General features: G+C 36.9%; 2 protein-coding genes across 2 annotated transcripts; both read right to left on the reverse strand.

Moving 5' to 3' along the window:
• Nucleotides 1–10,442: 10,442 nt before the first annotated feature.
• Nucleotides 10,443–38,762, reverse strand: LOC121367681 (protein rogdi-like). The gene is made up of 11 exons (XM_041491997.1): nucleotides 38,719–38,762; nucleotides 29,394–29,465; nucleotides 23,878–23,908; nucleotides 22,062–22,119; nucleotides 20,790–20,847; nucleotides 17,284–17,370; nucleotides 15,908–16,003; nucleotides 14,896–14,994; nucleotides 14,077–14,205; nucleotides 12,954–13,037; nucleotides 10,443–11,919 (listed from the first exon to the last, which is right to left on the reverse strand). Exons 1-11 carry the CDS (start codon nucleotides 38,749–38,751, stop codon nucleotides 11,884–11,886), a joined length of 783 nt encoding a protein of 260 aa, XP_041347931.1. The 5' UTR covers nucleotides 38,752–38,762; the 3' UTR covers nucleotides 10,443–11,883.
• Nucleotides 38,763–45,168: 6,406 nt separating this feature from the next.
• On the reverse strand, nucleotides 45,169–45,567 carry LOC121368543 (prostatic spermine-binding protein-like). Its single transcript, XM_041493280.1, has one exon. It carries the CDS (start codon nucleotides 45,565–45,567, stop codon nucleotides 45,169–45,171), a length of 399 nt encoding a protein of 132 aa, XP_041349214.1.
• Nucleotides 45,568–57,554: the final 11,987 nt, after the last annotated feature.

Consider the following 57,554-nt stretch of genomic DNA (forward strand, 5'->3'; position numbering starts at 1 on the left):
AGGTTCGATTTCAGTTAGACTGAACAATACACATTTGTTGTTGCCTGTACAGTAAATATATGTCTATTGTGTAATGATGTCAGTCCGGAGTTTGTTGCCATAGTTAAGGTGTTGCCGACCAACAGAGACGTTTTAATGACAAAACTGATAATTAGATAAATGTTTCCACCATAAAATATCAGTGACTGTATAATAGAAAGAAATTTTATTTAACGACGCACTCAAGGCATTTTATTTACGGTTATATCTGTATAATAGTGCATATTAAATATATTTCTGATCGTCCTAGTGTTATATTATGCCAAACTTCATTTTATTCCATAATATATATATATATATTACATGTATATATAATATATATATATATATATATATATATATATATATATATATATATGTGTGTGTTGTGTGTTGTGTGTGTGTGTGTGATTCTTTTTATTTTTATTATTGTGTTTTTTAAGTACAAAATTATTGTAATACCAAACCAGTTTGGGCTACTTACCAGCATTAGGACGAACAAAAACACATTGAATAAATATACATTGACATCAAAAAAAAAAAAAAACTTTATTCAGCATGTCATTTTAGTCGTTAAAATATCCTTAGTTGGAAACATCGTACAGTGACAACAAACCCGGGACAGTCTCTTTAACAACGATGACATTTTGTCTGTTGTTTAACTGTCATATGATGACGTTTTGTTGGTGACAATATCTTTTGTCAATAAATACTGACACAAAATTCCAGTATTATATCTTAATCATCATTTACTTGGAAGCACATTACCGTGGTTCTTTGTACGTTTTATTAAAGTCAGGAATCCCAATTCTGCTTGGCATTAAGGACTATTTGAAAGAAAGAAGTGTTTTATTTAACGATGCACTCAACACATTGTAACTTTGGTTATATGGCTTCCGACACATGGAGGGGCGGGGCGTCACCCAGTTGCAAAGCGCTCGCTTGAGGCGCGGTCGGTCTGGGATCGATTCCCGTCGGTGGGCCCATTGGGTTATTTCTCGTTCCAGCCAGTGCACCACGACTGGTATATCAAAGGCCGTGATATGTACTACCCTGCCTGTGGGATGGTGCATATAAAAGATCCCTTGCTGCCAATCGAAAAAGAGTAGCCCATGAAGTGGCGACAGCGGGTTTCCTCTCTTAATATCTGTGTGGTCCTTAACCATTCGTCTGACGCTATATAAAATGTATTGAGTGCGTCGTTAAATAAAACATTTCCTTCCTTCGGACACATGGTTAAGGACCACACATATAAGTACATTTTGAGTTACTACAAATATCGGGAGCTAGCGCCCTAGTTTGGCGACCACCTTATGTGTCTGAAGGTAGGTAGCATGTAGTATTGCTGAAGCATGGTCCGGAGTGTGAAACTGACTCAATTTCATGTCATTGGCTATTCATTTTGTAAATACCAACATACCTTTACATACACTTGTTCAAAGGTAATGAATGAATGAATGAATTTTTAACGACACCCCAGCACAAAAATATACATCGGCTATTGGGTGTCACAAATGGAAAGTATATGAAAATATTATTTATATATATTTATATAAATTTGTTCAAAGGGTGAACAAGTTACCTTTTATTTGTATGGATCTAACTTGCGACATACCGCAAAGTATGTTTTTGTTAATGTTTAGCAGTAATGGACAAGGGTGGGGTGGGGTGTGTGTATATGTGTGTGTGTTGGGTGGGGGTGGGTGATGGTGGTAACAAGGATGCATATAGCCTTAACATACATATCGAGAACTCGTAGCGGTAAGACTTGGGAAAATGTGTTTTGTTTAACGACACCACTAGTGCACACTGGTAGTAAGGGGTCTGTTATATACACCATCCCACAGACAGGATAGCACATACAATGGCTATTGGTGCATTAATCGTAGAGCACTGGCTGAACCGAGAAATAGCCAATGGGCCCACCAACAGGGATCGATCCTAGACCGACCGCGCATCAAACGCGCGCTTTACCACTAAGTCTTTGCTACGTGTAAGACTTGGGAAGTCACAAGTCACAGAGCTTTAATACTATTTTGATCGTGTTTGTTTTAAGCAATACAAAGAAAGAAAAACTAAGGAGTGCAAAATCGATTCTTGATATTTGTTTCGTGTCCTGCCAATTTGGGCGATACTCTAGTTTCGTATAATATGGAAATCTGGCTATCGAGAGATCTACCTCGTAAAACTGAAGACGTGAGCTTAGCCCCGTCCTCCCGTGGGAAGCTGCATGCAAAAAGACTCGACGCGTCGCTAAATTGGGTGTTCTTTATAACCGTCCTCGCGCATCAAAGTCTCGCTTAAATAGTTTGTTTAGTTGTAAAATCAAGGGTTTAATTTCACTCTTATGTTGTGACGCAGGTCGTAAAGTTTGCCCCGGCAATTGCAGTTAAACGCGGATCTGGCCCGTCGCTACTTTAACTGCGCGGGCACGCTACTATCGCAATGATACTGTAGAAATTATCGTCACCGGCTGCCCTAGGGAGCAGTGCGTAAACCGAACGTCTTCATTTCTCAATTTGGATGTAATTAAACGCTGGCACAATGAGAAATAATGATCGATCCCTGATCGGACATGAATAATATATAACCAAGAGTCGGGAATTCAAGAAGAGATTTTTCTACCGGAGTGTATTGGCAACACACTGGAAAGGGATTCCTTCGATTATCCATTTATTGTTCTCTAAACTTTGAAATTAGTCTCACGTATTTGAGATCAAGGCCCAAACGTTAACTCATTGGCGTAACACATATTTTTGCCGCTAATAAGATTTAGGCTCAAACACTGGGATATGGAGAACTCTCTCTAGAATACTAACTTCAGATAAAAATTCTCCAGTAAAGCTTTGCGTTAGATATTTCTTGTCTCCGATTAAAAGGATTAGGTCGTGATTAATTACGCCCGAGGCATTAATTGTAATAAACGTCGGAATAGATACCCAAAGCGGGAATTCGCACGCCATTGCAGTTAAAGTGCCCACCCGGGATTGACAAAATGTCGTCACACGCGCCCGTGGATCGTACCGCTGGCGTGTACTTTTGTCTTCTTTTGTGTCTTCATGGTCATTTATTTTTTCAATACACAAAGTAATGAATATTTGATGTCGCTGAGGGCGTTGGTAATTTAGCGGTGTTCATTCCAGAAGTATTTTATTAAATACCAACTTTATCAGATGGCATACGCGTCTCGGACACCGTAACATCGCGGGATCTGATAGGGGGCAGTCGTTAGACAGTTGCCGATAACTTGAAAACGGGTGTTTAATGATCTATAACGAAATGCTTCTCTTCTATTAATATTCTATTAGTGTTCGTATAAATGGTTATAGGGCAGATTTAAATTATTTTATCACTCATCGTTTTCTTTTCAATTCTCCCGCAATAAGCGCATATAGTTTGAATACTCGCATTCAACAAATTTCATTAACAAAATTTATTATGTACGGATCTATCCAACCAGATCATTTGTATGTTCGCTATTGTCATTTCCCCTTTAGCATACTTAAATTGCCCATTCAGTCGTAACACGTATATCTATACCTTACGTATACGAATGTTCAAAGTGTCACATGTTCCGCGCTTGTTACTAATAAAACCTATTATTAAGGAAAAATAATGGTATAAGATCCATTAGCACATCATTAAAGTACATTGACTGAAAGTCATAGTTCCGACACACACGTCTTGTGTCTGAGAAGGAACTCACTAACATGCCGCTATGATATGAATGCTATTCTCTGAATAGGAACAAGGAATGTTTTGGAAGCACTTTCTGGAGCAAAGCTTGAGCACAATATCACAAAATGGCCAGATAGGAATATAAAGCAACTTCAAACTAGGTGTGTGATGCGCGGTCGGTCTAGGATCGATCCCCGTTGGTGGGCCCATTGGTATATTTATCGTTCCAACCAGTACACCACAAACTGGTATATCAAAGACCGTAATATGTGCTATCCTGTCTGTGGTATGATGCATATAAAAGATTCCTTACTACTAATGGAAAAAATGTAGCGGGTTTCCTCTACATGTCTATATTACCAAATGTGTGACATCCAATAGCCGATGATTAATAAATTAATGCGCTCTAGTTACACTTTTTTTTTTACTGGTAACAAATTATGTAAATTTTACCCATACCTATTTTCGGCAAATATTAATTTTGTTATAATAATAATATTCCAAAATGCACTGTCAACATTCTCTCCAGCATCCGCCCAACCAATAACATTTGACGTTTAAATCGAAGACCGTGGTATGTACTATCCTATTTACGGGAATATGTATAAAAAGGGATAATTTTCTGCTTTTCGGCGTGAGAAACCAATATTGTGTAAGCCGTTTTCTTCTCAATCTATGGAAAAAAACGGTTATTAATTTTGTAAATCCGCTTAAATATAAGAAAACTCGTAATTTTAAAAGTGAAATCAAACACTGGATTTAAATTTAACAGTTGCATCATTTGTCAATGTAACGGAAGATTTTCAATACACAGTGAAAAGATTAACTGTCAGTGAATGTAGCTTGTATTTCAAAGTACAAAAAAGTTAGTTTCTTTAACGACACCACCAGAGCACATTGATTTATTAACCATCGACTATTGGATGTCAAATATTTGGTAATTTTTACATATATAGTTTTAGAGAGGAAACCCGCTACATTTTTCCATTAATAGCAAGGAATCTTTTATATGCACCTTCCCACAGACAGGATGACACATACCACGGCCTTTGACATACCCGTCGTGGTGTACTGGCTGGAACGAGAAATAATCCAATGGGCCCACCAACGGAACGGGGATCGATACGAAACCGACCGCGCATCAAGCGAACGCTTTCCCATTGGGCTACGTCACACCCCTTTCAAACTACAATGCGGTAGTAGCAAATTGCTAAACGTGTTTTGTCTTTGTATAAATAGCCTATGGTAGACTTTAAATACGAAGAGGAAACTTTTATGAAAATGAAAAGAATGTGCAGCGGCTCCCCTGCACGCCAAACTTCCAGCACAGGGTAACTGACATGATCTCTACACGAAGGAAGGAAATGTCTTCTTTAACGACGCACTACACACATTTTATTTACGGTTATATGGCGTCAGATATAGGGTTAAGGACCACACAGACATTGAAAGAGGAAACCCGCTGTCGCCACTTCAAGGGCTACTCTTTTCGATTAACAGCATTCCACAGACAGGATAGTATATACCACGGCCTCTGTTGCACCAGTTGTGGAGCACTGGTTGGAACGAGAAATAGCCCAATGGGTCCACCGACGAGGATCGATCTTAGACCGCGCATCAAGCGAACGCTTTACCACTGGGCTACGTTCTGCCCCTGATCTCTACACGATGAAAATAGGCCATAGAACCCCGCTGCTGCTCCTGTGATAAACACTTCGCATACGACCTTCACTTTTCCACACACGACTATCAGACCTTTTTTTCGCAAGTTATGCAGGACTGTCTGGATCTGTCCCGAAGCAAGTCACTGGCTATCCAGAGAGAGGCCCCGGGACGGACATGCTCGAAATTCTAGTGGTATATGAGCATGAAAAAAGTATTCAAGTCAAGTCAAGGACTGTCTGGAACATAAAAAACCCAAAGCCTAAAGCCCCACTGAAAAGGGTGGATTCTACAAACCACAGTTCCCCAGACGAGCACATTACACACTAGCCCCTGTTTAAAACGGTAGCGTCTGGACAATTCAATATGTATTTCAGCAATGGAATAATAAACAAAAATAAATAAAACCAGTCAAAAGTGTAAATAATTCGTTTATGTTTCATTAATAAAAATTAACAATAACCTTCTGATTAGCATCACAAAAGTACAATTACAAAACGTTTTACAAATCATATTGAGCACAGGCTCGCTAATATTTATTATTCATTGGGAAGGGATGCTTGGGGCCGAGGGAGTAGAGATATGTTCATATAATAGTAACCAAGAAATGCATTTTGTAATGAATAAATCTGGCTTTGAAGATGGGAATGGAAACAGTTTTTAAGGTAGTTAATTATAATAATTTTAATATCTTATTATATTCATTCCACAAAACACTCTTCATAGCCTGCCAAGTACAGCTAAACAAAACAAAACATTGGATGATTGGATAAAAGCACACGTGCAGCATTTCCAGAAGACTATATTCACTGTAGTAAAATATGTATCAGAAAACAATCGGAATGAATAGTCAAGCATAAAACATGACTGGAGACTACAGATTTTTTACTAGCAAACATTTAACAATAAGAACAAGACTATTTTGACCAGGGGCTAATTTATTATATTTTCTTTCCATTTTTTCTTCAAGGTTACATTCTCCCCTAAACGTTTTTCCAAACCTTCCATTTAAAAAAAATAAAAAGATGCTATGTCAATTTTTGTTTTTAACATACAATTTTAGTATTAATATTGGCATATAAATGTTATTAGACGCGTATATTTACCCCCTCCACCAATCCCCCACCCCGAAAAAACTAAACAAACCCCAAAATACCGTCTGCCCCAACCCCTCCCCCCCCCCCCCCCCCCCCCCCCCCAAATATCCACACAAAAAATCCCACTAGCCTTGTCAGTACATGCATATTTCATATTTTATTTAAATTTAGAAGGTGTAGCTTTTGTGGAGAACTAAGTACCGTTTGCAATCCAGAGTCACTTTTACAAACTCAACATAAATCTCTCTGACCAACCACTAAACCCAACCATTAAATCCTGTCCTTGAAAGACAATCAGTTAGCGGCGATATGTGCCCAGGACAGCCTGCTTGAACATCAAGTGGAATTAAGCATGAAAACAGGTTTAAAATGAACTGGGGAAAAAAGTGAAAACAAAGAAAAGAAAACAAAGAAATGTACAAATGACAGTGTGAACAGTTGTTACATTACTTCACTTAACTATCGGAATATATTACTACTTCACTTTCAAGCATACTAGGGGTAAATGCAATAAACAAAACCCTGAGTTATTCTTAAGCAATACACATAGCTAAATACAGCAAATTAAACATAAGAATAAGAAAATACACCAAATAAAAGCAAACGAATAGGATGTGAATTAAAACTCTAGCCGTATAAGCACATAGCAGAAGCACCTGTGGTGTATCTCAAAGAACAGAACCAGTATTGGTGTCATCACCATCAGCATCCTGTATTCCTAACGGTTTGATATGTTATCTGAAGCTTAAGTAATTTGACAAACATTAGTTGTTACGAGAGACATGTTACACAGATGTCTTAGCAGGGCTATAACTAGCGTGGGTGGGGGAGAGGGGGAATCCGGAACAAATTACAGAAGCTTAAAGAAAATTCTTTTCTTAACCATTTAGCAAGTTTTGGACTATTAACTACTCAGTTGTTCCCCCAAACAAATCATCCTAGCTACGGCCCTGCTTAGTTTGTACTGATTTTCTAGGCACCGTTTTAAGAAGAAGTTTTAGTGCTGAGATGCCCTAAGTGTAAAGCTACCGTATGGACTTATGATGATCATATAGCGCTAAGATCGCTTCGGAAAACTAAGCCCAGGTCATTAACGTTTTTGTTAATACATCTTGTTTTTTAATATCACATTTCAAGTCAGTTAACAACATCCCAGGTAAGTGGATTATTAACAACACAGAATTAGCAATAAAACAACCGTTGAAACAATAAAACTTTCAGCAAATCATAGAAAAATATTTTTGGTTAAACAGATGGTAAGTTTTATGGAATGTAATAAATTGTTTAATATCAAAGTCAATGGGTTATGATAACAATATTGAGTTTAGGTTTAACAATTATAATAAAATACTATTTGATTACTAAGTTGTAATCATACATGTAGCAGATGAAAACCAACATATAACTGTATTTACAATGCAAACGTAAACCAATAAGCAAAGGGAGATAACTCAATGCAATTATAAAAATAATATAATACGAGTTATGGTCCTTGTTTTGCTATCCATAACACAAGGAAAGCAATCATGAGCAACAGACATTAATAGCAACATTATCAATATTTAAAAAAATATTAAGCAAGCGTTAACAAGCATGCAGTTTAAGACTAAAATAAAATTGAGACAAAGCATAAATTCAACAGAAGAGCTGAAGCCTTTGAGTTCACAATAAGGTATACACACAAGCAGGAGCAAGGAGAGCTCAAAGCCGACTATCTGGGAATAGTTTACGTGATAGTTACGTACCACACATTGGCACGCTACGTACCACACATTGGCACCGAGATAATAAGTAGCAATCATTAATAATGACATTTTACACAAGATCATTTTAAGATCTTATGGTCATCCATTTCATATTCAAAAAATATTATTCATATACAAAACAAGTATATAACAATAAATGTAACTGGTTCACAGTATGACAAACAAGCAATTTTTTAAAAACAATATGAACTAATTTAAAGATATTAACGTTTGTGAATCGTTCGTCATGGCACTATAATGGGACTTTGTCAGATCCTTATTCAGGGGCAGAGCCAGTGAGTGCTCCAAGGACAAGTATACACATACAGAGTGTTTAAAACTTCATTATTATTTATTTTAGGTGTGTTTGAAACTGCAACATTATTACCTTTATTAATAAAATATATTTACACAAGTAACACAGTCAATGTAATAGTATTGGGTGTTGGGTCCTAGGCAAAGTTGGGAATAAGAATTCCAGGTCCCAGATTCCTAGACAGACTGTGGTTCTAGCTCTCAAAGCAAGTTCGGGTCTTGGGTTGTATGTATGTACAACATAACAAAAGTTATAGGTTTTTTTTTTGCTCAACAACACTACTAGTGCACATCAAATTAATAATCATTGGCTATTTGATGTAAAAAATTTGGTAATTTCGACATATAGTTTTTCCTTTAATAGCAAAGGATCTTTTATATGCACCACCCCACAGACAGGCTAGCACATACCATGGCCTTTGATATACCAGTTGTGGTACACTGGCTGGAACGAGAAATAGCACAGTGAACTTACAGACGTACTACATAACAAGACCAAGACTCGTGGCTCCTCAGGCACAATGGGATTCAGAGCCTCATAAAGAAAACAAATTGAATTATCCCTGCAGTAACTTCATGAACCTCAATCCCTGACCTCGCCTTGAAAAACAGAAGTTGGGGGAGTGATTAATTGCTTCCTTAACATAATTATGGGGAGGCATTTAAGATTTTACCAAATTGAGCATTGCTATTTAAAAAATTACTCTCCTTGAACTAGACTCGGGCTCAGGAAATCCATATTAATATTACTAAACAATGAACTACTCAGCTCACATCTAATCGACAGTGGACACTGCCTCCATGGATCTGTCCCTAGTTTTATATCACAGTCATTGTGTAATGTCGTCTCTTCTGTTTGATTACTATTGCTGTAGTATACAGAAGCTGTAACAAGCCATTTGTCAGTTGGTCCCATACCACGCTTCTGTATAGTAATCAGTGTTTTAGGTGTCATACCACCATTCACTGTGTTGTTATGTCGTATAGCAGCTTGAAATAGTCAGCTTTAGGAAATAATGTTTTCATTTTAAAAAACCCCAAGAATTCTGCAGAATTAAATGTCTCGCCTACTATAAAATGTTTCAGTGCACTGTGATGAACATCCATAGGTGGAACTATACACCAAGTTTCATTGAATTAAATGTGAGACTTTAATACAAAAGCTGACACTGTTACTGCCATCGAAAAAGTAATGCTTATATCTCACCTCTTCACTTCGTAAAGGTGAGACAATAATGTAAAATACAGGAAATGACTTTTCAAAACTTTCTTTTAATTTCACATTGGTATAAAGTTACTTCTGTTTATAACTAAATGCTAACAACTGTGCTTATGATAACCTACCACTTACATAATTGCAAAATGAGGCAATGCTCTGGCTTAAGGGGGAATAACTTCTATTTTTGTGGTCAACCTACCGGTATATTGATTTTTTCTCTTTTTTTAACGTAAGTTACCAAGCCACTGAAATTCCTAGCAGATGGGTATGGTAGTATTTTTCACATGATGTATTTTAACATTGGAATGTATCAACAGGTGAATGGTGATGTGTAACCTTTACAACTCAATAATATCATATCTGGTAATATAATACATTGAATACTACATTAAAGGGACATTCCTGAGTTTGCTGCACTGTAAGATGTTTTCGACTAATAAAATATTTCTACGATTAAAACTTGCATATTAAATATATTTTCTTGTTTAGAATATCAGTGTCTGTATATGCATTGTGTTTCTGGCCATCTTAATATTTGTAAGAAGCCCAAACTGGATTTTGTTTTAAAATAATTTTGTACGTACGAAAAAAATATTTAAGGAAATAAAATGAAATTTAACCCAGTACAAATATTAGAACGATAAGAAACACGTTTAATATACAGCCACCAATATTTTATGCAGAAAAATATATTTGATATGTAATTACAATCGTTAAAAAGTCTCAGTTGGTCGATAACATCTTACAAAGTGCAGCAAACTCAGAAATGTCCCTTTAATAATGAAAACACAATCTCACATACTTTTTATATACATGTAAGGTGATCCCTAGCAATCCTATGTGCAGTAATCAAACTATAAATGTTTTCTTCTTTAAATTCCACCACTTGGTGTCAAACATTGTACTACAGGTACTTCTCTAATAATATTAGTCATGGATTTTTTTTTTTTTTTTAAATAAATATATGAAACAAAACAAATGTTCATATAACACTCTTAGAACATTAATAATTACAAGAAATTTGACTTCTAGCAATCACGAAAGAATTCAAAACAAATTTTAAAAAATACTTTCCAGTTGTTATTATCAGTATTGGGGAACACACTAAACATATACAAATTACATCTATGTTGACATGATAATTAATTATTTACCAAAGTACACAGTAAAACTGATTATAAAGGACACTGTATATAACAGCCATCTGTTCATGGAGGACAAGCATACTTTATCCAAGTAGGTGAAAGTACAGTCAGGCCATATTAAACTGATATGTATTTTGTGACTATTACAATTGACTATATTATTTATCCAGTGAAGTATATTTCTCTTTCTTCTAAAAAACCCACTGTATTTGGTCTTCAATTACAATTTATGTAATAAAACAAATCTGGCCATTTATCCTATAAAATATGGTAATTGTGGTACACACTATATACAATTAGAACACAACATAATAGCACACTGTGGCTGTATCATCTACAAAACACACATTTGTCAGTATGATCAATTACAACTGTACTAAATATCTTAAACATCTCACTCCATCCAATTCCTTTAATATGCATTCAAATCTGTTACTCATTGCATCCCATTTTATCGTCATCACTCTGTAAGTTAATAGTGTAACTGGGAGCTGTTCATTCTACTGATATAAAGGCAAGAAGTTCATAACCATAAGATAGACTGCCCACAAAGGCCACATTTTTAAATGCCAGTTAACTGACCTCAATAAACAGGTCTCGCAGTCTAACCTTCTATAAAGGAAATCTTATAAAACTACCTCTTTATGAAGAGTACATGACCTGTGTCCCTACTGCATATGATGCACGTACAATGTCAAATAAAAAGATACATGAGAAGTGTTCCTTCTATAAATGTATGTTTATATTATAAAATGCTCTTCTACATAGAGACAATGCATTTATCTCCATAGAAAGATTAACTGCTCACAAAGGCCACATTTTAAAATGCCCTTCAGGTTACCTTTACAGATGGGTGTGACTATACATTCGTTGCAGTTACAATTACACTAACTTTGAAATATAGAATTACTCAATTCTAGCAGCCACTGATATGGTGCATGTACTCCAGATGTTATATCCTCAACACAAACATTTCTTTTTTGCCAATGATTTAGAGACAAATACTATGAAATTCCATCATGTCCACAGAGAATAGATATCTGAAATGAAAAAAAATGAAAAAAGAAGTAAATTATTTATATTATGACAATGAAAAATGTATACAGTGACATAAAAATAATAATTTTAAAAGTTTAAACCAGTTTCAAAACTCTGATCACTTACCAGTAAGTGTATTTGTCTGTATGTTTGGACATATCTCATGATATCATCCCTGGTGATATCCTGTTGCATTTGACAAGTAATACTTGCTTGAACCATTTGACTAATTTATGGAGATCAAGTTTCATGATCAAGTAAAATCAAGTAATACAGAATTACTTCCCTTCTAATTTCTGGTTCTTGGTTTATCATTGTATTCAGTTTATGTTTTATTCAAAAGATGGCAACAATATATTTATTTAATACATAAATGAGAAAATGAAAGTACATGTATGAAATATAATATAAAAAGCAATTATATAATATATTGTTTGATTTACATGTATAACTAAAATATTTTATATACCATAAAAAGCTACACCTCCCAAGTGTATTGTATTAAATAGTAAACAGATGTACATTCCCTAAACCACAATTTACTTGGCTGACCGTATTATCATATGGTTTAATATTGCTGATGCTGACACATCAGTTTATTGTGATGGTAGTTAGGATTGTAGGAAACCTCTTGCTTTAGATTAAAGGGACATGCCCTAGTTTTTGCTAATTGAAATCATACTTTACCTACATTTTATTGTTTAGATTATCCATTTCCGTACATTCGAAGTGTTTTTGGTCATCCTGGTGTTTTTAATATCACAAAATGCACTTATGGAGTCGAGTTTTAGTCTATTCTTAAAGGGTATTTCACCATTTCAAAGTCACAGACTCATGTTTAACTCAATTGTAACTTTATCCAAATATGTTACAAATTTGTAGATTAACTAAACTTAGTGTTAATTTTCATGGGTTGAAACTAGGGTCTGTCCCTTTAACTAATTCATTAAATGCAATTTGTATATAGAAATTTAACATTTCTTAACAATATTAAACATATTTCGCAGATTCAGTGATTTATTAAAAAAGGGTTTACCTTGTCCTTAAGTTGTTGACACTGCTGCAATGCCAGTGTAAAGAAGACAATTGTCTCATTTAACCACTGGACCACAGTTTCCACCTGCGAGAAAATAAAAAGGAATGTTAAACAATAGCAAAGAATACAGGATTAACAGTACAGGCCTCAAGCATGTAGAACAATGTGACTCTTGGTCTAGTGGCAGCACTATAGGAAATATGATTTCACCAGATCAAAGTTCAAAGTGCCCCTAACTTTAAATATAGCAGTTTGTGGATAAGAGCCTATAACTATGTAAATGATGTCATAACTATAACATGTGCATGGGTTAAGCAAAAGTAGACAGGAGAGAGCTCTGCATGAATAAAACTGTCATTTTCACAATTTACAAAGGACGGAATTGTTGGGATATGTAAGTGAATTATGCCAAAATAAGATATAATAATGTTACAACAATGTGTAGGAAGATATTCCACACATAAAACTCTCAATAAAATCAAAAGAAACTGATAAGTTGGCTCAGATTAAAACAGAGCAAAAGGAAAAGACATCTGAACCGCAACAGCGAAAAAAAAAGAAGGAAGTTATAGTCATGTGACCGGAACACGAAGGAGAATGGCCATCCCATTGGCTATTGGGATGTTTGAACCAGACTACTACTCGTAGGGGAATATGCACTAGTTTGAGGACAGGTGATGTTGAAAAGAAAATGTACTTGTAATAAACTGTTGCATCACGTAACTTGATTTGAACTAATATCGGTGTCTCAATTACTGGTGTTCTTGAAACATGCACAGTATGCTGATAAAATTATAATGACAATTTTTCTAAGAGTACTACATTGGTTAAACATGCTTTGTATTATATCCAACTTCAGTTTCATTTTGTCTGTTTACTTCTAAGGGATAGATAGGCTATAAATCGTAAAAGGTTGCTTGCCGTACCTTATCACATGTTACTATAAATGGGCTTCAGCTTAAACTGTATGACCCTGTTGGGAACTGAGCAATTTGACAGCAGACATTTTGTGTCACTGAACATAGGGCTGGTAACAGTGTGCCACCTATTTTATATATTCACCAGATATCCACAAGTCGATGTTTTGTGTCTGATCTGAGACAATCATTTGAAGACGACCCACCTGATATCTGGATGTGATCTCCACCTTGTTCTGCCCATGGTGGAGATTGTACATCGCCAAGATGAGTTTTGACGAGTGGATGTAGAATGACAGGGCTACATCATTTGGCACTAATGGTTTAAAGCATTGCTTTAAAAAACAAGAGAAACATACAAAATTTACCATCAAATAATTGTGCATATGAACATGGTGTTTGCAAGCTGAGATAGTACAATGAAATCCCTCTTCATAAGCAAGTTTGGTGATGTACCAGGAATATTATAATGGGTTTTAATTGAATGGCTGGAAAGAGAAACACAGAGAGAGAGAGAGAGAGAGAGAGAGAGAGAGAGAGAGAGAGAGAGAGAGAGAGAGAGAGAGAGAGAGAGAGAGAGAGAGAGAGAGAGAGAGAGAGAGAGAGAGAGAGAGAGAGAGAGAGAGAGAGGGGGGGGGGAGGGGGGGGGAGGGGGGGAGGGAGGGAGGGAGGGAGGGAGGGAGAAAAATACAGAGAGATGACACAGAGTCAGATAATTAGGCAATCAGGTTAACACTAAAGCTCATGAAAATTCAGTTCCATTACTTTACGTAAGTATTAACATTATACAACCAGTGAATATCAATCAAACAGCCATGCAACTTTTAAAAGCATATGACATGGTCATTAACATGTGCAACTTAGACTGTAAAAATATTGGCATCCGTGCTGGAAGCATGTATTCCTTGACATTAAATATCCATCAAACATCTACTAAACAGGCAGTAGAAAACTATTGACAGTCACTTGTTACTGACATATCTCCGAACCATACAGGTTTTCAGTTGACAGCACACAAATCTCACCATATTTCTATTGTTTACAAGGTCACTTAGTGACTTCCTTTTTGGCAGCGTCAGGCTGGCTCGGCACTTCAGTAAACATTTCATCAAGTCATCCAACAACTGGAAGAATGGAAATAAGAAGGAAATGTTTTAACAACGCACTCAACACATTTTATTTACAGTTATATGGCATGAGACATATGGTTAAGGACCACACAGATATTGAGAGAGGAAACCCGCTGTTGCCACTTCATGGGCTACTCTTTTCGATTAGCAGCAAGGGATCTTTTATATGCACCAACCCACAGACAGGATAGTACATACCACGGCCTTTGTTACACCAGCTATGAAGCACTGGCTGGATCGAGAAATAGCCCAATGGGTCCATCGACGGGGATCGATCCTATACTGACCATACATCAAGTGAAGAATGGAAATAAAGACTCATGTGTGAATTACTTTAAAACGTAACCAAGAGCAATGATGGCAAGTTAATGGATTTGATATTGCTACATCTTTACACAGGGAGAACATACAAATCAAGATTTGTCAACTGCATTAATATAGAAATTGTTTTCTACATGTAGTTGGGATTCAATGAATTTGCTTCTGGTAGACATAAACAAAAATCACTGCAACTAAAACTTCAAAATATTCCCATAGTTTATACAGTGTTTTTGTGTTATAAGCTTCTTCTAGGTAATGACATGAAGTTGTGGTATACATTTGCAAATGAATCTTGGTATTTTATCCACAATGTTGCTTATGGTATTTTATGGTACTTAAATCAGACAACGTAGTACCTATATATGTGTATTAGAACATACAACTAGGTCCCATAATTTTAAAGCTGTCTTAAAGTAACGCTGCGATATTGTTGAACTGTTCGTAGGCTATGACGTCACTATGGCCTATGTTATAGTTACGTCACAGCCTACGATGGTTTTACAATATCGTAGCACTAAGATAGCTTCAAAAATCTCAAATCTGGTTAGTAAGATGATGACACATGGAAAATCATAATGGAACATACCAACAAGACCTCTTGTCCAGTTTTGAACCGGTAGTTTGTGTCCTTGCTGCCTATGATAGAGAGAGCATTGCATAGATGGTTTCCAGCATCTTGTACCTGAAAACAGAAAACAAGCCATAGCATTGTATTAATCAGGGATGTTCGGACCAGTCCGAACCAAACAGCGAAAGAAAAAAAGAAGGAAGTTACAGTCATGTGACTGGAACTAGAGGGAGCATACAGTAGAAGAATTTAAGCCATCCCATTGGCTTTTGGGATGTTTGGACCAGACTACTAGCCATGGGGGGGGGGGGGGGGGGGGGGGGGGGGGGGGGTGGGGGGGGGGGGGGGGGATGGGGGGGGGGGGGGGGGGGGGGGGGGTGGGGGGGTGGGGGGTGGAGTGCACTTGTTTGAGGACAGGTAATGTGGAAAAGAAAAATGCCATTAGTTGAGGTGAGGTTAAGTTAAAAAGAAAACAATAACAATAATAAAACTGTAACCACGTAGGTTTACAATGGATGAACAGATTGAGTGAAATTATGACTAATTAATCGATGTTCCTACAATGATTTTGTGGAGGGCATTTGGGATGATTTTACACTTGCCAAATTACATGTATATCCACACCACTAAAGGATGACAAAGTTTCATCTTCAGACCTATCAATTAGTGCCAAATATAACAAGCTTACTGGCTCCAACAAATATTCTTATCTCCTAAGTTCAAGGGCTATATAACTCTGTGAAAAATAGGTAAATGTTTTTAAAGACAAACTTTCGGCTCATACATGTACCTTGAGGCATTGTAACAGCAAAAAAGGGTCACAATTATGTAAAAAATTGGTAAATCACCATGGAAGTCAAACTTCATCTGTAACAGTACATGTTTAAAGCTATTTTGAGACATTGTGAAAAAACTCTGGAATCTCTACATGGACAGACGGAGATGAAACCTATATAGTCACCTCCGGTTTGAATGCAGGGCTTGAAATGGCCTGTGGCCAGATCGCCAAATGCGACCAATGCCCTGTTTGGGCGACTTAAATATTAAAAAATAATGGCATTAGTTGCCAAAATAATATTATTTGGTCGATCTTCTATAGAGCTATGACATATCAGCCACTATTAATATTTGTATTGCATATATTTATTCCACATTAAAATCTTGCTTGTGGTTCATGGTTTGCTTACATTATTTTTTGGGCAACCATATTTTTGGGCGAGTTTCAAGATCTGGAATGGTAGGAAACTCATAATCATAAATAATATTGGTTGTAGAATGAAGCATGGACTGTGACAATCGTTTTAAAAAAGAGTTTGTAGGAATCTTTAACACTAGGGTGAATGCAAAAAGCAATGCTGTTCTATATGTGTTAAACTAAAAACTCAATGAACAACCTGCTGTAGTTTCCAGGGAAACCCTTCTGAAATACTTGTCTTGAAGACATGGTGCTCCTTGCCTTGCTTGTGTTTAAAGTTAATATCCTGGAACAAGATGCAATATCACTTGTTATTATATAAATAGCAATGAAATATATAGATCTATGGAAACCATGAAAGTCATATCCGGTGAAAAGTAATATTTTCACTGTATTTTAGCTACAGTGAAAATATAGAAATCGTATTTACTTTTTTTGTAAAAGTGCGTGATTAAATTATCTCCCTTTGTCTCGTTTCTTCGTATTTAAATTCGATGATTACCAAAAAGTAAAGTTTGTTTTATTTAACGACACCACTAGAGCACATTGATTTTTTATCTTATCATCGGCTATTGGACGTCAAACATATGGTCATTCTGACACTGTTTTTTTTTAGAGGAAACCCATTATCGCCACATAGGCTACTCTTTTATGACAGGCAACAAGGGATCTTCGCTTCCCACAGGCAGGATAGCACAAACCATGGCCTTTGTTGAACCAGTTATGGATCACTGGTCGGTGCAAGTGGTTTACACCTACCCATTGAGTCTTGCGGAGCACTCACTCAGGCTTTGGAGTCGGTATCTGGATTAAAAATACCATGCCTCGACTGGGATCCGAACCCAGTACCTACCAGCCTGTAGACCGGCCTAACCACGACACCAGCGAGGCCGGTTTGATGATTACCAATGCATCTTATTGTATTTGAAAAATAAAAAAATGTAATTTAAACAACTGTACCTATAAAAAAGGGATATGAAGTGCAATTACGATAAAAGATCTAAAACGAATTGAATATGAAGCTAAATAATGATGACACAATGTAGTGTCATCGAGTGTAAGTGTAAGAATATAATGGCGTTCGACGTTTTTTGGAGGATCTCTTTGTCAGGTATATTTGCACTGCAGTATTGTTAAATAAATGTTAATAAAGATAAATTGTATTCAAATTTCTTTTTAAAAGTCTATGGTCAAATAAATTTTAAAAGTTCCATAGGAAGAAATATATCATGACATTACGTATTTTCGATAGGATAAGCGAAAGATATTATCAAAAAGCAAAAGATATTATCAAAAATTAGGAAATATGTATATAATCAATAGACCATTTCATGGTGTTTTTTCCGAATATGATTTTTATGTCAACTCGTGATGTGTGAAAACAATATTTTTACTCACTGCTTCGCAATTCGTGAAAATATGTTTTTCACACATCACTCATTGATATAAAAATCGTATTCGAAAAAAACCCATGAAATAGCCTCTATTTATGTATACAGTAAAGTATTATATTACATTTCATATTAATATTTGTCATGTTTCCAGGGAAATCATTCTGAAATATTTGATTGAAGACATGGTGCTCCTTGCCTTGCTCGTGTTTAAAGTTAACATCCTGTCCAGAATAAGATACAATAACACTTGTTATGTATACAGTACAGATTATATCATATTTTCATACTAATATTTGTCGTGTTACAATAAATGTTTGATTCAAAGAGCACATCATCCCATGCAAAAAATTTAAAACCTGCTATTTAATGGTTTAGAAATGGATAGAAAACTTTGAAACTTGCGTACAAAATTGCAACCTGATACTAGACTAATAGACTCCATGATATGGGGTCATGTGGGGTAGAAAAACGTACACCCGAGGTGTTGGAAATACCAACCAGGGACGAGGCTTGCTGAGTCGCAGGGTCGAAAGTTCCACCACTGAGGGTGTACATTTTCTATCCCACATGACCGCATATTATGGAGTCTTTTTCTCACATCAATCTGATAATTAAACCATTATTTTACACGAACAAAGATGGTTGAAAAAGTAACTTCTTTATTTGACCATTTTATCATAAATAAACTACACTATATGTATTATATTTGCAGCATCTGTTTCATGTGTTGAATATAATTTAACACTACAACTTAACAAGATAATTTTTATAATTAAGGTTTTAATAACAAAATATTGATCTAAAACTAACCAACTCTCATTTATATGACATCATATATAACCAATGAAGTAATACTCCCCATGTTAAACACAATGACGTCATAGCCTATACAAGACAGATTTATTCCATATGGGCTGACGTTTAATCATCTTCTGGATAAGTCTGAATAAGCAACATGTAAAACATTTTTGGATTTGCTTTAATCTATGTGATTTATATACCATAGTTAAAAACTTCAAAGATAAAGAGGGATTTGTGATTAATAATCCAAAAGGAAAGGAATGAATAACAACTGATCATATTTTAAACTACAGTGAAACTCCTCTAAATCCGACACCCTTGGGACCCAGTAAAAAGTCTGGTTTAAGAGGTATCCGGTTTAGAGAGGTTCTCTTCTGTACAAATATTTAAAAAGGGGCCGCGAAAAACATCTGGTTTTGAGAGAATTCCGGTTTAGAGAGGGACCAGTTTTGAGAGGTTTCACTGTAAATATAACCAACTATTTGGAGTGTATAATTTGGTTATTGCAACAGTTAGTATACAATGAGAGGCAACCTGCTGCTGCCATATTGGCTACTCCTACCAAATAGGTTAGGTCAGGTCAGGTCAGGTCAGGTCAGGTCAGGTCAGGTCATTGGGTTTTATGTGCACATTCAGAACAAGCTGTTATTGCGCATGACAGAAAAAGGGTTTAGGGTGGGTGGGAGAAGGGGAAGTGCAAGAGAGCATCAGCAGCTCGACAGGGGTCGGTAGTTGGCGGGGGCATTTTTGGTGCTATTGAATTTTAAATATCCCGTAGGATTAAGTAAAAAAACTTAAAACATTTCGTAATTTGGACACAGTTCATCGAAAATGGGAGCTTATGCTTAATTTTTATTTTAATTTCCTGAATATAATAGCTCATAGGATTAAGTAAAAAAACTAAAATGTTAAAGACTGCACAAATTTCTTTAAGTAATTTTGACAAGGTTCATCAAAAAGAGGGAGCTAATGCTTAATTTTTATTGTAGTTTCCTAAATATAGTAGCTCATACTGGAACCTAGCCTATTGGTGGCCGTCACTGTTGGTCTCCCGTGGTTGCCCCCTAGCTTTATCCCTGAAAAAAAGGGCTTGATCTGTTGGGTGATCATCCTACCAAATAGCAGGGAGGGATCGTTTATATATTTTTCCAAAGACACACCACACCCCTTTACCTTTTCTGACTATGAGACACTGATTGGGATTGAGTGGAGACCTACTGGGTACATTAAAGTTGATAAATCAATAGTTGTATTTAAATGTTTTAAGTGAAGTCAGGGCATGCACATAGTGTTTTGAAAATAAACAGTTTAGGGAATTAAAAGTATGTTTATGTCTATTTTAGTAGATTTAATACTTTTACTGTGTTAACTTAAAGAGGTTCGTTTCACATGCTGCCTGTACAGGGATGTTCACTGATCTCTGTACATGTATGTTCACTGATCTCTGTACATGTATGTTCACTGATCTCTGCACAGGTATGTTCACTGATCTATCAGAAAAGTCACTTACCGCTTCGGTTATACTGTCTCCTCTTAATGTGACCATACACTTTATGTCTCCTGTTCCACTGAAAATAAAAATCATTCTATAATTTGGATGAAATACAGGTGATATTTTAGATATCAAGTGGGGTTTTGGGGGTGGGGTATTTTTCATTCTATAATTTGGATGAAATACAGGTGATATTTTAGATATCAAGTGGGGTTTTGGGGGTGGGGTATTTTTCATTCTATAATTTGGATGAAATACAGGTGATATTTTAGATATCAAGTGGGGTTTTGGGGGTGGGGTATTTTTCATTCTATAATTTGGATGAAATACAGGTGATATTTTAGATATCAAGTGGGATTTTGGGGGTGGGTTATTTTTCATTCTATAATTTGGATGAAATACAGGTGATATTTTAGATATCAAGTGGGGTTTTGGGGGTGGGGTATTTTTCATTCTATAATTTGGATGAAATACAGGTGATATTTTAGATATCAAGTGGGGTTTTGGGGGTGGGGTATTTTTCAATCTAGACCATGAGAAACGTGGAAATAAATATTAACCTTATCTCTTGCTCTTTTTCTAATGTTATCTTCAAACTGATCTTTAAGTTGTTTTTTTCCATGCAATAATAATAACATTTTTAAACCAAGTTCAACGGTTGACAAGAAAGTGAATAGAAAGTCAAGACCAGGGAGAAAAGAAAGAAAAGAAGAAAATAACATAAAGGATAAGGAAGTAAATGAAATGAATACCTACAGACACACAAACATACTGTTCAGTCTGTAACTAGTTAGTGTCACTGAGTTCAACAGAATGTGAGATGAAACCTGATGTACAATGGAGATTACTTTTCATATCAAAAAGGGCTATTTTATATGCATTTTCCATCTGATTTTTCATTCTTTCTCTCCATGTCTCTGTCTGTCTGTCTCTATCTTTCTTTCTCTCTGTCTGTCTGTCTCTCTCTATCTTTCTATCTGTATGTCTGATTATCTGTCCACCTACAAGTATGTCTGTTTTTATACAAACTGTTATTATTCAAACAGAGTTTGTTAATTATACAATATAGTGAGAGACCTTAATATAGGCATTGTGTGCTGGTTAATTCCTAATGTAAATTTAAATGTTAATAAATATTGTTTTTCAAAAAAAGAGAACTGGATGGAATAGGAAATAATTCCATGGCCCCATTAATGGAGATTGATGTGAAGGAAGACTGTGTAAGAAAGAAAATGAGACATAAGTTAAAAAACAACAACATGTAAACACAAGTAACTAAATGTCACTTACTTTGGACTTGCCAAAAGAATTCGTTGAGCTTTAGTTTGATTTACTTGAGAATATTCACCTGGAATGTTTAAATATTTAAATAAGAATAAAATATTAGTTGCTAGTAATCAGTAGCTATACAAGTACATGTACATGTTCACAACATATTAAATTAATCAAAGTGTAATATATAGATAGAACTTTAATACCAGCTGTTTTGCCATGTTATTTATTGCACAAGATCATAGTGCGCAAGAATATTATACCGCATAGCAGTCAAGTGGTATAAAACTTGCGCACCATAAACAAGTGACATAAATAATATATAAATCTTGCGCCCTATAAACAAGTGAAATAAATAATATAGAAAAAACTGGTATGTGGTTCTGTATTTATAATTTATTACATACACATGTACCACTTTTCTATATTATGATTAACAAACGTTTAATTAAATAACACAACTTACATTGTCTGGAAAGTTGGTTGAATGTTATGCAATTGATGGAACGCTGAGCATAGGAACATGACAAATTTTGGATGAACTCGTACTAGCATGCGAGATTTTGTATTACACATATTATAAATTGTTATTGCATGGTCAGAAAAATGTCTTTATTACTACAGTAAGATTAATTACCTTTATTAAGAATGATGTGGCCAGGATGAAGTGTAACCACTAGAGCAGGTCAAAACTGTACTGTGTGTTCAAATGTGGGTAAGGCCGAACATAAAATATTGTTTATTTCTAGTTACATGACCGAACCTAATTTTAACCTGCCAGCCTTATGTCTATTTTTTTAATTTTAAAACAATTTCCAAGAAAATTAAGAATAGAAAAAACCCCCAATAATTTTTGTGTTGTAGTAGTGATCGATTTACATTATAAAACCATTTAAAAAAACCCACAACAACTTATAATAGAAAACAAGCAACATTACAAGTTTTTTAGTAGGCCTACCAGGTAAATGACTGAGAAAGCAAATGTGTCTTGGTGGTTAACTTTAATGTTATGTACTGTGACTAATATTCACAGAGATAAAAAGAACACCAATCCATCACCTCTCTTGTTATGTCTGTGTTTGTAATTTTGATACAAGAAAGAGAGATAACTTATATGTATTTTCTGGTGAATTTTATTATTGTCATGTATTACCCGGTACATATAGCAAAGTGTTTTATTTTTGATCAACCATAATTTCAAAACTAATTAGAATTTGGCCCTAAAATTTTGCATGTGTCCATTATTTATATGGAAGTATAAATGGGTGAAATTTAACAAAATTTGGAGATGGTGACCCGGGAACCTCTGGTTGAGTTGGCACGGAATGACCCAGCAAAGACAAAACTGTACATATACTTGAACTATGGTGAAAAAAGAATGCATGCTTTACTTCATATACATCTACTAACAAATACAAATGTTGTAATATAAAAAAACAAAATTACAAACTATGTGTACCGGTAGTTATTATTTTGTAAACACTACCAATGACTACACAGTTAAATGAAAGAACTTTAAAATTTACCTGTGACGTCAATGTATTGTCTCAACGCTCCATTATTTTTCAGTAATGGAGTGATGATTCCATAACTCTCCAATACTAAGAGTAATATAGATAAAACATAGATATATATATATATAGACATAAAGTCAGTATTTATTGGTGTATTTTAAGTAGGGGAATATCCTCATAACACTTCATTCTTGAAAAATAATGGGACTCCATTATTTTTCAGGAATGGAGAGTTACTTGGACATTCCCCTATACGTAAATGGTTATATAATGAAGGAAAATTATTGTAAACATGAATAAACAAAAGAACTGTAACTCACTGGTTCTTATAGGGAATCTCTTACTGCACTCCTACAAAAGTGAGAAAATTACAAATATTAGATGTACATTACGGTATATACACTCCAAGCAAAATTACACATATTAGATGTACATTACAGTATATACACTCCAAGCAAAATTACACATAGTAGATGTACATTACGGTATATACACTCCAAGCAAAATTACACATATTATATGTACATTACGGTATATACACTCCAAGCATAATTACACATATTAGATGTACATTATATGCACTACAAGCAAAATTACACATATTAGATGTAAATTACGGTATATACACTCCAAGCAAAATTACACATATTAGATGTACATCACGGTATATACACTCCAAGCAAAATTACACATATTAGATGTACATTATATGCACTACAAGCAAAATTACACATATTAGATGTACATTATATGCACTATGAACAAAATTACACATGTTGAATGTACATTATATGCACTACAAGGAAAACTAAATATATCAGCCAACAACTGAATTTAAATTGTTTATAATCAGTTACACAAACTTATGTAAAAACTTAGGGCTGAATTTACAAATCCTGTTTTTCTTAAAGGCAGGTACTGTTTAATCATAGTAAATGCATGTAGTTACGCACGTGTAAGGCAGGTACTGTTTAATCATAGTAAATGCATGTAGTTACGCACGTGTAAGGCAGGTACTGTTTAATCATAGTAAATGCATGTAGTTACGCACGTGTAAGGCAGGTACTGTTTAATCATAGTAAATGCATGTAGTTACGCACGTGTAAGGCAGGTACTGTTTAATCATAGTAAATGCATGTAGTTACGCACGTGTAAGGCAGGTACTGTTTAATCATAGTAAATGCATGTAGTTACGCACGTGTAAGGCAGGTACTGTTTAATCATAGTAAATGCATGTAGTTACGCACGTGTAAGGCAGGTACTGTTTAATCATAGTAAATGCATGTAGTTACGCACGTGTAAGGCAGGTACTGTTTAATCATAGTAAATGCATGTAGTTACGCACGTGTAAGGCAGGTACTGTTTAATCATAGTAAATGCATGTAGTTACGCACGTGTAAGGCAGGTACTGTTTAATCATAGTAAATGCATGTAGTTACGCACGTGTAAGGCAGGTACTGTTTAATCATAGTAAATGCATGTAGTTACCCACGTGTAAGGCAGGTACTGTTTAATCATAGTAAATGCATGTAGTTACCCACGTGTAAGGCAGGTACTGTTTAATCATAGTAAATGCATGTAGTTACGCACGTGTAAGGCAGGTACTGTTTAATCATAGTAAATGCATGTTGTTACGCACGTGTAAGGCAGGTACTGTTTAATCATAGTAAATGCATGTAGTTACGCACGTGTAAGGCAGGTACTGTTTAATCATAGTAAATGTATGTAGTTACGCACGTGTAAGGCAGGTACTGTTTAATCATAGTAAATGCATGTAGTTACGCACGTGTAAGGCAGGTACTGTTTAATCATAGTAAATGCATGTAGTTACGCACGTGTAAGGCAGGTACTGTTTAATCATAGTAAATGCATGTAGTTACGCACGTGTAAGGCAGGTACTGTTCAATCATAGTAAATGCATGTAGTTACGCACGTGTAAGGCAGGTACTGTTCAATCATAGTAAATGCATGTAGTTACGCACGTGTAAGGCAGGTACTGTTCAATCATAGTAAATGCATGTAGTTACGCACGTGTAAGGCAGGTACTGTTCAATCATAGTAAATGCATGTAGTTACGCACGTGTAAGGCAGGTACTGTTCAATCATAGTAAATGCATGTAGTTACGCACGTGTAAGGCAGGTACTGTTTAATCATAGTAAATGCATGTAGTTACGCACGTGTAAGGCAGGTACTGTTTAATCATAGTAAATGCATGTAGTTACGCACGTGTAAGGCAGGTACTGTTTAATCATAGTAAATGCATGTAGTTACGCACGTGTAAGGCAGGTACTGTTTAATCATAGTAAATGCATGTAGTTATGCACGTGTAAGGCAGGTACTGTTTAATCATAGTAAATGTATGTAGTTACGCACATGTAAGTCAAAAACAGGCTTTGTAAATTTGGCCCTTAAAGTTTAACAAGTCAATGTGTTGTTTTGATATGAGCAACTGTCATGTGTGAAATATCTACAGGTAATATTGGAATATCAGAGAGAAAATTCACTGCTGCCACATAAAGACAGACTGCACTAATTAAATCAAAATAACATTAGGAATCTTTTATTTCAATAGTCCCACCAATAACGGATGTGTGTGCAGGGGGTGGGTTTCAGGGATTGAAACCTCTCAATGCTCAAGCAAATTTTCTTTTTTTTGAATACAATTTCCAGGTAAGCATGTCTCGACCCCCCTATGAACTTTGCTCACTACAGTCTAGAATTCCTGCACATGAATGCCTGCATAAAGATAGCACATCTACTTTGGTAGTCAAGTGATGAGAAACTTGCTGGAATGGGAAGTAACCCAGTGGTTCACCTAAGGGGATCTTCCAGACCCCCCCCCCCCCCCCCCACACACACACAACCCTTTGGATCCACCACTACTTGATCTCTTCAAAACAGAGTTAAACACAAGTTGTATTCATGATTAGACCAAAGACTGGAAAACAAGATTTTTAAAAAGCAAGACCTAAACTAACAGAATTATGCACGACTTTGTGGACTGAAAATTCCACTGTCAAGATAAAAATATGTAATGCACACTCTTATTTCATAATTATGTTTTTTTTTTTTTTATAAGAAACTGATGTTAGAACACCCTTAATCTGGTATCTCTATCTGTGTCTGTCTGTCTGTCTCTCTCCACACCCCACCCTCTGGTTCTGTAGCCACTGTAATAGCAGCAAACATTTAAAGTTTTTTCCCCTCTCAGTAAATCCATTTTGGCTTAGCATATAATGAAAATAAAAACAGTTTTTGAAAAAACCCAAGAATGTTCTAGTTTAATATACAACTTGTAAAAGCAATGAACAAGATATAAATATTTAACAACAGTACTCATCCATACAGGGAACATTTTCGTTTCAAAATCTTGATTAGCAATATTTCTAGTTAATTGAAAATTGATTAGCAACTACTGTTTAATGTTTTAAAATGGTATAGCGATCTCTGAAACTTGTGTTGTGAATGGCGATGCAATACCAACAAAATGTTCCCAGCCATAGTGAAGAATGTCACCGAAGGCAGTTTGAAATTTTTTAGTTCTCAATTGTTTTTTATCCTCCAAAATGAATCTCCAAATAGTAGGCAGATTAACAGAAGAATGATCAGAAAGTGTTCAGTATGATAAACCAATACAAAAAAATACAATTTCAAACTCAATGACCAGATGACATTCTTCGCTATAAATGAGTAGTTATGTTTTATATACATATTAACCGAAATATTGTCAGGTAATAAAATTAGTACCCATAACATATATCATTCTGGCTTTACAATAATAATAAACAAATAAAGACTTGCATGTACATATTTTACTACACGTTAGCAGTCGACAGCTTGTAATGCTACATGTATATATGTATGTGTCTTTGCCAGCTGTCAACCATTATTTGTTCTGATACACTGTGTTATTGGCAGATTATAATCTATTTCATTTAAATAATAGTAATCACTGGATGTCAATGCAAAATTTATTAACAGTATACAGGGTTCAAGCTAGGCTAGAAAAGCAGGGAGAAGTGACTTCTCCCTCTAGACATAATATATTATTAGGGAAAAGTGAGGAAGTTTAGGGAGAAGTGTGGAACTTTTAGGGAGAAGTGAGGTTTGGAGAAGGAGAAATGAGACATCTGATTTAAAATGCCCCCAAAACCATTTGATAATTTCTGTAAATGGAAGGCGACTTAGAACTTCGCCATGGATGAAAAGTTCGGCGAAGTTTAGTACGAAAGGGCGAGTATAGTGGCTGCATGATCTAAGAATTTGGAATGGCACAAAATTAAGTAAATTCTACAGTCAAACTTTAATAGAATGGAAAGCATCATAAGTGCATGCACAAATAATTTTAAGAAGAGCCAGATACTTTTGAACCCGAAAAGAGGTCATTCAACAAATATGTAACATACTAATGTCATTAGCTTTAGTCGAAAAATATATCAAAATCTCTGTAATTAAACACCCCCCCAAAAAAAACTTGTTCAAAAGGGTTTTGGGTTAGACCCCTGCCCTGGATCCTCTGTGGGTCTGTGCTTGTAGAAGCCTATTAAATTTTATATATAGATCTGCAAATTCCTTAACAGAAAACACACACTAAAGATTAGATGTTTCACAATATACCCATCAAATATTACTTTGTACAGTTCTCAATACAAACATCACATACATTAGACTGTACATCTCAAAATTGTTAATTGCAGTGGATTTGGTGATCTGTTTACGTCTTCTACAGACAAAACCTAACATCAAATGTCAATTTCACTTGCAAGCCATATTGATCATCCATACCGATCGCTACAAAGTCTGAATGAAAACTGCATACATGTATGGTTCAGCATATGTACAGAAAATACACTACAAACCCACCACAGTCTCACTTGCTGACAACTGACTTAATCAAACCGCACCACAGATGTATAAACAAATTCACAAACAGCTGGATAAATTTAAATTTAAAGTTTGTTTTATTAAATGACACCACTAGAGCACATTGATTTATTAATCATTGGCTATAAGATGTCAAAACATTTGGTAATTATGACTCGTAGTCATCAGAGGAAACCTGCTACATTTTTTTATTAGCAGCAAGGGATCTTTTATATGTACTTTCCCACAGACTGGAAAGTACATATGTTGACCAGTTGTCGTGCACTGGTTGGAACGAGAAAAAAAACAATGAGTTGAATGGATCCACCGATGTGGTTCGGTCCTGCGACGCAAGCACCTCAAGCGAGTACTCAACAAACTGAGCTAAATCCCACCCCCAGCTGGATAAAAGAAAGTTTGTTTTGTTTAACAACACCACTAGAGCACATTGATTTATGAATCATTGGCTATTGGTTGTCAAACATATGGTAATTTTGAGTCATAGAGATGAAACCTGCTACATTTTTCCATTAGTAGCAAGGGATCTTTTATATGCACCATCCCACAGACAGGATAGCACATACAACAGCCTTTGATGTATTAGTTGTGGTGCACTGACTAGAGCAAGAAACAGCCCAATAGGCCTACTGATGGGGATCAATCCTAGACCGACAGCGCATCAAGCGAGCATTTTCCCACTGGGCTGCGTCTCCCCCCCCCCCCCCCCCCCCCCCCCCCCCTGAATAAATGCAAGGGTCAAAATACTGCCATCCCAACTGGTTTTTGCTGCTTGACATCACTACAGGTCGGGAGATATTTTTGCTTGCCGTCCCCCATCGGACTGACAATTACTGATATTCTGCGTTTATACTTTATGATCATGTTTGGTCTGGTAGAATTTGTAGTAGGAATGTCACCTAATTTCGACTCCTGAAATGTAATCTTATTTTAAGGAATGTGACTGAAACTCACCTGTAGTGTGTAGTGTACGTCATGTATCACCTTGTGTACCTCCTCCCTCAGCACCCACTGTAACTCTTTGTGCTGCAAGAGGACATAAACATGAACATTTTAACTCCAATTAACACATTATTAAGCCAATAACATACTAATTAAAAGAGGGGGGGGGGTGGGGTGTAGCCCAATGGTAAAGTGCTCGGCTGATGTGCAGTCATTCTGGGATTGATCCCTATTGTGGGTCCATTGGGCTATTTTTCATTCGAGCCATCACACCACGACTGGTATATCAAATAACGTGGTATGTCTGTGGGATGATGTATATAAAAGATCCCTTGCTACTAATTAAAAAAATTAGCTGTTTTCCATTCTAAGACTATATGTCAAAATTACCACATTTGACATCCAATAGTCGATGATTAATAAATCAAAGTGCTCTAGTGGTTTTATTAAACAAAAGAAACTTTTACTTTTACTAATTAAAGAAATATTTGGCATTAATACATACATGTCTAAAATGGACACAGGGAAATTTTTGTTCAGTATTGAGCGTGATTTGCTATTCAAGTTTCAGAGATTGAGTTGCCGTACACAATTCTGCACGTTAAATTACACAAGTTTCAGAGATTGAGTTGCCGTACACAATTCTGCACGTTAAATTACACAAGTTTCAGAGATTGAGTTGCCGTACACAATTCTGCACGTTAAATTACACAAGTTTCAGAGATTGAGTTACCGTACACAATTCTGCACGTTAAATTACACAAGTTTCAGAGATTGAGTTACCGTACACAATTCTGCACGTTAAATTACACAAGTTTCAGAGATTGAGTTACCGTTCACAATTCTGCACGTTAAATTACACAAGTTTCAGAGATTGAGTTACCGTACACAATTCTGCACGTTAAATTACACAAGTTTCAGAGATTGAGTTACTGTACACAATTCTGCACGTTAAATTACACAAGTTTCAGAGATTGAGTTACCGTACACAATTCTGCACGTTAAATTACACAAGTTTGCTAACAGAGTTTCAGTCAAATAACAACTGATGCTGATAGAAATGTTGAAACAAAATATCCCTTACCAGGTTTGATAGGATCATTAGGGTCACAGCTAACATTGTCTCTCAGGGAGACAGAAAGGCAATGTGTGAAGGTGTTCATAATGTTAATGATTTAGAGCCATCTTATATTGGTTATATGGCATCCATATAATTAAAGATCACACAGATAATGAGAGAAGGAACCCACTACCTCCTTTCCACAGGCTACCTTTTTCGATTAGTTGTTTACAAGCAATCTTTTATATTTCCATCATCCCACAGATAGGTGAGTACATACCATGACCTTTATTACACCAGTTATTGTGGAGCACTAGCCAGAACAAGAAACAGCCCAAAGGGTCCACTGACAGGGATCAATCTTGTAAGTACATCAATTGCACATAAGACAAGCACTTTAGCAATGCAGGGACTTATTCAGGATTTTTGCCAGCTAGGGTCCCATGACTGATGGGATTGTAAAATTAGTGAGAGTAAATCATACTTGGGATTTGTTTTTTAGGCCTGTGAATGCAGTACACCACTGTTGAATTAATTTATTGAAATAGACATAATTATATATATATATATATGTATGTATGTATGTACGTATCTCTACTATGCATGTATGTACATGTATGTATGTATTGATGTATGTATGTATGTATGTATCTCTACTATGTATGTATCTATGTATGTATATATATATATATATATATATATATATATATGGAATTTTAGCATAAAAATGTATGTATGTATGTATGTACATATGTATGTATGTATGTATCTCTACTATGTATGTATGTATGTATATATATATATAAAAAAGTTATTTTTGTATTCCTTTCTTTTTCCCCCGCTTCCCCTCCCCCCCGTTAATGATGACATCAAACGGGACCGATTGACAATTTTATTTTTCCCCACCCCTGATATATATATATATATATACCCCGGTATATATATATATATATATATATGGAATTTTAGCATAAAAATGTATATATGTATGTATGTATATGTATGTGTATGTGTATGTGTATGTGTATGTGTATGTGTATGTGTATGTGTATCTATATGTATATATATATATATATATATATATATATATATATATATATATATATATATACACACACACACACAGTAGAATCTCATTGACTCGAACGCCCAACGGTCGAACCTATACTGGTATTCTCGAACCAAGAACAATGTCCCGATTTTTTTCTCTATTGAAACCCTTTTATTTTGGTGCTGATTGGTCGAATACCCCTGGGGTCGAACAGAAGCTTTCTTTCGAACCAGTTTATTGGTCCGAACTGTAAAATTAGCTCGAATGACTAAGTCTATCTGAAGAAATACATTTTTTAAAATTTATGTACTAATTTTTCATCGACCCTTTCACGTCAGTCACAAAGTAAGTTATTATAAATTCGGAAGTGGAACAAATTAATCCTTGATCATATGCCGGCTTATCATGTTGTTTATTTAGCACCTATCGGTAATTGTCTTTCTAATACAGACAATTGTACTACGATAATCGTTAGCTGAATGAACCTTGCATGTAACACCAATCAGTTGGTGAGCCTAGGCAGGCCTTGCTGGTTTACTTTAATCATTTTAATCGCTACTCTACGCATGAGTGTCGGTATATTTTGTTTTTAACTTGAAATACATGAGAGATCAATGTAATGTAGTGATTGCAACAATAACAGGTAAAGGGCCTCCGCCTGTGCTTCATGCACTTTCATTTTTTCTCAACATTGTCAATATGTCGCAAAAGATTCTACAACAGCATAATAAAGAACGATTTCTTAAATTAATAAATATTTATAAATACAGACTACGAGTGTGTTTATTATTTGTTTATTTAACGGTGATAAATAGTAGTTACAAATATATATAGCTCATCCGAGATTTGACAGCGACTTCGTTACTCAGGATTCAATCGGACCATCTCGTCCAAGCCAGTTTTACGGAAATATGCGAGGTGTTCCGATTGGTTTTTGTGTCACAGAAGCACCCGACAACGGCCAAATGCATGGTTCGAACTACCCGATGGGTCGAACAGACTTTGATGCACCGACAGTGTTCGAGCCAATGAGATTCTACTGTATATATATATATATATATATATATATATATATATATATATATATATATATATATATATTGTCACGGGGTTCTACTGGCAACTGCTCCCACCACTTAGTTTCCTGGTAACCGAATCAGAAACCTGCAATGGATTAACAGTATTTCTCCAAATATCCCAACCTATACAAATAGATCTCCCTGTATCCTATCGGGTAGGTTTCTACCCAAGTGGCTGGCTCTAGGGGTATTCAGGGAACAAGATCGTATATATATTTATATTTACTATTAACCAATGTTAAATTCACTAGAAAGACAACAACACAAGTTTAGTTTCAAATATGTATTATATAATACCAGGTAAGTGTTACAGCACTTACATGGCCTGTTAAAACCGGTGTCACGCCACCTCTAGGCTGAGCACCACACGTAAACTTAATCACTTAGCAATTAGGGATATAGCTACCACTCACAGATAAACCATAAACCAACCTTAGAATAATTAATTATTATCCTCAGTCTTCTCTACATCCAATATTCAGAGGACCTATAATTTACCAGGTCATGATATTAGGATTACCAGTTATAGATATTATAACCTCGCTATATATATTTTGTGCAAGCGACATCTACAGTTTACTTTAGTCGGTCTGACTTAGATTACCAGCTGTCCTTCCCCCCACTAAGCAAAACAAGAATACACATAGTTATAATACTTGAATGCCACAACAAAATACCTTTCAGTTACTACAGAGCAGTAAAATATAGTTACCTATGTCCACTGGACTAATAAAGTTCGCCCAGCAGACAGCGTTTCCACCGCCTCTCTATACGTGCTTGCCACCCCCAAGTTCCTATACAGAACAAACTCTCAGCTTATATGCCCTAGTTGGATTCTTGGCAGCTGGGTCCCACCTTTGGCAATCCTGCCATTTATGGACGAGTGGCGAAGTAATGGCCACACTAATTCTCTAAAACTACCAACAATACAGATACCATCTAACTAATACAGGGAACCTTCTTGGGTTAATTACTCCATGTACTGGCTTTCGAACATTAAAGTGCTACTCCAGTTGTTTCAGGCCCCGGTCAAAAGTTAATGTGCAGACGGCTGTCTCCGTCACACGACCCCACCTCAAAAAGGATATTTCCCCTACTCTAAGAGTATGGAAATATTCATATATAATATTTATTATTCAACATATGGTGCGTTACCCGACGCGTACGGGCAAACATGATATAACATACATAATACATATAGTGACTACCAGTAATCACACTCAGTCTGTAAGTCACTGGTATGCAATAACTACAAAGATACACAAAGTCAACACCAACACACATGATTCAACATCTGGAAAGTGCATCGGCAATCACATTCGAGGCTCCACTGATATGTTGTATAGTAAGGGAAAACCTTGGAGTAGGAGACTCCATCAAAGTACCCTCTGATTATTGGCCCTCATCCGATGTATGAATGTCAATGGGTTATGATCTGTAACGACTACAACTGGCTGTGCTGTAGACTTCACATAGATTTGGAAATGTTTTAACGCCAGTATCATGGCCAGTGTTTCTTTCTCGATGGTTGAGTAGTTCAGCTGATGGCGATCAAACTTCTTGGAGAAGAAACTGACGGGATGGTCTAGACTGTCATCATCTTCTTGGAACAACACCCCGCCGGCTCCCAGGTCGCTTGCATCAACAGCAAGTTTGAATGGATGAGAAAAGTCTGGTGCCGCCATTACTGGTGTAGACGACAGCATTCCTTTAAGACGTTGAAAGGCCTTGGGGCAGTTATCACCCCAGGTGAATGATACTTCCTTCTTTAATAAGTTGGTGATTGGGCTGGCGATGATACTAAAATTGGCTACATATCTGCGATAGTATCCGCACATCCCTAGGAATCGGCGCACTTCCTTACGGGTGGTTGGTGTAGGATACTCCAAAATAGATTTCACTTTGGTGGTTAAAGGTGCCACACAACCATGGCCCATGGCATGTCCAAGAAATGTAACTGATGTGCGACTGAAATCACACTTGGCAAAATTTATTGTCAGCTTGGCCTGGTTCAGTCTTTCAAATATTATGGTTAGGGTGTCCACCCATGTGTCTGTCGCAAGAACCACGTCGTCGAGATACAGACTGACATTTGGCAAGGGCGTAATAATCGCCAGAACCTATTTGGCTTTTTCCGTTAATGGAATGGCGTAATAGCCTTTTAATAGGTCCATCTTGGTGATGAACTTGGCATGTCCGACACGGTCGATACAGTCGTCCAGTCTTGGTAATGGATATGCGTCAGCTTTGATCAGCTGATTCACGCGCCGCAGGTCCGCACACACTCGAAAACTGTTATCTTCCTTGGGTATGAGGATAACAAGTGATGCCCACTGACTACTGGAATGAATGAATGAATGAATGTTTAACGACACCCCAGCACGAAAAATACATCGGCTATTGGGTGTCAAACTATGGTAATGCAAATAAATAAAGTGATGATCAACATCAATATAAAAATTCAAGGTTTAAACAAAAACAGTGTAAAGAACTGTGCAAAAATACAAATACAAATATCACAGAATTTTACGGACACCGAATTTTACTCCAAACTTCAATTTGTGCTGTATTGGCCATTCTCAAAGAGAATGTTACACCCCTGCACCACGGTGAGGTTACAGCACGCGCAGGGGCACTGACTACTGGAATGTTCAATGATGTTGTTTTTCAACATGTAATCAATTTCTGATTTTAAAACTGCACGCTTGTCTGGATTGAGTCAATAAGCGTGCTAACAAATGGGTGGCGTCATTGGATCCAGGCTGACATCATGTATTACAGCATTGGTCACTGTAGGCAGGTCTTAACAGATTGACAGGTTCGTCTTTATTAAGGACGTGAGTTCCCCTTGCTGCAACCTGTCCAGGTGGCGTTGATAGTGGCTCAAGTTAGCGAGTATTTCGCTGTTTCGTAACTTGAGATTGACTGTCGTATCTTCGTCACAGGGTATCGAGTGGCTCTCGACATGAACAGGTAACGCTGGCATTATTGGCAGTCTGCTTACGTAACCTTTCAGTAAATTGATGTGGCAATACCTAGTTTTCCTATCTCTGTCTGGAGTATTTATTACATACCCAGTGTCACTAACCCGTTTATGCACAATGTATGGACCGAAGTACCTGTTCTGCAAAGACCCCCGTTTAATGGGAAGATACAGCAGCACCTTATCCCCAGGATTAAACTGACGACTTTTAGCCTTTTTGTCAAACTGTAGTTTAATTTTACTTTGAGAATAGTTAAGATGTTTTTTCGCTAGTTCAGTGGCCTGACACAACCTATCTCTAACCTTACCTACGTAATTCAGCAGGTTCTCTGAACTAGTCTTCTAACCAACTATCTTTGACAAGTTTTAGTGGGCCTTTGGCCGAATGGCCATATACTAACTCAAACGGTGTGAATCCCAAAGATGCTTGTTTAGCATCACGTGCTGCAAACAAAATGAATGGGATTGACTGATCCCAATCGGTACCATTATGCAAACAATGGCATCGAATCATGCTTTTTATGCTCTGGTGGAAACGTTCAATTGCCCCCTGGCTCTCCGGGTGAAAGGCAGCTGAACGAATCTGACGAATATCTAGTATGGCCAATACCTGCTGTATTAATTTGCTCATAAAGTTAGTACCACGGTCGCTTTGAATTTCAGCCGGTAAACCAGTGTACGTGAAATATTTTAGCAGTGCGCTAGCTACGACGGGTGCAGTAACTTTTCTTAGCGGTATCGCCTCTGGGAAACGCGTTGTTAGACACATAATCGTTAACAAGAATTGGTTGCCTGTCCGGGTTTTCGGTAACAGCCCAACTACATCTATTAACACCTTTGAAAAGGCCTCCCCCACTATGGGAACCTTTTGTAGCGGGTAGGGCGGAATCCCCTGGTTCAGTTTCCCTACCACCTGACACACATGACATGACATACAGTGCTTACTGACATCTGCAAACATTCCCTTCCAATAAAACTCAGATGCAAGCTTACCACAAGTTTTATTTCTTCCTAAATGACCCACAAACACATTCTCATGAGCTAACAATAACAACGCAGCACGATACCGAGTTGGCACAACTATCCTATGTTTGGTAACATACTCTTCACTATCAGATACTATTTTCTCATCACACTTATTCATTAGCACCCCGTTTTTACAATAATAACCTGACAACTGGACCTCAATCTCTTTATCTCTTAACACCTGAGTGCGAGCATCTAACAAGGTAGGGTCAGACCACTGTTCCCTAATTAATTACATCCAATATTCCGAGGACCTATAATTTACCAGGTCATGATATTAGGATTACTACCTATAGAAATAATTAATTATTATCCTCAGTCTTCTCTACATCCAATATTCAGAGGACCTATAATTTACCAGGTCATGATATTAGGATTACCAGTTACAGATATTATAACCTCGCTATATATATTTTGTGCAAGCGACATCTACAGTTTACTTTAGTCAGTCTGACTTAGATTACCAGCTGTCCTTCCCCCCCACTAAGCAAAACAAGAATACACATAGTTATAATACTTGAATGCCACAACAAAATACCTTTCAGTTACTACAGAGCAGTAAAATATAGTTACCTATGTCCACTGGACTAATAAAGTTCGCCCAGCAGACAGCGTTTCCACCGCCTCTCTATACGTGCTTGCCACCCCCAAGTTCCTATACAGAACAAACTCTTAGCTTATATCCCCTAGTTGGATTCTTGGCAGCTGGGTCCCATCTTTGGCAGTCCTGCCATTTATGGACGAATGGCGAAGTAATGGCCACACTAATTCTCTAAAACTACCAACAATACAGATACCATCTAACTAATACAGGGAACCTTCTTGGGTTAATTACTCCATGTACTGGCTTTCGAACATTTTACTGCCACTTTCTTTTGAGAATGGGCCCTTGTTTGAATCCACAGAATGCCTGGATAAAGCCCTGCACTGGCTAAATATCCCATTCTGTTCTGCCATTGTTTCAGCATCCACAGTAAAACAAGACAGATTTCATGGCTAATCTTACATGTATATTGCACCTCAAATGAGCAATCCATCACTGAGCTTTAATTGTCAATGCTAAAGTTTTGTTTTAATGACACCACTAGAGCACGGATGTCAAACTCACTATGTTTTGCCATTAATTAGCAACAAAGGATCTTTTATATGCACTTTCCCACAGTCAGCACATCACATACCACAGCCTTTGATAAACCAGTCGTGGGGCAATTGTTGGGGTAGGAGCGTGGGACGTAGCCCAGTGAGAAAACGTTCGCTTGATGTGCGGTCAGTCTAGGATTGATCCCTGTTGGTGGGCCTATTGGGCTATTGCTTGCTCTAGCCAGTGCACCATGACTGGTATATCAAGGGCCGTGGTATGTGCTATCCTGTCTGTGGGATGGTGCATAAAAAAGATCACTTGCTACTAATGGAAAAATGTAGCAGGTTTAATCTCTATGACTGTGTCGAAATGACCATATGTTTGACAGCCAATAGCCAATGATTAAAAAAGCAGTGTGCTCTAGTGGTGTCGTTAAACAAAACACACTTCTCTTTGGGGTGAGGAAAAAATAATAATTAGAGGTTCATTCCTTTGATCCAAACCCCTCCTAAAAGCATGTTCTCTTAACAACTAAACTAGAATTCTTCCCACTCAGGAACATATGTGTCAACAATATCAAAACTGGTCATGGTGAATTTCTGACGACTATTCAATTTCATGGTTTGAGACAGCCTATCAGTAACCTATAAGTAAACCTACTCCCCAAAAAATTTAGCACCCCCACCGGCACCAATTAATGTATCTAATTTTTGTTTAAATAAGCATACTTATTATTTCTCCAAGATTCCATGTTTTAAATAGGCTAGACATCCTTTAAAATTCTGCGTATACATGTCTCAAATGTCAAATTAATGTTGTCAAACATTGAAACAGAAATTGACCTAAGGGAGATAACTCCAGCTCAATAAACAACACGCAAACAGCTCAAGTGCATTAAATATCTAAAGTAGGACTTAATTACCCGTACGACAATAATAACATATCCCTTTAACTGTCGCTTTGGTGACATTGAGTGTGATTCACATATAAGTAAACAGACAACAAAATAGACTACAACTAATAATACAGTCACAAATAAAAAATAAAAAACCCTCACAAGACAATCCACTTCGCTATCCACATCCGCCATGTTATTTTTTCCCAGTGTCAAAGGTCAAAGGGCAGGGCAGAGTTGATGGTTCGTGCTTTAAATCATGAATCTGTTACTGAAAACACTAGAAAACGAAAATTTTATCAATAACATTTATTAAATAATAATCAACCCCATACATAAAAAACAACAGCAAATTATTAGGCCTAGGCTAAGGTTATACATAATACAGGGGCGTAGTGTGATCTGGACCGGGGGGGGGGGGGGGGGGTCGACCTTTTTCTATTTTGTTTTTGCACCACCAGAAACTCCATATGTAAAAACCTGTATGTTTTATTCTGAAAGCGGACCATTTACTTCCACCTCCGAATTGGCTTGAATATTCCGACGTATTTGTCCTATTAAAATTGTGATGAATTATGACCCACATTCTTGAGAACTTTCCAAACAATTGTATTGATTCAAATAACTATCCTATCTGTATTCGCTATTCGAACCACAGACACTTTCATATCAAGACACAGAGCTGTAGGCCTACGTCACACATTAGCTCGAGTACTCTGACGGTAAGAGAGCTACAACAGGGCCGTAACTAGCGGGGGAGGGAGGGGGAGGGACAGTTTCCCTCCAGACAAAAATTATAAATTCTCTTCTTAACCATTTAAGCAGTTTTAGACTATTAACTACTCAGTTGCCCCCCCCACCCCCCACCCAAAAAACCCAAACAAACAACAACAACAAAAAACCAACCTAGCTACGGCCCTGACCAACCGTCTAAATGTCCGTCTAGCTCTCTTACCGTCAGGGGGCGGGACGTAGCTCAGTGGTACAGCGCTCGGCTGATACGCGATCGATCTAGGATCGATTCCCGTCGGTGGGCCCATTGGGCTATTTCTCGTTCCTGCTAGTGCTCCACCACTGGTGTAACAAAGGCCGTGGTATGTACTATCCTGTCTGTGGGATGGTGCATATCCCTTGCTGCTAATCGAAAAGAGTAGCCCATGAAGTGGCGACAGCGGGTTTCCTCTCTCAATATCTGTGTGCGGTTCTTAACCATATGTCCGACGCCGTATAACCATAAATAAAATGTGTTGAGTGCGTCGTTAAATAAAACATTTCCTTCCTTCCTTCCTCTTACCGTCAGAATAGACCTACTCGGGCTAATCGTGCATGTGTTTAGGCTAATCTGATAAATACTAAAATAGGTAAAGTTTATAATTCTGGTAAATGTTATATATTTCCACTATAGCCGGCTACAAACGTTATTTAAAGTGTGTTTTGTTTGACGGCACCACTAAAACGTGTTGATTTATTAATCATGCATGCTAATAGCCCGAGTATTCTGACGCACATTTGGAAAGTTGTAACCGTCCAAATGTACGTCAGAGTACTCGGTCTAGCATGCTATCAAACCCGCTATTGGCTGTCAAATATTTAGTATTTCTGACATATGAACTGAGAGGAAACACATTACTTTTTTTTTTAGTAGTAGGAAGGGATCTTTTATATGCACTTTCCCATAGACAGGACATCATGCAAATACCACAGTCTTTGATATACCAGTCGTAGTGACCTGGTTGGGACGGGGGGACAATAACCAGAGAATGGGTCCACTGAGGTGTTTCGATCCTTCCTCAGGCGAGCGCTGTAGCGACTGAGCTAGAACACGTCCTGTCTTTCCCCTAGATGTAGTCTAATACACCCGGTAGTGAAATGACAGAGTAGACAGCTTATTAAAATAAAATAGATCGAGAAGAGCTGACAGAATGTTCGAAATATAAAGCTGGCAAAATTTTCAAATATTCTTTTTTCAAAAGTCTGCGCACACGAGATAAATGAACTTGCACATTCAAGTACTGGCCATGCACCCCTCCCCAACCCAATCACAACACTGTTTCTCCACACCACCTTTTATATTTTCCTGTCGTCCCATAACACGACTCGTAGGTAATGTCATTGCCTCCTCCCCCTATGTGGGTACCGCCAATATAAAATCCTGTTTACGTCAATGGACTCATTTAAAATGGATGAAATTATAGGAAACTGCGTGAAAGCAGATTTTCCACATTTAAGGTAGTAGTAACTGAGAATCGCACATCACAACAGTAATATTAATACAGTAAAGTACACTTATAACGAACATACTTAGAACGAACTGATCGTAAAGTCCCGTTTTATCTCCCTAGCTACATTAATAACCAACTTGTAAACGCAAATGTGTACAACGAACTACTGCTATAAGGAATCAACTATCATAGTCCCTTCTGGTTCGTTATAAGAGTACTTTACTGTATATCGTTTATTTAAAATGTGTAAGGAGCGTAAAGCAAAGATTATAACTGTTCAGTCGTCTGACTGGCTATACATAGTTATATATACCGACTCGTCTGGCTCTTATGCAAATTACTGTTTATAAATAATAATAATAAATTTTATTTCATATCCACAGAACATATTTTAATTATACACCACTTACACAACTGATTACATAGTATACGGTAGCCTGTGCCAGTGATTTACACTGAGTTAGTTATGACCTGTACATAGCTAATTCTGATTATTTAAAGCTTGGAGATTCCACGCTCAATCAATATTTCCCTGTACTAAAATAAGTGGCTAGCCTATGAGGTCGTCCATATAGTACGTACGCAAAAAACTAAATATTTTGTACCCACGCATGGCATACGCAGTGGGCCAAATTGTGAACATGTTTTTGTTTAATTGTTTGTGTTTAATTATTGTTTAATTATTATTATTAATGAAGTTTGACATCTGTTGCCGTAGTACATGTTTTCACTTTTTGTGCCCCTAAGCGTGCATGTATTTCTACTCAAATTGACAATATTAGGGCCGTAGCTAGGATTTTTTCGGGGGGAGGGGGGGCGACTGAGTAGTTAATAGTCTGAAACTCCTAGAACGGTTAAGAAGAGAATTTTCTGTTTCTATAATTTTTTCCGGATTTTTCGGATGGGAGGCAGCTACCCGCTTCCGCCCCCGCTAGCTACGACCTTGAATATAATGACTTTTTGCGTACGTATGAATCTGTCCTGATACCCCTCCCCGTGTACGCAGAGTGTACGCACTGGACTGGACCCCCACCCCCGTACGTACTATACGAACAGCCCCTATATACAATTTCTGATAAAAGGGTCGTACTGACTAGTTTTATTGTCGCCCCTAAGAACCCCACCCCTCCGACCTCCACTTCTAGTTATAATTATTTATGACTAGGAACGGCTATGGATAACACTGAACAGTAATTGCATTTACTTTCACCTTAAAAGCTTCATATTGATATGATTCTAATCACTATACATTTAATAATTAAACAAAATAATTTAAAAAATCTATTATTTTTGCATGTCGTTTTATACACGTGTATTAATGACGTTAAGTTACATATATACGCGGAATCCGTTAACATAGGTGGGCTATATAGATGTCCTTACAAATGCACATGTTAATACAAGAAAATGGCTTGAAACACGGACTTATTTGGAAGAAAGTTACCTTCGTAGGACTTGCGTGTTTAGCTGCTGATATTGGTAACAGTCCTGTTACTGGACATAGCCATGCATATTCTGTTTATAATTTACTTCCGTTAGTTCTCGTGTTTGTTACGTCCTCGGGTTTGTCATACTGTATGAATTATTAATCATTGGTAACAGTATAGGAAATCGATAAAACAAATGAAACGTCTTAGGGAATACTGAAGCTTTCAGTCTGGTGAGAAAAACCTAGGTTCATATGAAAGGATTTTGTCGCGGATTTGCTTAGAGTGAGGTATTTTAAATGGAATTTTGTTATTAATAAAGTTCTGCAAAAGTGGAACATTCTGCATGAGGAATTAATTGAACCCTGCCAAAAACATATTTGAAATTTTAAAATCGCTGTTCTGTTACATTCTGTTGTATGAACTCGGGATGAACTCGGGATATTGTTTGAATCGGGATTGGCTGTACAGGTTACAAACACGTCACAATTCCTGAGTACGGGTCTAAATGCAAACACATTGTTACTATATTACATAACAGTACATTAGGAAATAAATATATATTTGATGACAGCTCAGCATTGTTTAAGCAGTAACTGTTAAATGCCACCGTAGGCCCACTGTTGAGTTAACCCCCCCCCCCCAAACAAAACAAACAAAAAAAACCCAACAAAAAAACACCCCCAAACAAACCAAAAAACAAAAACAAAAACAAAAAACTAAATATCTATCTATCTATCTATCTATCTATCTATCTATCTATCTATCTATCTATCTCTCTCTCTATATATATACATATATATATATATATATATATATATATATATATATATATATATATATATATATATGAAATAAAACAACTTAGAAATTTAGTGTAAAGAATAAACATAATGCTCTATCGTGATCACATAAAAGTTTAAAGACACTGTCTTGAGTTTTAATGATTATTATTACATATTTAATGCACACCTTGTTAGAATATCGGTGTCAGTATAGTCAGTGCATTTCTGTTTCAAGTCTTTATACCTTTTGGGGGAACGTTTCAAGTTTTTATCTCTGATAATAAAGGGTTTTTGGCCTAATTCTCTGCCGTTTCTAGATCATCCATTAGATAGAGGCGCCAAGAAGAGCTTTCGGGCGAAATGTGATTTGACCTCAGTCTACGTCAATTTAAAAATATGTTCGTGAAACCTTGATGGTGTAATGGTTAAGCCATCGGTCTTAAGGTTGGTAGGTATTCAGTTCGCCTCCCGATTCCAGCTCCCACACAAAGTGAGTTTTAATAAATCAACAGGGAGATGTAAGATCACCACAGCGACTTCTCTTTCATAATTACCCACTAACAATTAACCCTGTTTTGTGGACAGACAGTCCAGATAGCTGAGGTGTGTGTCAGGGGCAGTTAAGTTCACCGTATGTGAATAAGGTAGCTATGCACTTAAGGTGATCTTAGTGCTAAGGTCGCTTTGCAAAACGGGACCCTGGACGTCGTGCCGCTAAAATTCCTTCTGGGTTGGAGCCACTACTGGTCCCGAAATTCGAACCCAGTACCAATCCGCCTTAAGGTTAATGACCTAGCCAATACGGTGGACACACATTGCTTGTGGGGGCATTTATGTACACAGCGAAGCAATGGTGAAACCATTAGATACCCAATAAATGAATGTTAAAAGGACACATATATTCAATTTAAAGACTGTACGACCCGTTGAATCCAAAACAACGTTATGTATTGTGAGTGACTTTCACACGAGATTAACGACGTCAATGGCAGATTAAATCATGTATTCAAAGTCATACTCTCTCTGTCGGAGTGCGCGCTTTATTATCGTAGTGACCACCACAATATTCATTGGCAACACCACGGCTTTCTTATGGACTTCACAAAAGTATCGTTCTTCCATACACTCGTACACAAAGTAGATCGTGTTTATCTCTTTGTGGCTGGACGCGAAATGGCAAGCGATTTACATACGCTGTGTCGAAATCTTTAATATGTTCTTATTGTAGGGCCTTGTATGCAACTGTAACAGGTTTCATAATTGTGTACAACACATACCGTCCGTTAGCTTCTTTTCATGAATCCTGTCGGCTTTTTTTTTAATGTGTTACGAAAGTCCATTACAGCCACATTAATTTACGCTTCCACAAACAATATTACGAATATACAACTACTTTTACAAATATAAAGAACTGTTTCCTAACATACGCAGTACGTTTCCAAAAATACCCCTGTACCTTACGAATACCTAATAATGAACATCCTTGCAATATTGTATGGGGTTGGGAAAAACCTGGCCGTTATGGGTTTCCGTACTTTTACTAGTATATCGTTAAGGTGATCTGTTAGACGAGAGAATTTGTTTTGAAAAGTTGACAGTTCTTGCTGGTGTTGACTGGAGATACCGTGTGTATAGGATACTAAAATGAAGATATTTCAAACACACGTAGTTTTGCTGGTCACCTGGAATATTTTTCTTGTTTGCGGTGAGTGTGCCATTATAGAATTATACCAAGCAAGCTTTCTCTGTATTGCCTTGCTAACCAATGTTTGTTGTTGTTGTTGTTTTGGAGGGGGGGGGGGGGGAGGTGTCAGGTTTTTTATTTGTTTTCGTTTCCCCTCTCTATTTAACTAACTTTAATCTTAAGGTGTCTGCAGTAAAACCGATTTTTATATTTTATATTATGATAAAAACGGGTGTTTGTTTAACCCTAGCACATAACATGTCAAAAGAAACCCGCATAACAGAAATATTTCCCCCCCACATACGGGAAACTACGTATGCCATTTGTGATGTACTGTCTGGAACGGTGGAAAATAACTGGCAGTGTTTGACAAATGTTTGAGAAAGTCACCAGAAGCTTTGGCTAGTGCCCTATGTATTATCACCATCATCTTAGTTACATCGTCGACATCGTCATCACCATTATCGTCGTTACATCCATCGTCGACATTATCATCAGTCATCACAATCATCGTCGTTACATCTATCGTCGACATCGTCATCATCGTCGTTACATTCATCGTCAGTATCGTCATCAGTCATCACCATCATGTAGTTACATTCATCGTCGACATCATCATCATCGTCGTTACATTCATCGTCAGTATCATCATCAGTCATCATCATCATGTAGTTACATTCATCGTCGACATCGTCATCATCGTCGTTACATTCATCGTCAGTATCGTCATCAGTCATCACCATCATGTCGTTAAATTCATGGTCGATATCGTCATCACCATCATCGTCGTTACATCTATCGTCGACATCGTCATCACCATCATCGTCGTTACATTCATGGTCGACTTTGTCATCAGTTATCACAATTATCGTTGATTTCATCATAAACATCATCATCAATAAGATTATTTTATTTTATTTCAGATTCTGTAACTCCAGGATGTAATCTGACCAGTGTGTTGCAAGGCTCGTGGGCAATGACTCGCTTTGGTTTAGCTAATATCACTTTTACAGATACACACATTCTGCAGTACCCCACTGACACAACAACATGTCAAACGTGTAAAACGGCTTATGACTTCTACTGTTTCAACAAATCTGGAACCAAATATACATTCAGGTTAGTGTTAATCCTTTGAAAGTGACGAACAATTCGCTTGCTTTAATTGTAAACGTAAAAACTAAACTATAATAAGCCATTTAAACCATGGTTTGTCACTAGTTGTATGCGTTTATTAAAAGATATCTTATGTAAAACAAACTGGACACCAGTGGGAATAAACAACTTTATCATTTAAAAATCAGCCATTGTATCCATTATACTCTTATACACTTTGACCAACAATGGCCTTTGTAATGGAGTTAAAGTTTATTTTGCGTAACAATACAACTTAGTAATTTTGACATATAGTTTTAGAGAGGAAACTGGCTACATCTTGCCATTAATAGCAAGGGATCTTTTATATTCACCATCACACAGGCATCACAGGATAGCACGGCCTTTGATATATCACTCGCCGTGTACTAGCTGGAGACGAGAAATAGCCCAATGGGTCCACTGACGGGGATCGACCCTAGACACAAGACACCACGTAACTGGTTAAGCCCCTTTGTTTTTTAACTGTAAAATAAGTAAAGAACATACAGCATAATTATAAAGTATTATAAAGCAAATTAATTTGCATTATGTTCCTTGTGGAAGTACCCTATGTAAAATGACGTTTGATATGTTAATTCATTTTTAATTATTTCGTGCGTATATCCATTTAAGATTCAAGCACATACCTTAGCTACCTGGGTTGTCTGTCCAAGAAAAGATGAAAAAATTCATTATTTAACGAAGTACTCAACACATTTTAGTTACGGTTTTATCGCGTTTGAAATGCAATTAACGACCACACAGATAATGAAAAAAGAAACCCGTTACAGCCACCTAACGGGTTACTCGTTTTGTTTACCAGCAAAGCATGTTTTACATGCAACATCCCACAGACAAAATAGTACTACCGCGGCCTTTGTTACACCAGTGTACGGAGCACTAGCTGTAATAAGACATAGCTCAATGGGCCCACCCACAGGGATCGATCCATGACCGACCGCACATCAGACAAACGCTTTACCATTGGGCTACGTCCAGCCACTTTCTCGTTAGTTGTTAGTGGTTGGTGGGAGAGAAGTTCATTGGGTGGGTACCAGAACCGAGATGCGAACTCAGTACCTACCAGCCTATGGCCCGAAGACTGAGCACTATCCCATCGAGGCCTTGGAGCCTATTGACGACACGACTGTGGTAGATCTCAAACTAACTCCCAGTGAGACTGTTTCTTTTATTAACATCATACACAGATGATATTACTTAAATATATATATTAAAATCATACTCACATGATATTACTTATGTATATATTAAAATCATACACAGATGATATTACTTCTGTCACGGGGATTCTATAATTCCCGTAACTGAATAAAACACGATTATCAAAATATCTCTCCTAACTGTATATCTATTAGATCTCTCTGTAACAGGCAGTTCAAAACCGCTTTGGCTCGTCTAGGTGTGATCAGAGATACGATCTTATATAAAGTATATATATTTATAGCACGTTTAGCTCACTAGAAACACAACAAAACACAATACACTTTGGAATCTGTATTAACCTACGCTGACAAACGTACAGCCGTAGTAGTTAATTAATAACAACAATAATAACAACCCAGAACTGATCACTTAATTAGTTAATCTCTAGGTGTCTAGTTACACAATATGCGAATCACTTCACCGTGACACAACACCCGCACGTGTGATAATTGAGAAACGCTTCCAGGAGAAGTTAATTAATAAAGGAATTACAGCTCTATTCCTAACGGGTTAATTTTTAATTAACCCTAACTACTCATTCAGTAACCTTGTAACACAGAATTAATACTGGTACCTATCACAATAAAGACAATAACCTACAGTTTACCTAGGTCTTCTAGGATGACTGGCTAAGCTTTATATTACCAAATACTCGTATAAAATATAGAACAGTAAGACTACGATTTACTTCGTCAGATGACCGAAGACACTGTCTAAAGAATATTGGTATAATACAGTATTAAAATATTTAAAGTCACATCAATCACATCAAGGTTATACACAGAGCAGAAATAAAATATTTACCAGTCCAAACGGACAACGTTCCCGGGAAGCTTCCTTTTCGTTCTCCTCGATATTTCTAAAAACTAGCTATTTATTATAAATCAGAATATTGCCTGGGGGTACAAGGCGGTACCTCCCCCTATCATCTGATATTCCACCTCTCCCAGAGTCGGTATAAATTTCTCTGATCGTCAGACTTACTGACGCCTTGGTCGCCAAAATCACGGTCGTCGAAACCGCACTCGCAGAGGCATTACGTAACTACTCGCCACATGGCCTCCACAGCTGGACTAAGTGCATATTGGAATGCCCGATCGCGCGAAGTATTACGTAACAAGTTGCCCACCCGGGCTACGTGCAATGAAACTGCACACGGCCCTCTAACACAATTAAAATCGCCACAGGCGAAACAAATTTAAGAGCATGTTCCGTCACACTTATGTATATATTAAAATCATACACAGATGATATTACTTATGTATATATATATTAAAATCATACACAGATGATGTTACTTATGTATATATTAAAATCATACACAGATGATATTACTTATGTATATATTAAAATCATACACAGATGATATTACTTATGTATATATTAAAATCATACACAGATGATGTTACTTATGTATATATTAAAATCATACACAGATGATATTACTTATGTATAGTTGTTAAATAATACGTTTATGCTAAAGGCTATGTGTTCAAATCCTGCTAGACATCACCACGCAGTGCTGGACAATTATTCATTAGTATTAACGTAATGTAAATTTAGTTTGCATTCGATCCGGCCATTGTTTCTACATTTATTTTTATTTGCAGAAGTGTGAATGGATTACCACTTGCAGGAATAGCTTCTTCTCTAGTATACGTCTACATGTGCCTGGATCTGGAACCTATTGACGACTCGACTGTCGTAGTTCACGAACTTACTCCCAGTAAGAATGTTTCTTTTATTCAAATCATACACAGATGATATTACTTGTTAAATAATATGTTTATTACACCACGTGAAGAACGCATAAACATGTGTCTGAACTTGGACTATGGTAGTTCATGAACTAGCTCCTAGTAAAAACATTTTTCACTGATGATGGCAAATATCCATATAGTAATGGATGTGAAATATCAAAGCTGCTGTATCCAAACATTTTTAATAATTCGACATTCAGCAGGGTTATTCCTTTTGTGTGTGTGTGTGTGTGTGTGTGTGTGTGTGTGTGTGTGTGTGTATATATATATATACTGAAACACAATGAAAACGCAAAAAACACATTTCATTGCAAATAACGACAAACTATTAATGAATTGATGGATAATGCAATATGATATTAATGACTGGTATTCATGAAATACATTCACATGGAAACATGGTCAGTTATCATCAGTAATCGAGTTGCATTTGTAATCGAAAAGTTCAACCCCCCCCCCCCCCCCCCCCCACACACACACCCATATCAAGGTCAGTATCTGGTGTGTCCACCACTGGCCCGTGAGCATGCGTGAAGACGACAGGGAAAGGATTGGCACAAACATCTCAAATAAGCCACAGGAATGTTCCTCCACTCCTCCTGTAACGCCTGTGCAGCTCAGCGACGTTACGCGGTGGTGGCTGGCGGCACGACGTCCTAACTCATCCCACATGTGTTCAATTGGGTTCAAATCCGATGAAAGGGCGGGCCAGTTCATAACGGTGATACCGGCTTGTTGCAGGAATGCCTGGGTAATTCTTGCAGTATGTGGATGGGCATTGTCTTGTTGAAACAGAAGGGGACCTCCTGGTCTTCGGTGACGGCGCAAAAATGGCTGGAGAACTGGTCTTAGAATAACGTCAACATAACGCTGGGCTGTAAGGGCATCGTGGACAATGATGAGATCACTCCTGAAATCACAGTTGATTGCCCTCCCCCCCCACCCCCATACCATCAGACAACCGCCGCCAAACCGATCACGTTCCCTCACACATCCGTCAGCGTACCGTTCATGGAGTCTACTGTACACACGTACTCTTCCATCGGCAAAGGAGACGGAGAAACGGGACTCATCTGAGAAACAATGCTCCGGTAAAAGGCTGGTGGATGATTACCATTTTGGAGAGCAAACTGTAGTCTCGCAGCACGATGTCGCAGTGTCTTGATGTTACCATTATACGGGCGTCTGCATCTGAGTCCAACCGTTCTGAGTCGATTGATGACCGTCATCGGATGAACAGGCCTTCCATGACGTCCTACCGGGTTGCTTGCTGCTTGCTGTCATCGTCGCAGTTCTGATCCGGTCACGGAGGTGGTGTCGTCGAATCTGCCGATCTTGGCGTGGGGTCGTAATGGGACGTTGACCAGGTCGAGGTCGAGGTCGATCACGGACACTCCCGGTCTGTTGATGACGTTCAACAAGTCGTCCAATAGTTGATGGATGGACTCTTAAGGTCCTAGCAACTTGGCTTTGCGAAGTCCCCCCTTGAACCATGCCCATCGCTCGCTCCCTTTGTTCTTCCCTGAGTCGTGGCATTCTTAATGTGACGAGGAATATGACACCGTTACGTGACTTTTATGTGTCCACATACTGGCATTTCACGTGCATTGCATGCAGCATGATTGAGCATGTAGTGAACGCATTTCACACCATTTTGTGTGTTTCTGCTATTGTATGTGTAACGAGAACAAAACCAGAATTAAAACCCAGACAAAAATACCAATCAATGGCTTTCTCTCATAAATTGTTATTTTAAGTCCAATAAATATATTTTTCATTAATCACAACAAAATATTGAAAAAAAAATATTTTGCGTTTTCATTGTGTGTCAGTATATATATATATATATATATATATGTGTGTGTGTGTGTGTGTGTGTGTGTGTGTGTGTGTGTGTGTGTGTGTGTGTGTACATCTGTCTATCTGTCTATCTATCAATCTATCTAGGTAACATTGTTGGTATATCGAAATTGTCGTTCTATCGAAATTGCCGTTATAGAAACGACACCACTAGAGCACTTTGATTTATTAATCATCGGCTATTATGTGTGAAACATTTTGTATTTTTGACATACAATCTTAGAGAGGAAACCCGCAAAATTTTTCCATCAGTAGCAAGGGATATTTTATATGCACCATTCCACAGACAGGATAGCACACGCCACCGCATTGGATATAACAGTCGTGGTGCACTGGCTGGAACAAGGAATAGCTGAATGGGCCTACTGACGGGGATCGACCACAGAGCATTATTAAATATATTATTATTAATCAAGACACATTCACTGTCATTTATAAAAGTTATGTCATGAAACTAGTAGACTTGATAGTTCGAAGTTAATCCTTTAATAGAATGACTAAAGGCTTATTTTCAAAAGAAATACACGTCTACAAATTTGGCCGACACCATGTGACACTGGCAGCTCGTGTGTAGTATATAAGCATATTCAGTGTAATCAAAGTATGTGATATTTTTCAGATCACATACTTTTAGAAATTGATAACTTTGCAAATAAGATGTAAATTAATCAAGATCACGGCGCTACGTTTATTGACATTTACATATAACGGCGACACTCCAGAACTGACGTATGCATCAACAGTCGTCAACCAAAATGTCAACAGCACCGTTACACTGAAAGTTGTCCAGTGTTATGAAAAGGAAAAAACCTGTCATGCACTAGTTTATTTTTATGTAAGAATACCCGAAGTCGTTCTCATTCAAAACGACACCTATCACATATGCATACGTCATTTGAATATCGATCGATGGCTGACTGGAATTACAGTTGTATATACATTTTACAAGAATACGTTGTATTAAGTTTGAGATCATATAATAAAGAGATTATTACCCTCGTGTGTTTCGGTATCGTCAATATCATATAATCCTCGCATAATACAATGTTTATTCATAATATATTATATTTGATATTGACGATACCGAAACACATTGTGGTAATAACATCAATTATTAGACGGAACATAAGTTTTTGACCACAGACATCCTAGTAAAGAACGTTCAGGTCTGTTTATCAGCACACCGAAACACATTCCATAGTTTGCACGTGCATCACGCATTTGCCTCGTACATGTGCGTGGGGTGTCATTATCGATTTTGACAATTTCCACGAAGGTCGATTGATTACTGTGGAACATTATTTGTGTCAATCTTTTTCATTCTGTTGATCATACAGTTGTTATTGTTTTGTTTTTCACAAATTCAGCTATTTGAAACTTACCCAAATGATCTCGCCACACTTTTGTCACAAGCAAAACCCGGTGTATGAAAAATGGAATAGCTAAAGCTTTATTCAAATGAGAGTTTTTGTAAGGTATGGTCAGCAAAGTTTCCATAAATATATGTGTGATATCCGCCAACGTCTGCATGAGTGTGGTTTGTATGGATGTGAACATTGTCAAAAATGCATCCAAAATCATGCAGTTTGGACACATTGTGATGGAAGTAACAGAAATATTTAACTACAGATCTTTAAAATGAGTCCTCTTTATAATTATGACTCTTTTGTAATTTCCTTCTGACTGAAAATACCTGCATCTTTCTTTATTTTTAAACCATAGGTAGGAATTTAGGATGCCAGGGCCTGGCAAGCATAAATCTCAGTTGAAGATTCACAAATAACTGCGGTCTTCTACCTAAAGCTATTCATAAAATATCAGCTCAATAGTACGAGGCATTGTGGAAAAAAAGCACAAAAACATCCGGTAAACTACATGTGGGACAGACAGACGGACGGACGGACGGATATACATACATACATACATACAGACAGACAGACAGAGATGAAACCCATAGTCCACGCCAGTTGGACCGGTAGGGGACTAAAAATGGTATGTGGTAGAGTAGCCTTGTCAAACAGCAGTTTGGGTTTCGTTTAATATAATATTATTGTTTTATTTAATAAATTTATTAAATCGGTTGTTTACAATTGTGAATAATTTCGAAATACAGCATAGTAACGCTATAGGTCTATAGTTTTCTCGTAATAAACGATTACCTTTATTTTTATAAATGGGTTTAATAGCTCCAGTTAACCGTTCACTTGAAAAAACACCGTTGTCCAGATTATGTTAAATAAATTAATATAGAGTGGCAGGATCATGCCGGCAGTAGTTTTAGCATACTCATTGATGATGTTATCGATTCTAGGTGCCTTTACGTTTTTCAACTGTTTTATTGTTATCATTTCGTCTTCAACTAGCCTTCTATTTAAAAAAATTTCACTGTCTAAATCTGTGTTATCTAAATCTATTTCTGTTTCATTTTAGTCAGTTTCTCCTTTGTTTAACATATAGAAATCGTCTAAAGGTGGTAAGTTATATTGGTAGAGGTAGTTGATACATTTGCTTTTCAATATAAAATATCTCATTAAATACGTTTTGTATAATTTACTTGCATTTATTAGTCTTAGCTTATTTTCTGTAGATTTATACGAGTAATACGTTTTTTTGGCCTGATGGTAGAGTCCGCGGAGAACTTTCCGAACAGGGCTCGATTACCTTCAAATGGGTTTTCATAAGCTTCTAGTAATCTACTACAATTAATTATTATTTAAAATGAAACAAATAAATAAATATGTATTTAATTAAGAAGGCTTTTACGCGTTTGGAACATAGTAAAGAAGGTACGATAAATTAAAGATTGCGCGTCATCATTCATTATTAAAAGTACTTTTTAATTTAAAGAAAGTGTGCCATAATGTTCATGTGAAGAATGCATATGTACATGTATAGTTATAAAATATCTAAGATATTCATATACTGGGCAGCACAATAAAAAGTGCAATTCATTTTGAACACAATCTGTAAAAAATAAACAAACACGATCTGTTGGAATCGGAGGCCTGTTATATCTCCCCGTTTCAACAGAAAAAGGGAGGTTAACACGATCTGTTGGAATCGGAGGCCTGTTATATCTACCCGTTTCAACAGAAAAAGGGAGGTTACCAGCTCTAAAGTTTGATAAAATGGTGTTGTGCAAAAGTTTGTTTTGTTTAACGACACCGCTAAAACACATTGATTTTTATTAATCATCATCTGTTGGATGTCAAACATTTGGTAATTTTGACATATAGTCTCAGAGAGGAAACCCGCTTCATTTTTGTATTAATAGCAAGGGATCTTTTATATGCCCCATTCCACAGACAGGATAGCACATACCACGGCCTTTGATTTACCAGTTGTGGTGCACTAGTTGGAAAGAGAAATAGCCCAATGGACTACATCCCGCCCCTTCATGTTCCTGTGTTGCCCCTTCATGTTCCTGTGTTGCCCCTTCATGTTCCTGTGTTACCCCTTCATGTTCCTGTGTTGTCTGTGCTACCCCTTCGTGTTCCAATAACGTAAATTCAAACAGCTTTGTGCGAGTCGCCGCATATGCAACCTCGTCTCTAGTTACGCGCGCATTTATTTCTGGAACAAACTCTGCGTTTTTGGACTGTTCTTCCATATTTACCTGGTGTCGTTAAACATTCATTCATTCATTCATCATTTATTTATCACTGCTTGCTTTACGTTTTGCAGATCTGCTTGATTATCAATTTAGATTGCTTCATGGGTATTGTAAATCGTTTTAAAATCGTGAGCCCATTTGATTAGAACGTTGTCAATATTAGTGACAATATTACCATCCTCCGAAATTACTTTCATGGGGATTTTAGACTTTCGATCGTTCGCAATACCCAGTGTTCCAATTTTTCCCCAAAAATCTTTTGTACGATTTTGAGATAAATCATCCATTACAACACTTTGTTTCTGCATCTGATTATGTCGTTTATATTTTCGATTTAAACGTTCGAATTCTTTCTCAACATATAGTAACTGTGTTTTAATAATTTCTTTAAAACACAATTGTTTTACATTTCACCCAGTCATGGTCAGCCTTTGAAGAATGACGTTCTAGTAAGGTTTGTTTGACAACCGTGCAGTTTTTCGGCTGTATGTTGTTGTTGGAGCAGTTGAATGTTTTGGTACTGTCGCATCTAGTTCCGCGGTTAGGAGATTTGTGACTTCCATGTACGCCTTCCTAACGTCGCGTTCAATTTCGATTCATTGTTGTAGTCGTAGTAAGGTGCTTGGCGGAAGCAAAAAATCTTCAGGAAAGTTGTCAATAACATATTTATTAGCCGACATATGTTCTTTTGTAAATATTTAAAATGTTTTAGTTTCTAAACATAAACCCGGTAAATCTAAAGACTAGATAAGCAACGAGTGATCAGGAATTGTTTCAGGGACATCTAGATTGAACTCTCGTATTACGTTAACAACTCTTAACTACAAACGCTGTATAATGTGTCAACTGTTCGTGCGGCTCTATTACGAAATCAACAACCGATTTACCGCGAGTTGTAATAAATGTAAAATCGTTTTCAGAACCTATTCTTTTCTTCAACATACATAAGACGCAGTTCACTAGGAAGTTTAACAATAAGTCACCATGAAATTGTTTTGTGTGAAAATCTAACACACACACTGCTCTAAAATCTTATCTACCCCTTCAATATGGTCCGAATAATCACCGAGAGTCGTGAGCTGAAAATCACCTCAGATACAAACAAGCTCGTCATTTTGGAACGTGCACACCTGCTCAATAAGCGACGTGAAACACTCGTCCCCGTCACGCTTGTACGAAGAGCCTTGCGGGTTCAAGTAACAGACTCACAAACAAATAACATTGTGACTTTTCGCTAAGCTTGACCTGCAAAATGTCTTCTTGTGTGTCATCTAGTATCTCAGTTCTAAAAATGTTATTCTTGATTAAAAATCCAACACCACCTGCCCCTCGTTTAACATTCTTATGAATACATTTTCAATTATTACCAATCGTGTTTGGTTAGTACAATATGTCTCTATAACATCGTAATTCTCAGCCGACAGAATATTACGTCTGTAATTTGAATTATCATTATCGTCTTGGGAGCAATCACACCACAATTCCACCTCCAAAAATTATTAAACCGATTTTGTTGGAATAAGTCTGTTACCGCGCACATTGTATTTTTTTTCCATGCCGATTTCCCTCAGAATTGTGCATTTTTGGATTCCAAAGTAATGTTATTTTTAACGTACACATTTGAATATTTACCGGTATTTTATAAACTTCATGATTTTTGCCTTTTGTTCTCTATTTTCGACATTAGCAAGGATAATGTCTGGTCTGTTATCTCTGCCTTTCTTCCTTCCCGCGGAAATAACCTTGACGTTGGAGACTGTCAGACCGTCGATAATCACAGCTTGTACTTCATTCACCGTGAGACGCGAACCATTGAACTCACGTTCATCTTCCGCCATGTTTCTGATCAAGATTGTTTCTTTTATGTCTTTATTTGTCACTTCAGTATATGATTTTTGCATTGCATCAGACTACTTTAAAAAAAAAAAAAAAAAAATGATAGATGAATATTTCTAGAGTTGGTTCATTTCACCCCAAACGAATTCTTATTTACCATCAGTGTGAACCTTTGTATAAGCTTAGTCTCAAACGAGCTTTCAAGCGAGTGTACTATCATTGATGAGCCACTGAACAAGAGCTTCAACTGATCGACCAACCTATCAACGGATTTTGTAAGAGTTGCAATGTTTACAGTTTCGCTTGATACAACCGGAGATAACACATTTTCTTTATCAGAATCCAATTTTGCATATTTGGCATCGTTATTGCCTGCAGTGTCTTTTTTGTTTGTATTATGTCATACATCAGTTTTCACCAGAGCAATACTTTGATGTACTATACTAACATGTTTCAAGAGTTAAACTTGGTTATGATTGATCTTATTTTTGTTCGTTGGGAATTTTATGTTTTGATATAAACTCTTGAGCATTTAATTTTTCGTTATTAGTAATATTCTTTTTGGCCACTTTAAGGGTTGAACTTGATAATTATTGAGGCCATTTTGTGTTCGTTGGGAATTTTATTTTTTTGTATAAACTGTTGTGTATGTAATTTTTCGTTATCGGTAATACACTTTCTGGCCACTGGATTACTTCAAATTATTTGTATTAGTCCACTGTGTTGAAAAGTCCAAACACAAAATCAAATTGCGCAATCGCCTGTAGGTCAGACACGGGGAGCAATTAACATTGTTACAGCGATTCCTGGCAGCAGCGAACGCACATGAAAGGTGGCATTTCAAGCACCTGTGAATTAAACGTCTTGTTGATTGCTGAGTAACTGTACGTGCAAACACAGTCTAGTAGCCCGATGGACTACTAGTTTTAAACATCTGGTAGCCCGAGCGAGAAATCGATAGCAAAAAACCTTATTATTATTATTTAAGTATTCACGTTTTTAAAACAAAATAATAATAAATACCAGTAAGACATTGTTTTTTCCCCTTCCTTTGTATTCTTTAACTATTTCTTTCACATTATTCAGTTAAAGTCCTTGAATTATTCGCAGACGCCAATATTGAATTACTGACAATGAAGAGATGGTCCAGTCCTGTTGCTTGTGATACTGTAATGGTATTTTTCTGTCGAATTTTATGTAATATAAAATTACAGCTCATGACTTCATGGTGTAGATATACATGTAGATATATTTACTACTTATATAGGTACTAATGCTTTTGGACCCAATCGAATGACACATGATGGTAAAACACTTATTCGATGCGAATTGGACACCTCAAGTTCACCACAAACGTTATTACTAAAGCTTGGTAAGTACTCACTGATAATTAAACCTATGTGTTTGGCCAACATTTCGTAACTCAAAATAGCACGAAGGTCGTATATAG

Source organism: Gigantopelta aegis, chromosome 3 (genome assembly GCF_016097555.1).
Source record: "Gigantopelta aegis isolate Gae_Host chromosome 3, Gae_host_genome, whole genome shotgun sequence".
Lineage (NCBI taxonomy): Eukaryota > Metazoa > Mollusca > Gastropoda > Neomphalida > Peltospiridae > Gigantopelta > Gigantopelta aegis.

Coding starts and splice junctions, on each gene's coding strand:
- LOC121368543 (XM_041493280.1), bottom strand. CDS start 45,567: ATGATGTTTATGATGAAATCAACGATAATTGTGATAACTGATGACAAA.
- LOC121367681 (XM_041491997.1), bottom strand. CDS start 38,751: ATGGCGGATGTGGATAGCGAAGTGGATTGTCTT. Junction 20,848..22,061: donor ATTCTTTTGGCAAGTCCAAA/GTAAGTGACATT, acceptor TTTTATTTTCAG/TGGAACAGGAGACATAAAGT. Junction 16,004..17,283: donor TTCCCTGGAAACTACAGCAG/GTTGTTCATTGA, acceptor TTCTGTTTTCAG/GTACAAGATGCTGGAAACCA.